The sequence below is a fragment of the Rana temporaria genome, chromosome 10 (assembly GCF_905171775.1).
Source record: "Rana temporaria chromosome 10, aRanTem1.1, whole genome shotgun sequence".
NCBI classification, from domain to species: domain Eukaryota; kingdom Metazoa; phylum Chordata; class Amphibia; order Anura; family Ranidae; genus Rana; species Rana temporaria.
The window spans coordinates 119840485-119912430 of record NC_053498.1 but is presented as its reverse complement, the minus strand read 5'-3'; the positions used below and the strand labels follow the sequence as shown (position 1 = coordinate 119912430).

The 71946-nt window shown below is 43.3% G+C and overlaps 2 protein-coding genes across 5 annotated transcripts; both read right to left on the bottom strand.

The window, feature by feature from the left end:
• Window positions 1–17704: 17704 nt before the first annotated feature.
• LOC120915534 (nicotinamide N-methyltransferase-like) lies at window positions 17705–41251 on the bottom strand. Of its 4 annotated transcripts, XM_040326110.1 has the most exons (4): window positions 41212–41251; window positions 24212–24378; window positions 22911–23118; window positions 17705–19184 (listed from the first exon to the last, which is right to left on the bottom strand). In XM_040326110.1, the coding sequence occupies exons 2-4, from the start codon at window positions 24360–24362 to the stop codon at window positions 18755–18757; spliced, it is 789 nt and encodes a 262-aa protein (XP_040182044.1). In that variant the 5' UTR covers window positions 24363–24378; window positions 41212–41251; the 3' UTR covers window positions 17705–18754. The 4 variants fall into 4 exon arrangements, with proteins under 4 accessions (XP_040182044.1, XP_040182043.1, XP_040182045.1 ...); XM_040326109.1 differs by lacking the exons at window positions 22911–23118; window positions 24212–24378 and adding an exon at window positions 38177–38384 and having other exon boundaries at window positions 41045–41246; XM_040326111.1 differs by lacking the exon at window positions 24212–24378 and having other exon boundaries at window positions 41045–41246.
• A 19848-nt stretch (window positions 41252–61099) lies between these two features.
• On the bottom strand, window positions 61100–70203 carry LOC120915535 (indolethylamine N-methyltransferase-like). Its single transcript, XM_040326112.1, has 3 exons — window positions 69986–70203; window positions 63779–63986; window positions 61100–61600 (listed from the first exon to the last, which is right to left on the bottom strand). The coding sequence occupies exons 1-3, from the start codon at window positions 70134–70136 to the stop codon at window positions 61171–61173; spliced, it is 789 nt and encodes a 262-aa protein (XP_040182046.1). The 5' UTR covers window positions 70137–70203; the 3' UTR covers window positions 61100–61170.
• Window positions 70204–71946: the final 1743 nt, after the last annotated feature.

The following is a 71946-nucleotide window of genomic DNA, read 5'->3' as shown; positions in this document are numbered from 1 at the left end:
GGGATGGAGAGAGAGAGAGAGAGAGAGAGAGGGAGGGAGAGAGAGGGAGGGAGAGAGAGGGAGAGAGAGGGAGAGGGCGGGGGGAGAGAGAGAGAGGGAGAGGGAGGGATAGGGAGAGAGAGGGAGAGAGAGGGGAGGGAGGGAGGGAGGGGGAGGGAGAGGGAGGGAGAGGGAGGGAGAGCGAGGAGAGAAGAAGGAAGAGAGGGAGAGAAGAAGGAAGAGAGGGAGAGAAGAAGGAAGAGAGGGAGGGAGAGAGAGAGGGGGAGAGAGAGGGGGAGAGAGAGGGAGAGAGAGAGAGAGGGGGGGAGAGAGAGAGAGGGGGTGAGAGAGAGAGGGGGAGTGACATGGCAAAGTGGGCTGTATGCAGAGCACACCGCCATTTTGCCCTGTGCTAAAAAGCACATACTCAGTCTTAATGAAATAAGCCATCTTAAACTAAATAAATTCACTCACCATATATTCCCTGCCATTCATTCAAGTCAAGAGAACTCACACCAGCTTGTTCTCAAGTCACAGTCATCGCCATCATTGCCATCATGGCTTAGCACAGCTCATTTTATTCACACAAACAGGAAGTGATCACTCCACCAGTTAATCACCTCCCCCCTGGAAGTGGTCATCACAGGATGTCCCCTTGACACAGCAAACACCATATAAGGACATTCCTTCTGACAGGAAGTCCCATAGAATACATGAATAGAATATAATACAATGAATACAATACAATGAATACAATACAATGAATAGAAATACATACAATGCTGGCTAAAGTCTTATGGGTGTGTCTGGAAAGGGAGTGCATGTGCCCCCCTCACCCAAAACCGATCACAAGCTCTCATATTAAACGCTGATAGAATCCTTAATCTGCGCCATTCCATAGAATAATGCATATCCAGATTATACCCTTATTATAGGTGGAATGGAGGCTATGTACAGGCGTACGCTACGAATCCCAAGCCGTGCTGATCAGACACGACCCAGATAAGAGCGCACATCTGTCCATAACCACTAGTGTGCTTGCGGAGTGAGCGCATCCCCTCCTCAATGATCGTCAGTGCTAAATGCACAGAGGGCCCCTCGCCGGCGGACATACGCCCATGCCGCAAACATCACACATCAACCTCAAGACATTTTCTACTTCCGCTTACTGGGGGAGTGGCCTAAGCATGGCAGCATGAGACTCATGGAGATCGGAGCCTAATCGTACCACAGTGCACCCTCCAGTAGACCGGCTGTAGAATCTCACAGCCCCGAGGTTTAGAAGCACATTAGAAGGTCCGTAAAAGGTCCGTAGAGCAGCAGACCAGCTGAGGTACCCTGGGCTCCATGAAGTAGCAATATATCGGTGAGCGCTTCTATTGTTTAATGACTGTGTACTGAGTATACCGAGTGTTACTGTTCCCGAGTGCCACAGCCTTATCTAACGGGAGGCAGCGTCTCCGTGCTGGGGGTGGTCCATGTCGAGACGGGGGAGGAATACAGGAGTGCCGTCCACTCCAACCCATTCTTATATTACCATGTACTTGATGGTGAAGAAGTACTTGAAAGCGTCGGTGGACAGCGGCATTAGCATGGCTCTGACTCAGGAGCCGTATCCGGAGGCAGCGCTGCAGGCATCGTTACAAATCTCAGATGTTCCAATCTCAGCTGTTCCAGTTTCAGCTGTTCCAGCCTCACAGATCAGAGTTGACGCGCTGACGGGTGAAGCGGTAAAGGATCTCACAATATCTACAGCCGTTAATGAAGACAATGAAGACACTCAGGTATGCTCTTATTCTATACCTATCATCCAGGAGAGGGGGATAGAGCAGGACATTATTCAGATGAAACAGCTTATTCAGGCTCTCCCCATTAAATAGGACATTCAACAAATTTTAATCAGTATAACTGGAACATTGAGAGAGGAGATTGCTGAGGTACAAAACAGAGTAGAGACGGTAGATCTCAGAGTTACAAATCTGGAGCAAAAGCAAAACATAGCAGATGCTCGATTAGAGACTTTAGAAGAAAAAGTATATATACAACATTAACGAATGATATTATTACAACTGCAATCTGAGGAATCCGATGATAGAAGTAGGAGGAATAACATTCTGATAAAAGGGGTCCCCGAAGAGACAGAAGGTCCTGCATTAACCACTTAACCCTCGGACCATATTGCTGGTCAAAGACCAGAGTACTTTTTGTGATTCGGCACTGCATCGCTTTAACTGACAATTGCGTGGTCGTGCAACGTGGCTCCCAAACAAAATTGGCGTCCTTTTTTCCCCCACAAATAGAGCTTTCTTTTGGTGGTACTTGATCACCTCTGCGGTTTTTAGTTTTTGCACTATAAACAAAAATAGTGCGACAATTTTGAAAAAAATGAATATTTTTTACTTTTTGCTGTAATAAATATCCCCCAAAAATATATAAAAAAACTATTTTTTTCCTCAGTTAAGGCCGATACGTATTCTTCTACATATTTTTCGTAAAAAAAAATCGCAATAAGCGTTTATTGATTGGTTTCTGCAATAGTTATAGCGTTTACAAAATAGGGGGTATTTTTATGGCATTTTTATAAAAAAAATGTTTTACTAGTAATGGCGGCGATCAGCGTTTTTTTTCGGTACTGCGACATTATGGCGGACACTTCAGACACTTTTGACACATTTTTGGACCATTGGCATTTTTATAGCGATCAGTGCTATAAAAATGCATTGGATTACTATAAAAATGCCACTGGCAGTGAAGGGGTTAACACTAGGGGGCGGGGAAGGGGTTAAGTATGTCCCTGGGTGTGTTCTTACTGTGGGGGGGTGGCCTCACTAGGGGAAATCACTGATCTTCTGTTCATACATTGTATGAACAGAGGATTAGCATTCCCCCCCCCCTGACAGGACCGGGAGCTGTGTGTTTACACACACAGCTCCCGGTCCCCGCTCTGTAATGAGCAAGCGCGTGTGCCTGGCGGTGATCACGCCCACCGGGCACGCGCACGGGGTCGGGGCGCGCGTGTGCGCCTCCGGCGGCGCGCGCGCCCCTGGTTACCTGCGAGAGAGCCGACGTAGAGCTACGGGCTCTCGCGCAGGAGAGCCAACCTGCCGCCGTAGAATGACGGTGGCAGGTCGGCAAGTAGTTAAGAGAGACAGTCACTGCTATTTTAAATCAGCTCTTGAAGCGTCCCCCAAATACCCCTATTGAGCTTGATCAGGTACATAAGGTGCCAACAACTCGCAACCCAGTACAGACTAAGCCGAGAGATGTTTTGTGTAGAATACAATTTTTTAGGGTAAAGGAGGATATTCTCAGGGCGGCGTGGCAAGAGGGTATAGTGAAGTATATGGAGAGCGAAATACAGATATACCCGGATTTATGTAAATACACAAAAATGAGGAGACACGCATTAAAGCCTTTGTTGGAGTACCTATTATGTAAGGGAGCCACATACAGATGGGGATACCCATTGGCGGTAATTATAAAAAAGGGGGGACAAAGCTTCAATCTGAGGGACCCTGGTCAACTGTTGGAGCTGGAGCCTATTGAGGTTCCCAATTGGACAGATCTACCGGCAGTAATGGAGTATCCCTCGTATTAAGGACAATAGGATATGAGGCAAATAATATGGGAAAGATATAATATAATGTTGCCTAAAAAATATATACTCCTGTATATCACATTAGGAATGAGGATTTAGGGAGATTAATTAATGTTTGAAAAAAAATGACTAGGTTGTGACGGAGCGAAAAAAAAAAAAGGGAAAAGAGAAATTTTTTTTTGTTTGTTTGTGTGGGGAATATTAGGTGCAATGGATTTTGGGGGGAGGGGGGGGGGGGGTTATGGTGGGGCTAAAATGTCCTGTGCTATATGAGGCAAGGAGAAGCAAGTGTACTGAACCGGATATAACCATAACCGATGGGAATTTTTTATTTTTTATTTAGCTACCTGTCAATAGATAAAAGGGGAAAGATGCCAATAAGATTTTGAAGTATGTAATATGGTTCATTATGTATAAGAACAGGAAGAATAGATATATCTATTGATGTTTTTTTTTTCTTGGAGCATGAAGTACCTAGAGGTAAAGGGGGGAGGGGTGGTCTGGTGATAAAAGAGATAAAAGGGCCTGAGAAGATTGGGGGAGAGATAAGAGGGGGGTTATAATAATATAATGGTGTTTTTTTTTGTTTTTTTTTGTTTTGAGTGCTTATGTGGGAGTACACCCACTATATAAATAGGAGAGAGGGGGGGAGAGGGGGGGGGGGGAGAATCACACAGTATCATGGAATCACACGATTAGTACACCTATTTTTCTATCGGCAGAGGCTTACCCTCTGCCGATCGATATTTCATAAATGATATTATACACTGAAGATTTACTTTGTATTTAATTTTTTTAATTTTTTTTGTCCGTTTGATGTTCTTTGTAGAAGGGTATGGTGATAAGAAGGGATAAGATATGATATTGGGAGGGGAGGGAGGGTAGGGGTGAAAGAAGGGTTATTTAGGATTCTAACACAGGTCACTATATCACAGGGGTAGGGGAGAACCCCCTGATTAGAGGGAGTGAGGAAGTGGGGTGTAGGAATTTAGTGCCCTTACACGGAAAGATGTTCTTCCTGTTCCACACAGGTAAGGGGGGTGTTACATTTAAAAACTCAGTTAAGAATAAATATGCAGATAGGAATAACCGTAACTATGACAGTAAGAGAGGAACCCCCAAAAGGGAAAGAAGGATAATGTTTTTTTTTCGTTTTTTTTGTTTGTTTTTGTTTTGCGTTCAGTGAGAGCATGTCATAAAGTATCAATGTGAACAAGTACGTTTGGGTAGTGATATGAGAGAGGGGTGGTAGAGGAATATCAAGATAAGAAGGGGGATATTAGATGGGTAAGAGTCCAACAGGTCCAAAGAAAGCTTGGATTAAGGAAATAAGAGGCGATGTAGAGTAAGATGTGTGGGCGAAATGTTGGGTGCACGTGGGTAGATAAGGTGGCTCGGATCGTTGTTGTGCTTATTCACCCCTCCATATTTTAACGTCTCTCCTCCAAGTGGAGGGAAGTCGGAGACGTTTAAAAATTTTATTTTTCTTTATACTAGGCAAGTGGTAGGCAGACTTGCAGGGACATAGAGCCTACAACAGCCTAGAGATTACAGTACTCGGGGTTCTGGAGAACTAGCCAGACCCCGAGTTACCCTTCTTTTTTTTATATATTTTTTTTATTTTTGGGTAGGTCCCCTCCCGGTATTCTCCCCCTCACACTGTAGTTTACCTGGGGATTAGGTGGATTGGAAATAGCAAGATGACGAGGTTAAACTTTACTTCATATAATGTAAAAGGGTTAAATAGTCCCGAAAAATGTTCTAGACTGCTAGCCGAACTAGGTAGATTAAAATCTCAAATTATTTTCCTGCAAGAGACACATTTTAGAAACGATAGAATCCCAAGATTGGGGAACCGCAGATTTCCTAAAGTGTATCATAGTGCATCTCAGACCACAAAAGCAAATGGGGTAACAATCATGGTTTCAAGTCAAGTACCATGGAAAGAATCCAAGACAGTTAGAGATGAGACAGGTCGTCTTCTTATTGTAAATGGATTTATTAGTGAGCAAAAGGTCACATTGGTAAATTTGTATTTACCAAATGAAGATCAAGTTGTGGCGCTTGAAACATATCTGAATTTAGTTCATCAAAATAGAGAGGGGATTCTAATAATGGGAGGTGATTTGAATATGGCACTGGATCCTGCTCTGGATGTTTCAAAAGGAGTGTCACACTTGTCCTATTCCAAACTTCGTAGAGCCAAAAGTTTATTACAAGATCTGCAACTGATGGATACTTGGACAGTCTTCAATGTACACGACAGAGATTATACCTTTTTTTCAGCGAAACATAAGGCATACACTAGAATTGATTACATATTTATATCTCAGAATGCATTGCCGTGTATATTGAGGGCCTCCATAGGCTCATTTACACTGTCGGATCATGCGCCAACAAATTGTGTTATGGAGTGGGGAGAGGTAAGCTCGCGGGAATGGAATTGGAGGATAAATGAGACACTCCTGAAAGAACCAGAGTATGAACATCAAATAGCGTGGGAATTAGAGGATTTTTTTGTAGCCAATGAATCAGAGGAAATATCCCCATTATGTGGATGGGAAGCGCACAAATGCTATATTAGAGGTATTCTCATATCATTAGGTGCACATAGGAAACAAGCTTTAGGGGCTAAATTGGATACACTGCTTGGAGAGATCAGGGTACTAGAACTGGCACATAAGAAATCCCAAACCCAACGGATAGAGGAAAGACTTAGGAGTCTACGGGACAAATTAAATGTTTTATTGACGGATAAAGCAAAATCTAAATTAACCCGATGTAGGCGTGCATACTATGAGTATGAAAATAAACCCAGTAGAATGTTGGCAAACGCTCTTAGAGAGACAAGGGCTAGGAATCATATTGATCAAATAAAAACGCAGGGAGATACCCTTGATAAATCTACACAGGAAATCGCTAATACATTCAGAGATTATTATACCAAGCCTCTATAGGATAGAGGGCCAATAGTCTACTTTAAGGAGGTCCAATAGAGAACAACAGGTGAAAGAATATATAGAGGCCTCAGGAATGCCCGGACTGCCTGAAGAAGAGGCAGGAGATATCGATGGTCCAATCACAATAGAGGAATTTTTAGAAGCTCTGAAAGCATTGAAACCAGACAGGGCACCAGGCCCTGATGGGTATACGTTGCTCTATTATAAAACTTTTTCTGAGAAATTGGCACCAAAATTCCTTGCCGCCTTTAATTCAATACGGGATGGTCAGGAGATGCGAGAAGAGACATTGATGGCTCACATTACATTACTCCCTAAAGAGGGTAAAGATCCAACTGTATGCGCCAGCTATAGGCCAATCTCGTTGTTAAACGTAGACCTTAAGATCTTGACTGATTTCGCTCAAAGCACGGCAGGAAATTTCAAAACGGAGCATGCGCAGTATGTTCGGCGCGGGAACGCGCCTAATTTAAATGATACACGCCCCATTTGAATCAGGCGGGCTTGCGCCGGACGGATTTACGCTACGCCGCCGCAAGTTTACAAGCAAGTGCTACGTGAATCTGGCCCAGAGTCTTTTGTACCAGACTATATAAGGCTGCCTGTAAGGCGGCTGCGTGTAGTGTGTTCCAGCTTTGTTAAAGAAAAGAACAGTCAGACAGTTAGAGAGAGAGAGATAGATAGAGACACAGTGGGCCAGATTTAGAGAAGAAGTACGCCGGAGTATCTGCTGATACGCCGGCGTACTTTCAAATTTGCCACGTCGTATCTTTAGTTTGAATCCTCAAACCAAGATACGACGGCTTCTGGCTTCGATCCGACAGGCATACGGCTTCGTACGCCTTCGGATCGTGGGTGTAATACTTTGGTGGAGTTTGCTTCGTTTTCTGCGTCGGGTATGCTAATTAGCTGTTTACGGTGATTCACGAAGGTACGCGCGGCCGTCGCATTCTCTTACGTCGTCGCTAGGCGGCTTTTCCCGGCGTATAGTTAAAGCTGGTATTTCGTGGCCTATCTTTAGACTTGCCATGTTAAAGTATGGCCGTCATTCCCGCGTCGAATTTCAAATATATTTTTTTTGCGTAAGTCGTCCGTGAATAGGAAAGGACGTAACTCACGTCGACGTTCAAAAAATGACGTCGGTGCGACGTCATTTCGCTCAAAGCACGGCAGGAAATTTCAAAACGGAGCATGCGCAGTATGTTCGGCGCGGGAACGCGCCTAATTTAAATGATACACGCCCCATTTGAATCAGGCGGGCTTGCGCCGGACGGATTTACGCTACGCCGCCGCAAGTTTACAAGCAAGTGCTACGTGAATCTGGCCCAGAGTCTTTTGTACCAGATAGATAGATAGATAGATAGATAGATAGAGCAGGAAGGCTAGTCAGTTTAGTTAAATTTACAGTGTGTAGAGGATATATATACATCCTAGCGTTGTACATATATTTATACACTGTATAGCTTAGCTAGATCAGCTATTCCTATTGTTAGGCAGTAGATTGTGCTAGATGCAGTGCTCTAACGTGTTGTATTGCCTGCATAGGCCCAGATTCTCAAAGGGCTTACGACGGCGCAACGCAATGTGCGCCGTCGTAAGTCCTAATCTGGGCCGTCGTATCTATGCGACTGATTCTTAGAATCAGTTACGCATAGATAACCATTAGACCTGACAGGCGTAAGGCTCTTACGCTGTCGGATCTTAAATGCAATTTTTTTTTCGCTGCTAGGTGTCGCCTCCGTCGTTTTCCCAGGTCGAGTATGCAAATTAGCAATATACGCGAATTCCCGAACGTATGCGCGGTCGACGCAGTGAAGTTACGACGTTTACGTTAGATTTGCAACGCGTAAAGTTTCCCCTGCTATATGAGGGGCAACCAATGTTAAGTATGGCCGTCGTTCCCGCGTCGCAATTTAAAAATCGTCCGTGAATGGGGCTGGACGCCATTTACGTTAACGTCGAAACCAATGACGTCCTTGCGACGTCATTTAGCGCAATGCACGTCGGGAAATTTTAGGGATGGCGCATGCGCAGTACGTTTGGCGCGGGAACGCGCCTAATTTAAATGATCCACGCCCCCTACCCGGCTCATTTGAATTAGGCGGGCTTGCGCCGGGGGATTTACGCTACGCCGCCGCAACTTTACAGGCAAGTTCTTTGCGAATAAAGCACTTGCCTGTAAAACTTGCGGCGGCGTAACGTAAATGACATACGTTATGCCGCCGCAGATTTACGCCCAGATACGAGAATCTGGGCCATAGTGTTTAGTTTACACCTAAACATAGTACTCAGTGTTAGTGGACGTGTGCTATTTAATTGCCCATAAACGCATTAGCTGTTACTGCACGTGGGCTATTTAATAGTGTATAAAGGGATATTGCATGAGTGAGAACGTTGTTCGCAGTCGGTAGAAAACGTCGTGAAAACGATCATGCAGTACGACGATACGAAACTTGATTTTTGGACTTTATGATCAGTGGATGAGTTTGTGGGTTTGATATGGGGAGAAAGCTAAGGCTTGACTGACATTAGTTTCTTTTTTATACATTTTGACTTGCAGAAATAATGGAGGCCTTCAGAGAACAGGAGTTCTTCACAAAATTTGTTCAAAGGGGGCCCCGGATGGCAACCCCCCTTTTTTCTAGAATTTTTCTTTCCCAAAAAAATAATTTATTGAGCCAAGATCTGGCATTGTAATGGCCCCCCCCCTAAAATAATCGACATATTGTTGCCACACAGCACGTGCACTTTGGGGGGCCAAGCCTGTATGGACAGTCTCACGGGCCACCACCACTGGAACATCAGTGGCCTCATCAGGCACAAGTGTCATGTAGTTTGTTGAGGGTCTCTTTAGGAAATTGTGCAATATGCAGGAGCAAAGTATGACATGGTTCTGATTCTACTTAAGAAACCTACAGTCCTTATCTTGTTTGCACCGCCTGTTTACTGCTGTTCAAAGTATATAGGGCCAAACGGTCTTGTCAGGGCCGATCCTCACTATAGGCTCACTATGCAAGCCGCTTAGGGCCCCGCAAAGCTGCAAAGGGCCCCCCAAATTACTAGAGGCCCCGCCTGGTGAGAAGTCATTTTCGCCCCCCTCACCCCACTTCTAAACTCGCTGCCTGAGTCATTTTCGACAGCAGAACACCCCCTCACCCCGCTTCTCAACTTTCTTTAATGTGACATGTCACTGTCGTCAGCGCACGACCCAAATCTCATTTTTAATGTGCCATGTCATTTTGCTTAGGGCCCCAGGGAGGTCAGGATCGGCACTGGGTCTTGTAATGACCTGGGGGGAGTGGTGGCGGGGAAACTCATGCTATTTTTTTCAATGATTTTTATCCATATTGCAGGGACCAAAAATTACATTAAAGCCGCAAGCAGTATTAAATTACTTTTTTCTAAGAGTAATCTCATGTTGTGCGGGGACATTTCTAAACACGTGCCACTACTATAGACACCCAGCAGGTACGATATTTAAAGGAATTTTTTTTTTCACTTTAAGCATCATTAAAATCGCTGCTCCACAAAAAACTACAGTCTTTAAAACTTTTTTTTCCATTGATACATGTTCCCTGGGGCAAGACCCGGGTTCTCAAAGACTTTTCCAACAATAGCTTGAATATTGGGCTTTAAAATGAGCACTTTTGAATTCAAACGTTCGAGTCCCATAGACTTCAATGGGGTTCTAAATGTTCACGCGAACTATCGGTCCATTCGAAAGTTCTGGTGCGAACCGAACACGGGTATGTTCGGCTCATCCCTAATGATCATCCATTTACATCAGTTTACATCCGCATCCATCATCATCCATTTTTTTTAAACTGATCAAAGCTCAATTTTTTTCCAAAAACGGAAAACGGATGTAAACTGACAAATGGTCAGTTTTTCACCCGTTTTTCACCCGTTTTTGCATTGGTAGTGGATGTAAAAAAATCTGATGAAAATCTGATGAGGATGGATGTAAAACTGATGAGGAAGGATGTGAAACTGATGAGCACGGATGAAAACCTGATGAAAAACGGATAAAAACGTGACTGAACTGATTAAATGAACGGTGCCTAAATATAAATTTTTAATTGCTGAAGTCTGGACACCTGAAAGGATACTGAACGAAATCAGAAATGTCTGGACATTTGGTATATGATAGTCAATGTGTTTTTAAATGAAATTGAAATTACCTCTTCTCAGCCAGCAATGGACTTGGCTTATGGAAGGCAAAGAAGGAACATTCTGAAATGTTGATACATCAAGCTTATAGCCACCAACCAATTTCCGGACAGATAAAACACAATACCACTGTATGTAAAACGTTGTATGCACATAACATATGGTTCTGGTACAAAGCATGATGAGATTATTTACAAAAAAATAAAATGAAGTCAGCTGAGGGGAGTGGCCAGTGATGGATGTGTCCTGCTGAAGCTCTGTCCTTCTCGGCTCTTAACGGCTCTCACAGACGCTCGAATGGCAGGGTAACTACAAAATAATATACACCATATCACTCCCTAGAGCCCAGGGATCAAAACAATATGGTTTTTGGAGTAACCCGTGGAAAAACCGCAGCTAAAACCCTCAAAGAAAAGCCACTCAAAGGGAATATGAAAATGGCACTGTCAAATTCTCCTCAGGCAGTCAAACCCTGCTCTGACAAGAAACAACAGCACTTATCACAGGATTCCTTTGATACTGATGATGAACACAGTGCCATAAGCCAGTCAAAACAAACTGATACATTACAACCCAAAATATTGAAACAAATAGAGAAAATGTTTCAAAAAGCTTTGAAAGTGTCCTCTGAACAAATTACTGAGACTCTGACTAAAGAAATCAGAGACATAGGTCAGCGCACTGCTGACCTTGAATACAGGATGGATGATATTGAAACAAGCATAGCAACCCATGACAATGAATTTGAAATGCTAAAAGAAGAAAATGCAGCAATGCAAGCCCGTTTGGAGAATTTTGAGAACCGAGCTCGCCGCTCAAATCTTCGTATAAGAGGTATACCGGAGTCAATCATTGACCTCCAATCATCTATGACAGCCCTCTTTCAAGAACTAACACCATCAATTCCTATAGAAAGATTGGAAATGGATAGAATCCACAGAGCTTTAGGGCCACGCAAAGCTGATGGCCCCCCTCGCGATATAATTGCTAAGTTCCACTTTTTCCGCACCAAAGATCAAATTATGGCTGCAGCTAGACTGAAAGAATCTCTTACTTTCCAAGGACATACTTACCAAATTTTTGCTGATTTATCTCCCATAACAGTAGCTAAACGTCGTGAGATGAAACCTTTGCTCCTAAATCTCCAACTCCACCACATCCCATATCAATGGGGGTTTCCATTTTCAATTAGGTTCACTTATCAAGGAGCCAAATACTCCAGCAAAACCACTACAGAACTAAAGAACACGCTGCAAAAACTTCAGCTTTATAATAAGTCATCTGCAATTACGCGACGCCGTGCCCTTTCTGACTCTCCTCCACATTCATCAATCCCTGAACTTGATGGAAACAGACAGGCTACCCCAAAGAGAGGCCGTTTCAATCCTCCAGTTTCTGACCAGCAGGACACAATGGACTGACTTGACTGAGTAACTAACTTTGTGTCTCCTCCAAACTCCATGGTTAATTTAGCCATGCCTAAATTCATTCACATTTTTCCTACCCATAAGAAAATAAGTATCAGTACACTTAAAATCATTCTGCCAAATCGCCTTGTTATACCCTCATAAGTCTCTCTTCATTGTAACATCCTGTCTCTCCCCCTTCTCCTATAACTACCTCTACCCCCTCCCCCACCCCCTTCCTTCCCTCCCCTTCATACACTATGCAGAGACAGAAGTTGTATCTCCAAGGCTATGTGTATTTATACTAATATTCTTGTTATTAACCCTATTTCTTTCCTACAGAGTGAATACTTAATTATTTTCCACACTTACAGCAGCCCTGAGGTGTATCAATCCTATGATCATAATAGAATTGAAATATGCCATTTCTAGTTTTAAAATGTATAAGGTTAATTGTTTATCTTATGTTCTTAATTGTGGAATAACTAGTCACTAGTTAAATACATGTTTGTAGCTGGTTACCTTGCCAAGTTTGGTTGTCTTAGTTTAATATGTTTTTTTTTTCCTTATTCTTGAATAAATTGTAACCGTTGAGAAGCCGAGAAGAGGTCACTGCTCCTCTGATTTTTCTGTCCTAGGACTCTCCCTCACTGTAGTTACAGTGTAGGGGGCCTCCTCAGACAGACTTTGTGCCTCTGAGCTCCTGTCATTTTTGAGTTCAGAAAGCCTACTTTGTATTTCTTGCTATGGATTTCAACCATCTCAATCTAATTAGATTACTGTCTAGCATCTCCTTTTTTTTTCTTCTATCCTAATTTTCTTATTCTTTCTCCATTTTCCTCCCTTACTCCGGGTTTTGTCTAATACCACAATTTACATTTGATATGTACTGTTATATTTTTCTAAAAACTCTTATATGGCTCCATTGAATGTACTTACCCTAAATACACAAGGTCTAAACATACCTCATAAACGTACTAAAGTTTTCAGGTCACTTTCAGCATCAAAAGCATACATAGTCTGCCTCCAGGAGACTCATTTCACTGAATCCTCCACCCCTAAATATTTTGGTGCAAGCTACCCCCAGGTTTATACAGCCTCAGCCAAGTCCAAACACAGAGGAGTGTTAATAGCATTTCACCGAACTACACCCTTTTCCCTAGAATCCGAAATCAAGGATCCAGAAGGTCGCTACCTCATACTTATAGGCAACCTATGCGATATCCCAATAACAGTAGTCTCATATTACGCACCCAACAAAAGACCAACATCATTTTTATCCCACCTTCTTCAAGTTATTGATACACATAAAGTAGGCACACTCCTGATTTGTGGAGATTCCAATCAAACAATTTATCCCTATTTAGATAAATCACCATTACCCCCTACATCTAATTCTCAATCTAGATCGTTTCAGAGACTCCTTCAACAACATTCATTAACAGATTCTTGGCGTGAAATTAACCCATCCAAACGTCAATACTCCTTCTATTCTCACCCTCACAAATCCTTTTCCCGTATTGACCACATTTTAATTTCTATTTGTATGTCCCCTGAATTGCTCACTTCATATATCAAACCCTATACATGGACCGATCATTGCGCTATAATTTCCACCTTTAACTCATTACTTCCAAAAGCACAAGACTCAACGTGGCAAATAAACAACTCTCTCTTATCACACCCTTCACTCTCTCAAGACCTAGAAAATGCCCTAAAAGAATACTTAAAAAATAATAAATCCTCAGATATATCCCCACTAACACTATGGGAAGCGCATAAGCCTGTCCTTAGAGGGTATTGCTTACGTCAAGCATCACATCAAAAGAAAGAAAAGAAAAAACTGCAACAAAAACTTGAAACTGAATTTAACAATTGTCATAATAAATTCCAATCTAGCCCTACACTGCAGAATAAAACACAACTCGAGAAAGCTAGCTTAAATCTAGACCTATTTTTATCCGAATCTGTAGATAAAACTCTTCGTAAATCCAAACAAAAATACTACTTCCAAGCCAATAAACCTGGCACTCTCCTTGCACGTGCACTTAAAAAACTAAACAACCCATCCAAACCAATCCGACTGAAAATCTCCCATGATAAATATACAAGTAATCCAGTCAATATCCTTAATACCTTCCACAAACATCTCACCTCCTTGTATAAAAAAGAAGGCTCTTTCGACCAATCCTCAGCAGAAACTTTTTTTTCTCAAATAAAACTCCCTACCCTATCCCAAAGTCATTATGAAAGCCTTGAAAGCCCCATCACTCCCATTGAAATTGAACAAGCAATCAAATGCCTCAAACCTAATAAGCGTCCGGGACCAGATGGGTTTTCAGCCCTTTACTATAAAAAATTCTCACATATATTAGCTCCCATGATGTTAGAAGCATTCAACTCCATCATTAATAACCAATCATTCAGATCTGAAACTCTAACAGCAATTATATCTATGATTCCTAAGCCACAATCTGATGACTATTCCTGTGCTAATTTTAGACCTATATCGCTCTTAAATCTAGATATAAAATTATTAGCAAAAGTGATTGCAACCCGATTGAATAGCATAATAGGTACCTTAATAAGTAACGACCAGGTTGGTTTTATCCCAATGCGCCAAGCAACTGATAATGTTCGTAGGGCCTTGTTGCTGATCCAAGCAGCCAAAAAAAGAAGAATCCCTATGTGTCTACTGTCACTAGACATCAAAAAAGCCTTTGACACGGTAACGTGGCCCTACCTACATTTCACTTTACAAAGATGGGGCTTTGGCCCACATTTCCTTAGTTGGGTCACATCTTTATATAATAACCCAAAGGCATACATCAAGTATGCAGGGTATAAATCAGCTATGTTCAATATTAACAGAGGCACTCGCCAGGGGTGCCCCCTCTCCCCACTGTTATTTGCCTTACTCATCGAACCCCTAGCTCAAGCTATTAGAAAAAATCCATCAATTAAAGGTATAGAACTGGCTGGCCACCATCATAAACTCTGCTTATTTGCTGATGATATTTTAATTTTCATGTCCTCCCCCCATATTACAGCTCCCAACGTTATAAACAAACTTGACCATTTTGCCCATATATCTGGATTAAAAATAAACATGCAAAAATCTATAGCTTTAAACGTTTCTTTGCCCCCAGATATACTTCAACAAGCGAAGATATCCCTCCCTTTTACATGGTCCGCGACACATCTCTCATATCTAGGTATTGTACTTGATCCCTGATCTAAAAGATATTTTCTCCGCCAACTACCCCCCACTGTTACGGAAAATTTCAAATTATTTAAAGCAATGGTCCACTCTCCCCTTATCTTGGTTAGGTAAAATAAATGTTATAAAAATGACTATATTACCCAAAATGTTATATCTCTTTAGAGTTTTACCCATTCCTATTCCAGCCTACTTCCTCAGAAACCTACAACGAAAAACACAATCATTTATATGGAGCACTTTAAAATCTCGAATCTCTCCACACACCCTATACCTCCCTAAACTTAAAGGAGGTTTAGGTTTCCCAAACTTTGCCACTTATTTTCATGCTGCTCAAATAGCAAACATTCCCAAATACCATGTAAGCCACGAAATTCCACTATGGGTAGTAATTGAAACCATTGATAGCGACCCAATCTCTATACCAAATCTCATATGGTCCACCTCCTCTAACCACAAAATAATCGACAATAAGATTACAAAACATACAATCACTATTTGGGAAAGATTTAAAATGACCCAGGGTTTACAATCCCCACATGTACCCCTTATATCTTTTATGAGAAACTCAAAGTTTTACCCAGCCCTCACATTTCCTAGAACCTTCACAAGATGGATTTCAGCGGGTCTAACACAATGTTGTGACTTTTTAAAACCTGCCTCATTTAAAACATTTCCAGAAATACGTGAAAGTCATAAACGTCCGGCATCAGAAATTTTTCGCTATTTACAAATTAAAAATTTCTTTGCACCATATTTACAAGGTATAAATAAATTGAGTGACATGATGCAGTTTGAACGAATATGTAAACGAGATCCTCATTCAAGAGGACTCATTTCAATACTATATAGCCAACTAAGTACTAAGCTTACCGCAAAATTACCTTCATATGCTGAAAAATGGATGAACGACCTTGGTTTCAATATAGATATATCTACCTGGAATAAAGTATGGTCAAATACTAAAACGTCCTCCCAAAATATACTTGCTATGGAAACAAATTATAAAGTTCTCATGTACTGGTATTTGGTTCCTGTTAGAATAGCAAAATTTGCTCCCCATTATTCCCCGCTTTGTTTTCGCGGCTGTGGTGATCCGGGAACACATTTACATATTTTCTGGGAGTGCCCTGTTACAAAAAATTACTGGAAAGAAATATTCCTCATGATTTCAGCAGTTTTCAAGAAATCCATTACTCCTGATCCGACTACCGCACTCCTAAATTTAAAACCGGATTGTATTTCCTATGCTCAATTTAAACTGTTCCTACAAATCACCACAGCCGCAAAGCAAACCATCTCCAAAGCTTGGAAAACAGCTACGCTTCTAGTTTCTGAAACCAGAAATAGAGTACATCAAGCCATGCTCCACTCAAAATCAGAAGCCATAACCAATGATTCCATAGACATATATGAAACAATATGGAACCCATGGGTGACCTATACTATCTCATCTAACCCAGATGATTCTCTATTGAGACCTTGGTAGGATATTGTAAGCCAGTAACATTCTGGATACAGTCCCTCTATATTATTACTATCTCTATTATGTAACGATCCCGGAGCCTTTCCTCTATCCTGTACTGCCTTTCCTATCCTATTGTTTTCATCACTTTCCACTTTTCATACTCCACATTCTGTCCTTTTTCTTTCTTTTATCTCTCACTTCTTCAAATGTATAGCTCAAGCTATCTCATTATATAAAATGGTAAATGTGAATATGTAAATACGATATCTAATTTTGCTCCTATTGTTTTAATATTTAACATGAATAAGATCCTTCTCCCCCCTATTTCGGCCAGTTTTTGAACCGATTCATTGTTAAAATTACAATTGCTCCATAGCTATAGTTCATATCATAATTATATGCGGTTCCATTTATATCACAATATTCTATAATATTTTATATGAGTTCAAATGCAATAGACTAACATGATTGGTTTGACTATAACCTGCTTTAATGATTCCTTTAATATTCCTCATAGGATCTACAAATATTTATTGGATTTGTCTATGTTTCAAATACTCTCTTATTACATGATACCATTTTTATTTTTCTGTAATCTTGTATTGTCAATTGTATCTACTGTTTTCTCTTTACTTTAAACCCAATAAACTAATTTAAAAAAAAAAAAAAAAAAAAATGAAAATAAATAAATAATAATTTTAGGTAATTATGTGAGGAGAAGCTACAAAAATGAATGAGCCAAACGGACAAAAATAAATGAACAGTAAAAAGAAAATCAGTTTAAAAAAAACAGAGAAGAAAATAAGAGAAGAAATGGTCAATGAAAATGAATTAGGGTTACTGAGAGTTAATAATGAGCTAAATAGTGGGTAAGTCAAGGTTTATAAACACCACAAATAAAAGTTCTGGAATCAGAATATTTTTATTATTTTATTAGCTCAAAAATCAATCAAAGATGCTAACCCGTTTTCTAAAGTCGTAGGATGCTTTCTTCAGGGCTTTTGTATCTTTGGCAGCCTGCCTAGATATCAATGGCCCCAGTCTATTTGTGTCAGTATAAAAAGTTGGTGTTTAGGGTTTGGATTGGAATAGGGTTGCCACCTGTCTGGGATTCACCCAGACAGTTCAGGTTTTGAATTATGTGTCAGGGTTTCAGTCCACCTGAAACCCAGACTTATTTTTCAGACAGGAATGTGGTTCAGAACAGGTCTTGACAGAAGGGTGAGTGGGCACTATGTTTGCCTCATTACTATTTTCTTTGGAGTGCCCAAAGCTTTCCCAGGTCTGTTACAATCCTAAAGTGTATACTAAAACAAACCTCCCCCCCCCCAAAAAAAATACTGTGCACCGCTAAAGCGTTCGGGTTTGGCTTGATGAAAAGCTGGCAACCCTAGTTTGGCAGCAGGTTTGTGGTTGGTGATATCTTTTTTCAGAGGACTGCCTCAACATTTGAGGTGCTCTACCAGAACATAGAAGACTTATTGATACAATTCTGGGTTTTGTTAGCTACCTAAAGCTGGGTCCCATTACTACCATTGTTTTTTTATATGCTCTACAACCCAGGCTCACAGCATATTAAAATCTCATGAAAACTAGTTGTCATTACAATCTATGAAGTTGTTCACATCAATGTTTTGTGTAAGGGGGCAGTGAATTTTGTTTTCCACAAATCCTGCTTTCTGCATCATTTATGAGTTTTTGGTAAATTGTGTTTTGCCTTATAGTCAATAGCAACACATGGTGATGCACAGAAAATTTACTAAAACAGTTTTAATTAGTGCATTTTTTAAACCACGTGGTACATTTTCCAGGAGGAAAATTCATGGAAAACACATCCAAAGCTCCCACCCACACTTTGCCTTACATTACATTTTAATGTTACACATTAAAATTACACTAAAAATTGCACATGAAATTCATGTGCACTTTCTAACACAATGGTGGGAATGGGGTCTAAATCTTCTGTTGTTTATAAGCTGTGCAGAACACAAATGAATCAAAATCCATCAGATCACTCACAGCCTTTCTTGGAGAAATGTCCAAATGGGTGATAACAAACCCCTCATTACTGAGTATACTTCTCAAGTCACTTTCATTATACTTTACAGAATGGAACTTCTCTCCCCCAACCATATAGAATGTACAATTTAAAGCTCCATAATACATAATGCGCCCGCCAGGTTTTAGAAGCTTTGAGAATTTCCTGAAGTTTCTCACAAATTCTTCAAGGTCTTTGCTGATGGCTTCCAGAATACAAAAGAACACAAGGCAGTCGGCTTGTGGTAGCCCAATTGGGTCTGTGAGATTTTCCTTGTTGAGATCGAATTTTACAACATGTGTAATTGCCGCCCTGAGTCCGACTTCCTTCTCCTCACATTGGTCACTGAAAGGAAGAAGCACATCCCATGTCACATAAAGCATTTAACTGATATTCTGAGAGGCATTGAGTATATTAGGCCTGAGCTAGTGAATACCGTTAACATTTCTGAGCTGTAGAAGAGACTTTCAGATATCACTGGAAGAGGAGTGTCAACTCCAACCATTTACCATAGAGATAAAGCACTTACAGCTAGCCACTAACCACCAATTCCCTTCACTTCTTTTGCTGGAGATCATATGCCGCATACCCCAAAAAGATTCAGTATTACATTTGATGTTAGTGGAGTATTAATGCATTATTAACCCCTTGATCCCCTCATAAGCAAATATGCAACCCCACTCGACTGGACTTTTTCCCGTGGAACCGCATATTTGCATATCTCCCTTTGTGCTGGAAGCGTGTCGCATGGCGCGCTCCCGTCACAGAGACCTGGGTCTCGCCGAGAGCCTCGGACCTGTTCTAACGATCAGGACTCGGACAAAGGCCAATTCTGGGTCACCTGATCGCTGTGATAGCCTCTAATTGTCTTCGTGTTTTCTGTCTCTATGAATGGACAAGAGCGATACACTGTATCCTTCTCTGTCCTTGCAGAGATAGAAAAAAAATATGTGAATAAAAAAAAAAGAAGGAAATAATAAATCTACATTAAGTCAGTGCCAGGGTTAGTGTTTGTTTTAAGGTCAGGGTCAGTATTTTTTGGACAGTGTTTTGTGTTAAGGTCAGTTAGTGTCAGTGGGCCAGATTCAGATAGGAGATACGACGGCGTATCTCCTGATAGGCCATCGTATCTCTAAGGCCGGCCGGTCGTATCTATGCGACTGATTCAGAGAATCAGTTACGCATAGACATCCCTAAGATCCGACAGATGTAACTGTGTTACATCGTCGGATCTTAGGCTGCAATTCCAGGCCAGCCGCTAGGTGGCGCTTCCGTATCTTTGACGCGTCGAATATGCAAATGAAGAGTTACGCCGATTCAGAAACGAATGAACGCCTGGCGTATTTTTTTTACGTCGTTTATGTTCGGCTTTTTCCGGCGGAAAGTTACCCCTGCTATATGAGGGGTATGTGCAGCGTATCCTATGTTAAGTATGGCCGTCTTTCCCGCACCGAGTTTTGAAATTTTTACGTCGTTTGCGTAAGTCGTTCGCAAATACGGCTGGAAGTAATTTACGTTAACGTCGAAACCAATGACGTCATTGCGACGTCATTTGGAGCAATGCACGCTGGAAAATTTTGCGGACTGCGCATGCGCAGTTCGTTCGGCGCGGGGACGCACCTGATTTAAATATTACACTCCCCCTACCCGCCGAATTTGAATTTGGCCGGGGGATTTACGCTTCGCCGCCACAACTTTACAGGCAAGTGCTTTCTGAATAAAGCACTTGCCTCAAAAACTTGCGGCTGCGTAACGTAAATCAGATAGGTTACGCGGATCTAAAGATCCGCTAACCTATCTGAATCTACCCCAGTGTGTTTTAAGTAGTATTAAAAACAAACAAAATGCGCACTATTGTTTCTGGGCTGTACTACGGGTACAAACAATGTAAAATATATATATGTGGCAGGAGCAGGAGAATTTATTTTGGGTATTTCTTTGGTGAGTTATGGAAGTGCAAGAAATATACAGTTACATTTTAAAATATGTTTTTTTTTTACTATTTTGGGCTAGTTTGCCTTTGATAATAATAATTAAAAAAAATATCAGGGAATATCCATTAACATTTACCACCAAATGAAAGCCCAATTTGTCCTGAAAAAAACAAGGTATAATCCACCTGGATGCACAAAGTATTGATGACATGTACGGTTTTACTAACACATGTCAAAATTGCAAAATAGGGCTTAGGCATTTATATTTGTTTTACCCTAGGCGCAGAGGGGTTAACATAACTTTTTTCTTTGTGATATTATCACCTGAATTACAAATATTCTCACAAGTTGAAAAGGTTGATTAAAAATACAATAATTAAATAATTATTAATATTATTAACCTGCCTGGCGGTATTCCCGAGTCTGACTCGGGGTTAGATTTTCCTGCTGCGAGCGGTAACCCCGTGTCAGACTCGGGCTTGCCTCGCTAGATCCACAGGCTTGGTTTACTTACCTTGTCCCTGGATCCAGCGATGCCACCACGCTGTGTGAGCGAGACCTCGCTCGATTCACACAGCGTCCTCCTGTGCCGCCGATCTCCGTTCCCTGCGACGTTACGACGCAATGGGACGGAGAACGGCGCCAAATTCAAAAAAGTAAACAAACACTTTACATACAGTATACTGTAATCTTATAGATTACAGTACTGTATGTAAAAAAAACACACCCCCCTTGTCCCTAGTGGTCTGTCCAGTGCCCTGCATGTCATTTTATATAATAAAAACGTTTCTTTCTCCCTGCAAACTATAGATTGTCCATAGCAACCAAAAGTGTCCCTTTATGTCAAAAGTAGGTTTTAGATCAGCTAAAAAACAGCGATAATAAATTATAATCACTTGCAGAATTGTGCGATAGCGATTTGTGGGAAAATTCGTCATAAAAAAAAAAAAAAAATGACACCGACAATTCTGCAACTGAGCAAATTTCAGTGATTTTGATTTGATTACATTATTGAATATTTTTAAATATAATTATATTATTATTTGTTATAATTATTTATAATTATTTATTATATTATAATTTATAATTTTGTTTTTAAAAAAATGTCATACCCGGGATGCCTATTAGAATCTTGTTTGGTCAAATTTAAGTGAGTTATTTCTAAAAATGACAGACCTACAATATAAAACGCCAAATTTCCTTGCAAATAATGGTACCGCTTTCAGCATGTTTTTTCTGAAAGAATCATACCGCCAGGGAGGTTAATAATTAAATACAAAAATTAAATTACAAATGTTTCAAAAATTAAGTCTGGTCCTCCTCCCAACGCTACTAGTTCATCACACCAGGGGCCAGATCCACGTAGCGCGGCGCTTCTTTACATCCGGCGTAGTGTATCTCAGATACACTACACAGCCGTAACTTACAGCGTATTTCCCGTATCCACAAAGAATTTGCACCGTAAGTTACGGCGTCGTAGTGTAACTGTGTCGGCGTAAGGGCGTGCAATTCAAATGGATGAGATGGGGGCGTGTTTTATGTTAATACGTCTTGACCCAGCGTAAATGATGTTTTTTCTGAACGGCGCATGCGCCGTCCGTGGGGTTATCCCAGTGCGCATGCTCCAAATTAACCCGCAACAAGCCAATGCTTTAGACGTGAACGTCATTCTACGCAAAGCCCTATTCGCGAACGTTTTACGCAAACGACGTACACAACGGAAAATTCAACGCTGGCCCGACGTCCATACTTAACATTGGCTACGCCTCATATAGCAGGGGTAACGTTACCCCGAAAAAAGCCTTACGGAAACGACGTAAAAAAAATGCACCGGCCGGACGTACGTTTGTGGATTCGCGTATCTAGCTAATTTGCATACTCGACGTGGAAATCGACGGAAGCGCCACCTAGCGGACAGCGTAAATATGCACCTTAGATCCGACGGCGTACTAAGACGTACGCCAGTCGGATCTAGCCCTGCTTCAGGCATATCTTGTTTTGTGGATACAAAACAAAGATACGCCGGAGCAACCTAGCAGTTATGCGGCGTATCAATAGATACGCCAGCGTAACTGCTTCGTGGATCTGGCCCCAGGTATTCAGCCTGACTCGGACAAAATGTTGGCAGATACTTCACCTCTTTCCTGCAAATTCTGTAGCAAGTGTAGTGGTGTGTGACCAATCAAATGCTCCGGTTCGGCTGTCTGTCCATTTTTTTAATTCTACAATACAGTGCTCAGTAGGCTTGAGAAGGATGATATCTCTGAAATACTCCTGCGCTGCATAGAGATGTTGTATGATGGGACCAATACTGATGTCAATCAACACGTCTCCCTTAAAGTCACCTGCAGTAAAAGATTAAAAACACCTTTCAAGGAGAGCTGTGGAATAGTCTCTATGTAATGCATTTAATTTTAGGACAGTTAAAGCACAGCTGTTTTACATCTAAATATCAATATACTGTAGGCCATTCAAGAAGAGGGCAAATTTTTTATAGGTCAGTTCATTAAAACCTGATTTTTCAGTTATTGGTAGGCACCGGAGAGTTAAACCAGTTTCTTCTATCTCTATGCTGAGCTCCCGGCTCTACACACCTGCTGTGTCCATTCCGATGGGTATTCACCATCCTTCACAGCATGATTTGTTTTATATTATAGAGAATGTAATAGGAATAGTTGGAACACACAGAGATGGGTGGGGGGCAGCTACAACTTCTAGGAGTACATAACCAGAGAGAATTGTGGCAGGAAGATCCCATTGTTGGAATATTCCACACATGTAGCCAGAAACTCTGCCAGGGGTAGACAAACCAGGACTCCCTATAGCAGAGATAATTTATCTTTTAACACATTTGGGTATATGATCTCTTGCTAATGTTCAACCTCCCTATGTACAGTATATTCTTATACTCCAACAGCAAGTTAAAGCGGTAGTAAAGTCCACTTTTTGATTTATACCTACAGCCCTATAAGACTTACCTGTATGTACAGTAAATATCTCCTAAGCATGCAACATTTAGGAGATATTTTTTTTAGTAGTAGCCGGTGATGACACTGGTGCATGTAGTACATTGCACTCTGAAAGGACAGTGCTGTCCATTCAGAGTTCTGTGCTGAGACCGTGCCTCCTGTTCGCATCATTGCGGCTCGTCCGTTTAAACGGACAGAGCCTGTGAGCCCAGAAAAAAGACTGTGTGAAGATGGAAGCCCTGGCAGCAGTGACATTGTGCCACTAGAGGACTTTTTGATTTTTCTAAAGAATGGATCAGGAGAAATTCTACTTTGTCTCTACCTGGTTTATCTAAATATATGATTCTTTCACCCTCTTTTTCAGTCAAATCTTCACTTGTATAAGACCATTCTGCAAATAGTTATTCTTAATTTCTCCGAATATATACTTCATGCACAAATTATTTATTATCAAAAGAACTTTACCTACCTGAGAAAAATGCGTTGTGAAATTTCTCCATAGGATACCTAAAAGCCTCATGAGTAAAGGGCATTTCTGGTTTACTGTTACAGTACGTGTCTAGGAAATTCCGGGAGTGGAAGCCGTGTACATGGTAGAGTTTATGAGAGCCGGGCTCCATCCTGTAATATTGTTATCTTCCACTGGGTATCCTATGTTCTGATGTGTGGGAAAAGTTTGACTTCTTAAATATTAACATGACTTCATTAGAATGTCACCCAATATTAGTACATTGTGACTCAAGTCATCATGCATTGTTAGCAGAGACTCAGGTGACTGCCTTGTGATCAGCCAACAAAGTAAAGCCACTTTTTTTGTGCTAGTTTTGGGGGTAGAAGAGGTTTGATCTTGTCAAACAAATTACTACATTACAAGTATAGAACAGAAGTTTTCTGTGCCTAAAATGTCTTGTGTGTTTTGTTTATTTTTTATTTTTTAATTCTTTATTTTAATATTTTTCTTTCACAAAGATAATCATAATACAACTTTGCAAGTAAGACATCTTATTCAGCAGTTCTACTTATTTTACTCTTAAAGCAGGATTCCACCCACAATTTTTTTTAAGTCAGCAGCTACTAACACAACTGTAGCTGTTGACTTTTAATAAGGACACTTACCTGTCCTAGGCGCCTGCGATGTCAGCCCCCTGACGGTGATCGCTCGGTCTTGGCGCCTCCATCCTCACTAAGGGAAACAGGATGTGAAGCCTTACTGCTTCGCTGTCCGTTTCCTACTGCGCATGCGCGACTCGCACATCGCTTTGTGAATGAACGGCTGCCTCCTGGGATACACACAGTTCCCAGAAGGCAGCGTGCCCCATTCAACAGAAGACACCACGATGGAGGACGAGGCAGAAGAGCTAGTTCCGCATAGCAAGCGCCCTTTCTGGTGAGTATAAAAAAAAAAATGCAATTTTTTTTCTATTTTCGGGATAAAAAAAAAATGGGTGGAACTCCACTTTAACCGCTGAAGGTCCGCCTCCTGCACTTATATATGTCGGCAGAATGGCACGGACAGGCATATCATTGTACCTGTACGTCCCCTTTAAATGCCTGTCCGTGTGGTTGCACGCGTGCCGACGGCGGCACGCTCATGACCCTAGCCATGACTAAGCACTGAAGCTACAGTGCGAAACGTTAGCTTTTGTTCCAATATTTTTGCTGTGACATGTTCATTTTGTGATCGATTTTAAACAAAAGAACATTTTTGGAGTGCGCTGTCCAAGTTTCCTTCGTATCTTTGCACGCTCATGATCCTGCCGCCATCCCCGTGAGTCAGACGACGGGTCCTGCGGACTCGATCCCCGCCGGGATCGCCGCGGGGATCCCTGCGATCGTCTCACGGAGGTATAGAGCAGGGAGATGCTTGTGTAAACAAGCATACAAGCATCTCCCCGCTCTGACTAGTGACAATGACACTGATCTCGGCTCCGTGTACTCGGAGCGGAGATCAGTGTCATGTGACACAGAGCCCGTCCCCCCTACAGTAAGAAACACTATGCAGAGAACACTTAACCCCTACAGTGCCACCTAGTGGTTAACCCCTTCAATGCCTGTGTCATTTTCACAGTAAACAGTGCATTTTTATAGCACTGTTCGCTGTGAAAATGACAATGGTCCCAAAAATGTGTCAAAAGTGTCCGATGTGTCCATCATAATGTCGCAGTCGCGAAAAAAATCACTGATCGCCGCCATTACTAGTTACAATTTTTTTTATAAAAATGCCATAACTAACCCCAATTTTGTAAACGATATAACTTTTGGACAAAATTATGGTAAAAAAGGCCCTCTGTAAACCACCCCCACTGCGCTCAGCTGGAGATATATAAATGAATAAAATAAAATAATAATCTGTGGCAGCTGCTATTAAAGAAAATATAAATGTGACAAAATACCTATTGTGACACCTCTGTGTAAACAATGTATCAAAATCTGTAAAAAAGCAGCGCTTACATAAAACTTAATCACATATATAATTTAAATGAATAAATAAATAGAGTGATTATCACCTTATATGTGAATAAAACAGTGCAAACAAACAAAACTAAAATGAAATGCACAAATAAAAACGTCTATGAATCCGTGAACTTGATGAAGACAAGTGGAACTGTAATTGATAAGTGATATTTTCACAAAAGAAGTCTTCTGATATTCTTCCACCACACCCAAGTGTTGAAAGTGAATCCACCACCCTTTAAGAATGCGCACTCACCGCAACAATTAGCCTCACACTCTCGTGTTTTGGCAAATGAGCTTAAGTAGGATCCCTAGGATCAAACAGGCAGGAATCCGTTCCAAAGCAGTGCAATTCAGGGAGGTTATCACATGAATAATAAAGGAAAAAAGTGCACAATAGTGTGATATTGTAAAACAACTTTAATAAAACATCTATTGCAAATCCTCCAAACTATCCACTCACAAGCAATCTTGAAAACCAAGCAGTGAATAACTCCAAACGTAAATCAAAGTGATAAACAAAACTTCTCCAGATGTAACAGTGGTCACGGCGGACCATCGAGCAGCCCTTATGGTGTAATGGAGTGAATGCTGAGTTTAAGGTGCCTGTCCTGGCTAAAAACGTCTCACGTCTGAAAAATTCAGGGTAGACTGTAGTAGTGACCTAGTGACCACGCCCCGACATGTTTCGTCGTGTAGACTTAATCATGAACCCCATGATTAAGTCTACACAACGAAACATGTCGGGGCGTGGTCACTAGGTCACTACTACAGTCTACCCTGAATTTTTCGGACGTGGGACGTTTTTAGCCAGGACAGGCACCTTAAACTCAACATTCACTCCATTACACCATAAGGGCTGTGAGTACATTTTTGGGCTGCTCGATGGTCCGCCGTGACCACTGTTACATCTGGAGAAGTTTTGTTCATCACTTTGATTTACGTTTGGAGTTATTCACTGCTTGGTTTTCAAGATTGCTTGTGAGTGGATAGTTTGGAGGATTTGCAATAGATGTTTTATTAAAGTTGTTTTACAATATTACACTATTGTGCACTTGTTTCCTTTATTATTCATGTGACAACCTCCCTGAATTGCACTGCTTTGGAACGGATTCCTGCCTGTTTGATCCTAGGGATCCTACTTAAGCTCATTTGCCAAAACACGAGAGTGTGAGGCTAATTGTTGCGGTGAGTGCGCATTCTTAAAGGGTGGTGGATTCACTTTCAACACTTGGGTGTGGTGAAAGAATATCAGAAGACTTCTTTTGTGAAAATATCACTTATCAATTACAGTTCCACTTGTCTTCATCACGTTCACGGATTCATAGACGATATAACTTTTGGGCAAACCAATCAATAAACGCTTATTGCAATTTTTTTAATTAGAATGGGCTGAAATCGTGCTGGACTGTACCAAAAGTAGTGCATACAGTACTTTACAAAATGCACAGCAACCTGATTGTATAGTACTACCATACCATGCAATCCAGTGCAGGCAAAAGCACTGCATTTGCGACCTGCATTTGGGTGTTGTTAAGTTATTACCGACACCCACTGTAGACTGACTGCAAGTGCAGTCCATTTTAAATGCGGTGCAGCAAATGCGCACGCACCACATTCTGGTGTGAACTGGCCTGTAGACAATACAATATTTGTGTAGCAGTAATATTCAGTGCAGGAGCTGATTAGGATTTACCAAAGGAGTCATTGACTAACTAGGCTGAGGTGAGTTAAAGGGGTTGTAAAGGTTCCTTTTTTTTTAAATAACGAAAATATCATACTTACCTCCACTGTGCAGCTCGTTTTGCACAGAGTGGCCTTGATCCTCGTCTTCTGGGGTCCCTGGGCGGGTTTCTTGGCTCTTTCCCACAAGAGCTAACCCCATTCTGGGAAGTGCTCTCCCAATGGGGTTAGCTCGCGGGCGCGCTCCCGTGATACAGTCAGCGTCCATAGCCGCTGACTGTATCATTCGGCTCCACCCCCTGGCGTGCTGCGTCATTGATTTGATTGACAGCAGCGAGAGCTAACGGCTGCGCTGCTATCAATCATCCAATGAATGAGCCGAGAAGAACCGAGAAGCCAGCGTGATCACAATGCGACACTTTCGAGGACTCAGGTAAGTAACCGGGGGGGGGGGGGGCTGGGGGTCCACTAATAATCGGATGGTATTTCACCTTAATGCATAGAATGCATTAAAGGGGCTGTAAAGGTTTATTTTTCCCTAAATAGCTTCCTTTACCTTAGTGCAGTCCTCCTTCACTTACCTCATCCTTCCATTTTGCTTTTAAATGTCCTTATTTCTTCTGAGAAATGCTCACTTCCTGTTCTTCTGTCTGTAACTCACCACCGTAATGCAAGGCTTTCTTCCTGGTGTGGAGAAAGCCTCTTGAGGTGGGAGGGGGCAAGCAGGAGTGTCAGGGTGCCCACTAACACACAGCTCCTTTCTCTATCTGCAAAGTAGAGAGTGTCCTGACTTGCCTGCTCACCCTCTCCCCCCTCAAGAGGCTTTCTCCACACCAGGAAGAAAGCCTTGCATTACAGTGGTGAGTTACAGACAGAAGAACAGGAAGTGAGGATTTCTCAGAAGAAATAAGGACATTTAAAAGCAAAATCGAAGGATGAGGTAAGTGAAGGAGGAATGCACTAAGGTAAAGGAAGCTATTTAGGGGGAAAAAAATTCCTTTACAACCCCTATAAGGTGAAAAAAACATGTACCTTTACAACTCCTTTAAGAAATAATGTTTGCATCAGTGAAAGCAAGGAAGGCGCAGTTGTAATTTTTATGTAGTGCCACTGCCACTACCATTTCTTAATTGGTTAACTGAAAGATCAAAGTGCTTGATTTGTAGTTTTGATAGCTGTTTTTTTTTGTTTAGGTTATCTGAAAGATGGGTTTCAAATATTTTGACGGGGCGCAAGTTTCAGTGCTTGCCGAAGGTGCCATTTTCACTCGATACGCCTATGCTTAAAGCCCTGTACACACGATCAGTCCATCCGATGAGAACGGACTGAAGGACCGTTTCATCGGTTAACCGATGAAGCTGACTGATGGTCTGATGTGCCTACACACCATAGGTTCATTAACCGAACGTGTCAGAACGCGGACACGTAAACCACGTATGACGTCACTATAAAGGGGAAGGCCAAAGCCTTTGGCGCCACCCTTGCCTCAGCTTTTGCTAATTCTGTGTAACCGCGTGTTAGTGAAAGTTTGGTTAGAGCCGATTCGCGCTTTTCAGTCTCTGTGCTTTGCAGATCATATTGTAGCAATAGGAGGAAGGAGATGGACAGCCGCACTCCGAAATAACTTTTCAAAAAAGTTGTCTTTTATTTTCAAGCAGGAACATGCATAATCATCACAACCATAAACCAGGACAGCCGACTAGTTTCGCACTCTTGCTAGTGCTTAATCATGGCAGCCATGTTCCTGCTTGAAAATAAAAGACAACTTTTTTGAAAAGTTATTTCGGAGTGCGGCTGTCCATCTCCTTCCTCCTATTGCTACTGCTACGTGCATTGCCAGCACCTTGGTAATCCGACCGTCCCTGATTGTCTATAGGGCTCACCTGGAGCGGTGAAAATCTTCTTCAGATCATATTGTAGGGTTCAGTTTGTTCTTGTGGGTTCGTATTTGGCATTCAGTGCTTGCGGTCGGGTCGTTTCTGTTTTGCAGAGCCTTCCTGTCCGTTCGTATCTGTTTTTCAAGTACGCTCATTACAGGTCTTGCTGGATTCGGGGTGCTTTCTGTTTCAAGTGCGTTCTGACCAGCCGACCGGTTTGAAGCCATGTTTGAGGTGCGTTCTCATGCTCGAGTTCGTGCTGCGTATGGGCTGTCTTCTGGAGTTCATAATGTTGCTCGATCTTTGGCTGAGAACAGGAGGAGGAGGAGATTATGGGCCAAGAATTGGTTGCGCCAGCGTGACCAATTCTCTCATATGCCTCTGCTTAGGGAAATCCAGGAGAATAATCCTGATGACTTCAGGAACTTTCTCCGTATGACGGACCCCGTTTTCTACCGTCGTTTTGGATCTTCTGTCCCCCTTTATAACGAGGAAGGGAACACTGTGATGCGCCAAGCCATCACGGCCGAGCAGAGGCTTATTGCCACGTTGCGGTGCCTGGCGACTGGGAGGAGCCTGCAGGACCTCAAGTTCTCGACAGGCATCTCTCCCCAGGCGCTTGGGATCATCATACCGGAGACGTGTTCTGCCATCATACAAGTCATGCAGGAGGAGTATATTAAGGTAAGTTTCCTCCTTTAACATCACAATCTATGTCTTTAATGTATGCTAATGTCTTGTATTTCTAGCATTTTTCCCTAATTACCATGATTGTAATATGTTGTGAATGTCCAATTTGTCCCCATGCATGTTGTCAGCTTTCAATGCTCCTTTTTTGGCCTACATGCATCTTTCCCTTCACTATCCTGTCCAGCATGCTATCCTAGGCCCAAACACACCTAGCCTAGTCTGTTAAAGCGGAGTTCCGGCCACAATTTCACTTTTTAAATATAAATACCCCTGTAATACACAAGCTTAATGTATTCTATTAAAGTTAGTCTGTAAACTAAGGTCCGTTTTGTTAGGTTGTTACAGCATTTAGACACTTTATAAAATAGAAATTGACTGGGGCCATCTTAAGTGTGGGCATCATGAAGCCAGACTGTATGACTTCCTGGATTTAAGCCTTGCAGACCTCGCACATGCTCAGTGCTGCACAAGCAGTGTCAGATCAGGTTTCAGCACCTGTTCTGTCCAAGTCACATGATTCTTTGAGACTGGGGAGTGCACAGACTCCTAGGAAAGTTACACCCACTACATACCCAAGAGTCTGTGCGGTGTAGGTTAGGAAGCATTAAGCACCTAGGTGCAGGAAGTGGGAAGATTAACTATTCTGCCTAGCAACAACACTTTGAAGGCATCTAAAAAAAAAAAAAAAAATTCGTAAAGGACTAATGATATTTTTTTTAAACTACTGATGTAATGTTATATTTATGGGTGGAACTCCACTTTAACAACCTAATTTTTGTCTGCTCCATTGTAGTTCGGCCTCCCCCCCCTTAAAATGTGTCCCAATCAGTGGCGGCTGGTGAAGTTTTAGGATGGGGGGCACAAGACCCCGCCCCTCCACGATTGGCCCCTCCCACTTCTTGTACATCCATCCACCTCAGAGCCTTATATTATAACCTGCTGGGACTTGTAGTTCCCCATCTTCTCCTGGGCTCAGGTGCATGCCATCCACCTCAGAGCCTTATTGTATGTATGACCTGCTGGGACTTGTAGTTCTCCAATCTCCATCTTCTCCATGAGCCCCAGGAGAAGATGGAGAACTACAAGTCCTAGCAGTCTAACTACAATAACAGGCTCCGAGGTGGATGGGTGGGGAATGGGATCAGGCAGTGCACCGCTGATGACTTGGGGGGGCGATCCGAATTCCAATCCATATTGTAATTGTTTTTATTTATTTCATTACATCACTGTGCAGTGCATTTACTGACCCCCCCAACATTATGCTGTGCCCCACCATGTGCCCCCCCCAAAAAAAGATTTTTTTGTATTTTGCTCGGGCCGCCTCTGGAGTAACAGTCTCTCCTGAGAGGGAGAGCGTCCCCAGTCAGCTCTGCGGAGCATTCCTTCCCCCTCCCTCTGCTCGCTGACACTGCATAATGCGAGCGATCCCCATGAGCACTGTGGGGGAGGGGGGGCCCAAGCCTTCATCTCAGTTACTGAAAAAAACAGACTGATTTCTCCCGTCCTTAGGACAGGAGAACCAGGCTGTAAATTACGAGAGTGGTGACTGCAAGCTGAGCCGAGTGTCAGTCTATGACACTCTTTTACAGCCCAGCGAGTCCAGCCACCTCCCCCCCACTCTCCTCACATACGAGCAAGGAGGAATACAGCTCCTCCTCCTCCTCCTTTCAGTCCCGCCCACACTATCCCGGTGTGCTGTATGTGAAGAGAGGGGATGTGTGGGCGGGAAATATGAAAATCAGCAGCATGTGTGTGAATGATGCCTGAGATTCTAGCCTGGACCGTGGGTAAGTGTGTGCACTGCAGACTGCAGTACACTGTAATCACTGAACTGCATTATGTCCATCCCTTCTCCCCCCATCTGTCTCCCTCCCCCTCTCCTGTTCTTTCAAGACATTCACAATTTACTTTCTGTAACGGTCACCACCGTTTACGATATTCCAATCCATCGCCCCATGACAGCTTATCCGACAATCCGACAGACATCAGACACGACCCATTTCATTTCCCAGAATAACCAAGACAACACAAGCTCTGGTACTGGTTCCAAAATGAATGAATGAATGCTTTAATGGTAACTTAGCTTTCTTATATACAGTACAAGCATGTTACAGTTAATCACATTGACAAAGACACACTCCACCCACACATCACACAATGGGGGCTTCATACACATTCTTTTAGATAATGACATTCCGATGAGTTAATTACTACTCATTACCCAGACGGTCTGGCTCCGCATTTAGAGGGGTTAATTACTACAGCTTGACAAGTCACATTCCACATCTTAACAGTGTCATTAGCATACACAATGAACAGGTCTTAGGAGCAGACCTAATTAGCACAATGGACACAAAACAGTATTAGCATCACACAATGGAATGTCTAGGAGCAGACTCAATTAACACCTCAAAAGCATGTGTCCCCACATTGAATGAAAACACTCTATTGACCTGTTGGAGTCAGACTTTAACAACTTGTAATATTTCAAGATATCCTGCAAAACATGAATTATCAGTAATGTCCCATCGCATGTAATTTATCATTATCATTTCTTAGTGACACTAGACCCAAGAGTCATTAGTGACGCTGGCACAGGAGTACCGCCCATCATTCAAAAGTCTCTGGGTGTCACAGGCCATTCTGTTACACTATCACTTTCAGTTAGGCAGGTAATATATTTATAAATAAATTTATTTTCTACATCCACAGATTGCAGGAAAGAAACTTGCATGATTCCCCCATCAACACAGACAGTGCTGACAGGGGAATATCCCTCCTGCCCAGCAATTGTATTCTCCCGACAAACAGTCATTATCACTAGTGGCTATACAGCAACCACTAGTGATAATCATAAGAGAATCTGCTCATTAATGGTTCAAATCTCAGCCAGTTCCTGCTGAACCAGCTGAGATTTAAACTGTCTATAGCTGGTCTTAGCTCTTAAGCAGCCCATACATTGATCACTTTTTTTCATTCAACTATTAGGTTAAATAAAAAAAAAAGAAATGATCCAATTCACCCATCTACACATTATAGGTGGATGGGGGAATCCTCCCAGTGTGGACCAGTGCTGGAATAACCAGAGTTGCTGTCCTGTCCCGGCTATTCACAGCGCTGGTCTCTGTCTCCTTGGCAGCGGCGGCAGCACATTGGAACCCAGAGCTGGTTACTTTATGGGGCTGATTTACAGGAGGGCCAGCACAATTTGTTGTTAGAGATGGGCTGGGCATGTTTAAAATTCCACATGCCAGAGCCTGCCAGGAAGCCCACACTACACAGCACCAATCACAGGCAGTGAGACATTTCCCGGTCCGCTGCTGAAATGTCTCACTGCCTGTGATTAGCACTGTGGAGTGTTGGCTTCCTGGCGGGATCGGGCATGTGGGATTTCAAACACACCCGAGCCCATCTCTATTGGTTGTAGACAGTTGAGCTCCCTGCACATTGCTTAGCAGCAGCGGAGCTTCTCTGACATGCTGATCGTGATGCAATCCAGGTGATGCTCCCAGTCAAATCCTAGTGTTACATATCAGAGATTTTATTGATCAAAGCCCACACTTTACAGGCATAGAGTCCACGCGGCTGCGGAACATACTTTTGAGATATATATATATATATATATATATATATATATATATATGTGTGTGTGTGGTTGTACTCTTGATGCTAATAAATACTGTGTTTATTAGATCTGACTGGGAGCATTACCTGGATCACATCCCGATTAGCATGTCAACAGAGAAGATTATACAGCATTACTGCTGCTAGGTGACCAGCTGGGGGCTCAGCTCTCTATAACCAATAGAGCCAGCCTTCCCCTGAATGCACCCATAATGTCACCAGCACTAGGTCCTAATCAGGCCTTTTTTTCTCAATAAATAGGTACAGGAACTCCCTTTTGAGTCACCCCTCGTCTCTGTACCCTACCCACCTCTGCGCACTGTCCCTTGGTTCCACCCCCTACCCACTTCCCAGTACCACCTATTTTAGAGAACACAGAACCAAGTTTCATTTTGTGGTTTTAAGCATTTTGTATGGAATTTGTTAATGATATTTGCCTATTTTTGATTGATTGTTGGTCAATTTGTTATTTTATTTAGATTATCCATTTACCTGTGAGCATTTTAATTTGTTTTGTTTATTTCACTTCTGTAGTGTGTTTATTATCACTTTTTATTACTTAGGGAGTAGTGCAGCATAATTTTCTGTTGTTTTATTAGAAGTGTGGGAACACATTGGGGTGTTTGCAGCAGCTCTTTTTTAGGTGATTGTCATCTGGCAGCGTGAGTTTTTTCTTGTCTTTTAAAGCATATGGACATGCCATCTTTCCTACATGACTTGCTGATACAATTCTGGATATTGGTAGCTACCTAAAGCTGGGTTCACATATCTGCGGTGCGGTTTGCAGTCCGGTGCCCTGTGCGTTTCTGTTCACCGGTTCAGGTGAGATTTAGGTGCGAAGCCGGTCACACTCACATGTTATACAAATTGAATGCGGTTTAAAACGCATCCAATTTGTATATATGTGAACCCAGCCTAAGGGCCCATTACTACCGTTGTTTTTTTATATGCACTACAACCCAGGATCACAGCATAATAAAAGCTCATGAAAACTAGTTGCTATCATAATCTATGAAGCTGTTCACATCAATGTGTTGTGGAAGAGGGCGGTGCATTTTGTTTTCCACAAATCCTGCTTTCTGCATCTTTTGTCAGTTTTTGGTATACATAGGGGGTTTGCTATACATGGGGGGTTATTTACGAAAGGCAAATCCACTTTTCACTACAAGTGCAAACTACAAGTGCAAAGTGCACTTGAAATTGCACTGAAAGTGCACTTGGAAGTGCAATCGCTGTAAATCTGAGGGGTAGATCTGCTGATTTTTTCATCCAATCATGTGCAAGCTAAAATGTGCTGTTTTTTGTTTTCCTTGCATGTCCCCCCCTCAGATCTACAGTGACTGTACTTCCAAGTGCACTTTCAATGCAATTTCAAGTGCACTTTGCACTTGTAGTTTGCACTTATGGTGCAAAGTGGATTTGCCTTTCGTAAATAACCCCCACTGTTCTTTCATGAAATTCATGTGCACTTTCTAACACATGGTGTGAATGAGGCCTAAATCTTCTGTTCTTTATAAGCTGTACAGAACACAGCTGAATCAAAATCAGACAGATCACTCTCAGCCTTTCTTTGGGAAACCTCCAAATGGGTGATAACAAACCCCTCATTACTGAGTATACTTCTCAAGTCACTTTCATTATACTTTACCATATGGAACTTCTCTTCCCCAACCATATAGAATGTGCAATTTAAAGCTCCATAAAACATAATGCGCCCGCCAGGTTTTAGAAGCTTTGAGAATTTCCTGAAGTTTCTCACAAATTCTTCAAGGTCTTTGCTGATGGCTTCCGTAATACACCAGAACAGAAGGCAGTCGGCTTGTGGAAGCCCAATTGGGTCTGTGAGATTTTCCTTGTTGATATCGAATTTTACAACATGTGTAATTGCCGCCTTGAGTCCAATTTCCTTCTCCTCACATTGGTCACTGAAAGGAAGAAGCACATCCCATGTCACATAAAGCATTTAACTGATATTCTGAGAGGCATTTAGTATATTAGGTCTGAGCTAGTGAATACCGTTAACATTTCTGAGCTGTAGAAGAGACTTTCAGATATCACTGGAAGAGGAGTGTCGACCATATCATAGAGATAAAGCACTTACAGCTAGCCACTAACCACCAATTCCCTTCACTGCTTTTTGCTGGGGATCATATGCTGCACACCCAAAAAAAAGATTCTTCTAGCAGTATTACATTTGATGTTAGTGGAGTATTAATGCATTATTAACACCTTCACACCAACAGTACACAAATATGCAACCCCACTGGACTGGGCTTTTTTTCGTGGGTCCCCATATTTGCGTATCTCCCTTCGTGATGGAAACGCGTTGCATGGCGCTCTCCCAGCACAGAGATCTGGGTCTCCCTGAGAGCCCCGGGCCCTGTTCTAATGATTGGGACTCGGAACGACCAATTCTGGGTCACCTGATCGCTGTGATAGCCTCTAAATTGGCTATCTATCAGTGTTTAGTCACTGTGAATCCCGTCCCAGTGTTTTTTGTCTCTGTGAATGGACAAGAGAGATATATTGTATCGTTCTCTGTCCTTGCAAAAATACCTGGATCGAGGTTTGAACTACAGTAGGTCAGTGCCAGGGTTAGTGTGTTGGTCAAGGTCAGGGTCAGCCTTTTTTGGACAGGATTTTTTTTTTAATTAGTATCAGCGTCAGTCAGTGTCAGTGTGCCAGATCCAGAGAGAATTACATCCGCGCAGCGTATCAGAGATACGCTACGCCGCCGTACCTTACCTGGCGGAATTTCGAATCCTCAACAATTTCGCGCCGTAAGTTACGGCGGTGTAGTGTATTTCTGGCGGCGGAATTTAAATCGGCGATTAGGGGGCGTGATTCATTTAAATGAAGCGCGTCCCCGCGCCGAATGAACTGCGCATGCGTCGTCCCGAAATGTCCTGCCCGTGCATTGCGCTAAATGACGTCGCTAGGACGTCATTTTTTTAACTTGGACGTGAGTTACGTCCATCCCTATTCACGGACGACTTACGCAAAAAAAATTAAAATTTCAAATTTCGACGCGGGAACGACGGCCATACTTAACATGGCAAGTCTATCTATACGCCGCAAAATACCAGCTTTAACTATACGCCGACTACAAAGCCAACTACAGACGACGTTAGAAAATGCGACGGCCGCGCGTACGTTCGTGGATAGTCGTAAATCGCTAATTTGCATACCCAACGCGGAAAGCAACGCAAACTCCACCCAGCGGGCGCCAAAGTATTGCATCTAAGATCCGAAGGCGTACGAAGCCGCACGCCTGTCGGATCTTACCCAGATGCCGTCGTATCTTGGTTTGAGGATTCAAACTAAAGATACGACGCGGGAAATTTGAAAGTACGCCGGCGTATCAGTAGATACGCTGGCGTACTTGCTCTGTGGATCTGCCCCAGTGTGTTTAAGGTAGTTTTAGGTAGTGTTTAGGTAGTTTTAAAAAAAAAAAGCAAAATGCGTACTATTGTTTTTGGGCTGTCCCACGAATACAAACAACATAAAATATACATATGATGTATCGCTGCGATCTTCAGGAGCAGGAGAATTTATTTTGGGTAGTTCTTTGGTGGTAAGTTATGGCAATAACAAGAAATATATAGTTACATTTAAAAATCTGTATTTTTTTTTTACTATTTTTGGCTAGTTTTCCTTTGATAATAATAATAATAAAAAATATCAGGAGACATTCATTAACATTTACCAGCAAATGAAAGTCCAATTTGTCCTAAAAAAACAAGGTATAATCAGCTGAATGCACAAAGTATTGATGATATATACGGTTTTACTAACACATGTCAAAATTGCAAAAGAAGGCTTAGGCATTTAGATTTGTTTTATCCTAGGCGTGAAAGGCGTTTTATCCTACGTTAACGTAATTTTTCCCCTCGTAATATTATCACCTGATTTTCAAATCTCCTCACAAGTTGAAAAGGCTAATTAAAAATACAATAATTAAATAATTATTAATATTATTAATAATTAAATACAAAAATTAAATTACAAATGTTTTAAAAATTAGGTCTGATCCTCCTCCCAACGCTACTAGTTCATCACACCAGGTATTCAGCCTCACTAGGAGAAAAAACTGGCAGATACTTCACCTCTTTCCTGCCAATTCTGTAGCAAGTGTAGTGGTGTGTGACCAATCAAATGCTCCGGTTCGGCTGTCTGTCCATTTTTTCACTTCTAAAATACAGTGCTCAGTAGGCTTGAGAAGAATGATATCTCTAAAATATTCCAGCGCTGCATAGAGATGTTGTATGATGGGACCAGCACTGATGTCAATCAACACGTCTCCCCTAAAGTCCCCTGCAGTAAAAGATTCAAAACAACCTTCAATGAGAGCTGTGGAATTGTTTCTATGCAATGCATTTGTTTCCTTTAAAGTGGTTTTATTAAGTTCATAAAAAGGCATAACAGATATATTCATTAAATAAAATATGACAAAAGGAATGAAGCTCGTTACAATTCGTGTTGATAGACTTCAAAGCATGCAAAAGATAACCTGAAGTGTAAAGAGTCAAATGAAAACACAATGGGGGTTATTTACAAAAGGCAAATGCACTTTGCACTACAAATGCAAACCACAAGTGCAAAGCACACTTGAAAATGCACTGAAAGTGCACTTGGAAGTGCAGTCGCTGTAAATCTGAGGGGAAGATCTGAAATGAGGGGAAGCTCTGCTAATTTTATTATCCAATCACATGCAAGCCAAAATGCTGCTTTTTATGTTCCTTCCATGTCCCCCTCGGATCTACAGCGACTGTACTTCCAAGTGCACTTTCAGTGCAATTTCAAGTGCACGTTGCACTTGTAGTTTGCACTTGTAGTGCAAAGTGGATTTGCCTTTCAGAAATAACCCCCACTCTGTTATAAAAATTTCTAACTAGAACAACTGAAATTAGTATAGGTAAGTTGAGAAAGAAAGTTATAGTCTGAAGGATCAAGAGCTTCAAAATAATAAGAAGGATTGGGGGTGAAAATGTATTATAGTAAAGAAAAAGAGAGAGCAGAAAAGAGAAGAAAGGGGAGGGGAGTCCACCGGGTTGACCCAAAAGCCATCACGAGATATAATATGGTTATTCAAAAATCATCTACCATGGCAGGAGAACATTTTTCGTCAAAGGTTGATGGTAAGTGGTATTTGTGCATCATACTTTCCGTCTCAGCTACCACCAATGAAGGAGATTTCCATGCTTTTGCTATCGTTTACTTTGCAGCTGTAAGCTGAACAAAAAGTTTGAATTGGGTGTGCGTTATGCACTCCGGTTTCAAGTTGAGTAATGCAGTAGTTAGGTTAAGATGTAGCTTTGATGAAAACATTCTGGAAGTCAATTTAACATTTCCTCCCAGAAGGTCTGAACTATTGGACAAGTCCACCAAATATGTAGGTGAGTGCCCAACTCCGAACAGCCCCGAAAACAAATATGCAATGAATTTGAATTCAGGACAGTTAAAGCACAACTGTGTTACATCTAAATATGAATATAGGCCATTCAAGAAGAGGGCATATTTTTTATAGGTCAGTTTAATAAAAAACTGATATTTCAGTTATTGGTGGGCGTCGGAGAGTTAAAGCGGAGTTCCACCCCAAGTTAAAGCGGTAGTAAAGTACATTTTTTTATTTATACCTACAGACCCATAAGACTTACCTATATGTACAGTTAATATCTCCTAAGCGTGCACCGTTTAGGAGATATTTAGTTTAGTAGTAGCCAGCCGGCCCGTACTGGCCCTTTGAAAGTGGCGCCCATTCATTTCAATAGGCAGGGGCAGTGGGGAGTGGTGTGTACACCGCTCCCCCACCGACCCAAAGATGCTGCTTGGAGGATATTTTTTTCTGTCCTGCAAGCAAACCGCCCCAGTGTGAAAGCACTCAGCGCTTTAACACTGGGGCAGCAGAAGAGGCAGTTTACAGGCGCTATTTTTAGCGCAAAAACACCTGTAAAAAGCCTCAATGTGAAAGGAGTCTTACACAAAGTGAGTGGGCCAGGGTTTCTGGGCTGCATGTCCTAAGAAGAGCAGCCTGTTGATAACCAGGCCACACAGCGGGAGATAAGCAGTGACTGCGGTTTGGCAGGGCAAACACAGGCCGCGGCCACCGCTTACCTCCCGCTATGCGGCCATGCCTGAAGCAGGGCCGGAGCCAACAAACTAGGATCTGCAGAAGAAGGCGGGAGAGAAGTACCTGCAGGGGACAGACACCTCCTGGGCCAGCCGCTGGAGATATACCTGCACTCGGGAAAATGGTAGCCTCTCACTGGCACAATGTGACAGCTGCACAGGGAGGAAGGTTAGTGCACTGAACTGATCCAGTGTGTGCTACAGCCGAACTCCCGCTCTGTAGCAGTTGTTAAGTGGGGTGGATTGGGACTGTCTCTTTGCTGGACTGAGGCTGTCTCTTTGATGGTCTGGGCATGTCTCTTTTCTGGTCTGAGGCTGTCCCTCAGGATAAATATCCCATCACAATCACCCACGCGAATGCTCGCCCCCCCGTCCCCACCTCCTCCCCCCAGGGGTCCATTCTAAAATGCCCGGGCCTATTTTTTGTCCCAGTCCGGGCCTGGTAGCCAGTGATGACACTGGTGCATGCACATTGCACTCTGAAAGGACAGTGCTGTCCATTCAGAGCTCTGTGCTGAGACCGTGACTCCTGTGCGCATCATCGCGGCTCAGCCATTCAAGCGGACAGAGTCCGTGAACCCAGAAAGAGGACTTTGTGAAGATGGAAGCCCTGGCAGCAGTGACATTGTGCCACTAGAGGGCTTTTTGATTTTCCTAAAGAATGGATCAGCAGAAATTCTACTTTGTCTCTACCTGGTTTATCTAAATATATGATTCTTTCACTCTCTGTTTCAGTCAAATCTTCACTTGTACAAGACCGTTCTGCAAATCAATAGTTATGCTTAATTTCTCCTAATAAATACTTCATGCACAATGAATTTATTATCAAAAAGAGCTTTACCTACCTGAGCAAAATGCGTTGTAAAATTTCTCCATAGGATACCTTAAAGCCTCATGAGCAAAGGGCATTCCTGGTTTACTGGAAAAGTATGTGTCTAGCAAATTCCGGGAGTGGAAGCCGTGTACATGGTAGAGTTTATGAGAGCCGGGCTCCATCCTGTAATATTGTTATCTCCACCAAAGAAATCTTCCACTGTGTATCTTATCTTCTAATGTGTGGGATAAATTCATCTTCTTAAATATTAACATGACTTCATTAGAATGTCACCCAATATTAGTACATTGTGACTTAAGTCATCATGCTTTGTTAGCAGAGATTCAGGTGACTGCATTGTGATCAGCCAACAAAGTAAAGCCACAACACAACACAACACAACTGTGTTACATCTAAATATCAATATAGGCCATTCAAGAAGAGGACATATTTTTTATAGGTCAGTTCATTAAAAATTGATATTTCAGTTATTGGTAGGCACCTGCTGTGTCCATTCCGATGGGCTTCCACCATCCCTTACAGCCAGGGGCGGTCTGACAGCTCATGGGGCACCCGGGCAAAAGGAGATCATGGGGCCCCCTGTGTCTCCGCCCATGTTAAAGCTACATTCACACAAAGTCCCACCTACATATTGCACTGCCCACATTGCATGCGTTCAAAGAATTTCTCTACACAATGTTCAAAATAAATGTTTATTATAGGAATTAAACCATTCTTACACTGATCACCAACGTAAGGGACATTCTTCCCACTGATCACCAATGTAAGAGACATTCTTCCCACTGATCACCAATGTAAGGAACATTCTTCTCACTGACCACCAACGTAAGGGACATTCTTCTCACTGATCACCAATGTAAGGAACATTCTTCTCACTGATCACCAACGTAAGGAACATTCTTCCCACTGATCACCAATGTAAGGAACATTCTTCTCACTGATCACCAACGTAAGGAACATTCTTCCCACTGATCACCAATGTAAGGAACATTCTTCCCACTGATCACCAATGTAGGGAACATTCTTCCCACTGATCACCAATGTAAGGAACATTCTTCCCACTGATCACCAATGTAAGGAACATTCTTCTCACTGACCACCAATGTAAGGGACATTCTTCCCACTGATCAGCAATGTAAGGAACATTCTTCTCACTGACCACCAATGTAAGGGACATTCTTCCCACTGATCAGCAATGTAAGGGACATTCTTCCCACTGATCACCAATGTAAGGAACATTCTTCTCACTGACCACCAACGTAAGGGACATTCTTCTCACTGATCACCAACGTAAGGGACATTCTACTCACTGACCACTAATGTAAGGAACATTCTTCTCACTGATCACCAACGTAAGGAACATTCTTCCCACTGATCACCAATGTAAGGAACATTCTTCCCACTGATCACCAATGTAAGGAACATTCTTCCCACTGATCACCAATGTAAGGAACATTCTTCTCACTGATCATCAATGTAAGGAACATTCTTCTCACTGATCATCAATGTAAGGAACATTCTTCTCACTGATCACCAATGTAAGGAACATTCTTTTCACTGACCACCAATGTAAGGGACATTCTTCTCACTGACTACTAATGTAAGGAACATTCCTCTCACTGATCATCAATGTAAGGAACATTCTTCTCACTGATCACCAACGTAAGGAACATTCTTCCCACTGATCACCAATGTAAGGAACATTCTTCTCACTGATCATCAATGTAAGGAACATTCTTCCCACTGATCACCAATGTAAGGAACATTCTTCCCACTGATCACCAATGTAAGGGACATTCTACTCACTGACCACTAATGTAAGGAACATTCCTCTCACTGATCACCAACGTAAGGAACATTCTTCTCACTGATCACCAATGTAAGGAACATTCTTCTCACTGATCACCAATGTAAGGAACATTCTTCCCACTGATCACCAATGTAAGGAACATTCTTCTCACTGATCATCAATGTAAGGAACATTCTTCCCACTGATCACCAATGTAGGGAACATTCTTCTCACTGATCACCAATGTAAGGAATATATATAGGGAATAACACTCACTTAGGCCCGATTCACACCTACGCATTTTTAGTGCTTTTTGCATTTTGCAGATTTGCACTACAGAACGTGTTCCATAAGAAACCATGTTAAATGGATTGTTGTGCAAAATGAAAAAAGCACAAAAAAATGCCATAGGTGTGAATCAGGCCTTAGTCCAGGTTCACACTGACAGCGGGTGTGAAATTGTGCGAGACAGTTCAGCTAAACTCGCATGATTTCATACCGGCATGTCTCTGCAAATTTGGCGGGTGATTTCAGAGACATCTGTGGGGGTTGCTGCACAGATGTCTATGGAAATTGCACCAAGAAGTCGCCAAAAGTTGTACAGAAACTACTTTTGGGAATCGGTGCGGCGCCACAAATGGGGCATCGCACCGATTTGGGTAGTGCCATTGCCATGCGATTTCACATGGTGAATTGCTTCAATGTGAACCAGGTCTAAGTGCTATTCCCTATATATAACACTGTAACCTATACACTGAGTGGCATTCAGTGTACCAGAAATCAGTGTGCAGGGGCGGACTGACCATTTGTCAGTCGGGGCACTGCCCGAGGGCCCTGTGGTGGGAGGACCGGCTCAGTCCGCCCCTGGAGGTGCCAGCAGCGGCAGCTTATCATACACAATAAAAAAAACTGAGTCTGTACCCCCGAGAAAGCAGTGCCTTGAACCATTAAATCCCGCTAGCTAGATTGATGTTGATGTTGTATGAGAGGCTCGGGAGGTATGAGCTGGCCGGGATGGATGGCTCATCATGTGCACTAGTGAATAGCACCTGACCTGACCTGCTACCTGGTAAATAAGCACAGACACAGCACAGGGCAAGAAGGTAAAGAAACAATCAGCATGGCTCTTATAACACAGATAAGACACTGTCACAGTAACTGCAGTCACAGTGCTTTCGTTATTTATGACACTGACCTGCTTCTGCACACAAGGCAGGTCAGTGTGCATGCCGTTCCTGTGTCTGTGCAATTCACTCTGCCTCTGAGTCCAGCAGCTCCTTCACAGACAGTCCTCCGCGGCAGTGACTTATGGCCCCGCCCCCTCAGCTGAATTCCACAGGGGGAGAGGTGGTCGGAGCGCCTGTCACAGTGTCACTGTACATCCCTGCACGGCTCACGGCTCTGATGAGTCATCCATCCCGGGCAGCTCATACCTCCCCGAGCGAGCCTCTTATACAATAGCCACATCACCTAGCTAGCGGCCCGGGATTTAATGGTTCAAGGCATCTCGGGGGTACAAAGTACAGACTCAGTTTTTTTTATTGTGTAGAAGCTGACGCTGCGGGCACCTCCAGGGGCGGACTGAGCAGCCCGGGCCCTCCCACCACGGGGCCCTCGGGCAGTGCGAATGGTCAGTCCGCCCCTGCTTACAGCATGATTTGTTTTATATTATAGAGAATGTAATAGGAAGAGTTGGAACACACAGAGATGGTTGGGGGGCACCTAAAACTTTCAGTACATAACCAGAGAGAATTATGGCAGGAAGATCCCATTGTTGGAATATTCCGGGACTCTGCCAGGGGTAGACAAACCAGGGCTCCCTATAGCGGAGATGATCGATCTTTTAACAAATTTGGGTGTATGATCTCTTGCTAATGTTCAACCTCCCTATGTACAGTATATTCTTAAACTCCAACAGCAAGTTAAAGTAGTAGTAAAGTCCATTTTTTGATTTATACCTACAGATCTATAAGACTTACCTACAGTATATGTACAGTAAATATCTCCTAAGCATGCACCGTTTAGGAGATATTTAGTTTAGTAGTAGTCAGCAGGTCCGGACTGGCCATAGGGCACTCCGGGCATGTGCCTGGTGAGCCGGGGGCCGCCGTGCCAAATGTTACGTCTCCTGACTCTTAGCTGCTTGTGCCGGTGTTCTGTCGAGAAGTGACTTTGTTAGAATGTCACCCAATATTATTACATTGCGACTCAAGTCATCATGCTTTGGTAGCAGAGACTCAGGTGACTACATTGTGATCAGCCAACAAGGTAAAGCCACTTTTTTTTCTGTGCCCAAAATCATACCTCCCAACATTTAAACAATTCACTGCGGGAAATTCTTTATTTACATTTGTCATTGAAGTTGTTGGGGGGGGGGGGGGTGCTGGTCGGAACGAAGTTGTTGAGCTGAGCGCGGGAATGGGTGCCGCTGCTCAAAGTTGTCTCTCACCTGTCTGTGCACAGCTGTGCTGGTCTCCCCTCAGACAGGATATTAGGTTGCTGAGCGGGGGGGGGGGGGGGGCGCCGATCGGGTGCCGCTGTTGTCTCTCATCTGTGCACAGCTGTGCATGTCTCCCCTCAGACCCCGTGCTCCTTCTTCAGCTTCCTGTGTGGGAAATTTAACCCATTCGCGGGACTGCGGGAAGATGCAGTCTGTGCGGGGAGTTCCCGCAGAATCCGTGCTGGTTGGGAGCTATGCCAAAATGTCTTGTGTGTTTTGTTTATGTAGCCTGGACTACAGAAACAAGGAGAAGGAGACAGTGGACTCCATTCACAAAGCAGTATCTACCGATTTAAGAAATACAGTGTGGCCTTGGAGGTCCAATAAATGTTTTTTTATATTTTAAATCCTTATGTGTAAACTGGTGATAATTCATCCAAGACATTGCTGTACACAGAAGGATTGAAAAAACATTTATTGGACCTCCAGGGTCACATAGACAAACCACAATTGGCTATAAAAACAATGATATTGTAACTGGTCGGTTCAATGGATAAGATAACCATATGCTAAAAACACTAAAGTGCCCCAAGCACAATCCGGTGGCTGTGTCGGCCTATTTGCTCACAGATGGAGATGTTGGGGAATAATACTCGGCTGTGGAAAAGTTCACTGCAAAAGTCAGGAATCACTGATGAAATAGGTTGTGATTAGAGATGGCCTGCCGGTTTGCCAGGCGGTCGTTTTCTTGACGAACTTTCGTTGTTCGCGGTCCGCCAAACCGTCGGACATCTGCTGATGTTTGCGGCGGTCCGCAATGTTACATGGGTAAGAACTTTGACCTATGACACATCCATCAGGTGGTGCAGGACAGCCAATTGAGACATTTCAGCACATGGACATACCCCATACCTTATAAATAGACCTGATCTGGCGGCCATCTTACATTCTGCTGTTTGTCAGTGTAGGGAAAGGCTGCTGTGTTTGGAGCAGGGACAGGCTGTATTATTTCAAATAGCTATCTAAAGGTCCACAAAAGTCCTTTTAAGGACTGGTATAGGTGTGCTACTTTCTCTAGTATATAGGTGTGTAATACATTCATATACTTTTTGTCAGTGTAGGGCGAGGTTGGCGTTTCCAGCAGGGACAGCGTTTAGCGACACAAATCGCTACCTAACAGGTCCACAAAAGTCCTTTCAAGCACTGGTATAGGTGTGCTACTTGGGGCCAGATTCTGAAAGGACTTACGACGGTGCAGCGCCATGTACGCCATTGTAAGTCCTAATCCGACCCGTCATATCTATGCGCCTGATTCTTAGAATCAGTTACGCATAGATATGCATTAGATCCGACAGGCGTAAGTCTCTTACGCCGTCGGATCGTAACTGCATTTCTCCGCTGACCGCTAGGGGCGTGTATGCTGATTTACGCGTCGAAATATGTAAATCAGCAAGATATACACAAATTCCCGAACGTACGCCCGGCTGACGCAGTAAATTTACGCCGTTTACGTTAGGCTTTTCCCGGCGTATAGTTGCCCCTGCTATATGGTGGCATAAGTGCAGCGCATCAATAATGTTAAGTATGGCCGTCGTTCCCGTGTCGAAATTTGAAATAGTTACGTCGTTTGTGTAAGTCGTCCGTGAATGGGGCTGGACGTCATTTACGTTCACGTCGAAACCAATGACGTCCATGCGGCGTACTTTGGAGCAATGCACACTGGGAAATTCCACGGATGGCGCATGTGCCGTTCAAGAGAAACGTCAATCACGTCGGGTCACAGTAGATTTACATAAAACACGCCCCCCTGATCTAAATTTGAATTAGGCGGGCTTACGCTGGCCGATTTACACTACGCCGCCGCAACTTACGGAGCAAGTGCCTTGAGAATACAGCACTTGCCCGTCTAAGTTGCGGAGGCGTAACGTAAATCAGATACGTTACGCCCGCACAAAATTGCGCGGATGTACCAGAATCTGGCCCTTGGTCTGCACTGCAGTACATGATAGTGTGTAATACATTCATATACTTTTTGTCAGAGTAGGGTGAGGTTGGCGTTTCCAGCAGGGACAGTGTTTAGCGACACAAATCACTACTTAACAGGTCCACAAAAGTCCTTTCAAGCACTGGTATAGGTGTGCTACTTGGTCTGCACTGCAGTACATGATAGTGTGTAATACATTCATATACCTTTTGCCAGTGTAGGGCGAGGTTGGCGTTTCCAGCAGGGACAGCGTTTAGCGACACAAATCGCTACCTAACAGGTCCACAAAAGTCCTTTCAAGCACCGGTATAGGTGTGATACTTGGTCTGCATTGCAGTACATGATAGTGGGGCTGATTTACTATCAACAATGCGCTGCGCTGGTTCATGGCTTTATTGGCACGCCGGATGAATCCTTAATTTGGCGCATGAACCGGCGTAGCAGCTGACGCAATGCAATTAATATGTAAAGCCGCCGCCGAACTCCCTTTAGAAGTCTATGGGAGAAATCAAAAGTGTTCATTTTCAAGGTTAATATGCTAATTTTTGTCCTAACAAGTGTTTGGAGTCCTGCCCCAGGGGACATGTATCAATGCTTTTTTTATTTTTTTTAAATGGATGTTTTTTTGGGAGCAGTGAATTTAATAATGCTTAACCACTTAAGCCCCAGACCAAAATGCAGGTAAAGGACCAGGCCCCTTTTTGCGATTTGGCACTGCGTCGCTTTAACTGACAATTGCGCTGTTGTGCGATGTGGCTATCAAACAAAATTGACGTCTTTTTTTTCCCCACAAATAGAGCTTTCTTTTGGTGGTATTTGATCACCTCTACGGTTTTTATTTTTTGCGCTATAAACAAAAATAGAGCTACGATTTTGAAAAAAATGCAATATTTTTTACTTTTTGCTATAATAAATATCCCCCAAAAATATGTTAAAAAAATGTTTTTTTCCTCAGTTTAGGCCGATACGTATTCTTCTACATATTTTTGGTAAAAAAAAAATCGCAATAAGCGTTTATCGGTTGGTTTGCGCAAAATTTATAGCGTTTACAAAATAGGGGATAGTTTTATTGCATTTTTATAAAAAACATTTTTTTACTACTAATGGCGGCGATCAGCGTTTTTTTTCATGACTGCGACATTGTGGCGGACACTTTGGACAGTTTGGGAGTTAACCACAGGGGGGCGCTGAAGTAGATATGTTTCACTTAGTGTGTGTTTACAACTGTAGGGGGGTGTGGCTGTAGGAGTGACGTCATCAATTGTGTCTCCCTATAAAGGGGATGACACGATCGATGCAGCCGCCACAGTGAAGCACGGGGAAGCCGCGTTTACACGCGGCTCTCCCCGTTCTTCAGCTCCGGGGACCGATCGCGGGACCCCAGCGGCGATCGGGTCTGCGGGTCCCGGAGCTTCGGACCGGGTCGCGGGCGCGCGCCTGCAACCCATGGCTGGGTAGATGTACAGGACGTACCTCTACGTACATCTGCCCAGCCCGAGTGCGGCCCCCCCTCTCCTGAACCGTACCAGGCCACATGCCCTCAACATGGGGAGGGTGCTTTGGGGTGCATGTTGATGGGGACAAGGGCCTCATCCCCACAACCCAGGGACTGCGCCGGACCTTGCCGAATTGAAATCTCCCGCGCGCATGCACGGGAGTGACGTCGTCGCCGCTCCAGCCAATCACAGCGCTGGAGCGGTGATACCTGGAAGACACACCGAGTCAAGATAATATTTTGCTCGGCGTGGACCAGGTAAGTTCCCTACACCTCGTTTTGAGGCAAGTATTTCATAATGAGCTAATATGCGGCGCATACTAGCTCATTATGGCTTTTACTTTTCAGGTGAACAAAAAAATATATTTTTTTTTGCGGGTTTACAACCATCAGCGCCCCCTGTGGTTAACTCCCGAACTGCAATTGTCATTTTCACAATAAACAATGCATTTTAAACACATTTTTTGCTGTGAAAATGGTCCCAAAAATTTGTCAAAATTGTCCGAAGTGTCCGCCATAATGTCGCAGTCACGAAAAAAATCGCTGATCGCCGCCATTAGTAGTAAAAAAAAATGTTTTTTTATAAAAATGCAATAAAACTATCCCCTATTTTGTAAACGCTATAAATTTTGCGCAAACCAATCAATAAACGCTTATTGCGATTTTTTTTTACCAAAAATAGGTAGAAGAATACGTATCGGCCTAAACTGAGGAAAACATTTTTTTAGATATTTTTGGGGGATATTTATTACAGCAAAAAGTAAAAAATATTGAATTATTTTCAAAATTGTCGCTCTATTTTTGTTTATAGCGCAAAAAATAAAAAACGCAGAGGTGTGGGAAAAAAAGGACGCCAATTTTGTTTGGGAGCCACGTCGCACGACCGCGCAATTGTCAGTTAAAGCGACGCAGTGCCGAATCGCAAAAAGGGGCAAGGTCCTTTAGCTGCATTTTGGTCCGGGTCTTAAGTGGTTAAACATTTGATATATTTTCTATTTTCTAATGTGCATGATGATGATGTTTAACGTGAAGGGTGTGCTGATCTTTATATAATTACCCTTGTGCTTTGACGTTTACTCTAGGATAAAGTGACCAGATTTTTAGAATGAAATCCAGGGACATTTTGTTTTATACTAGTAATGGTGGCAATCAGCGACTCTTTGCCCTTCGCCACCACCACCCGCCTTACAGCCTGTCAAGTCTTACTCTCCAGGCCCCGGCTACTACTGGGTGGGGAGCGGAGGAAGATCACTCCGCCAGGGAAGGCAAGGAGATAAGCAGGCAGGTGGCTGGCCGGGACTTGAGCCAAGGCAGAGGAACATGTGAGTGGAGCTGAATGGGCATGCACCCGAAACTGAAGAAATATTCCTTCTGCTCCGACCAGCACATGATCATCAGAAAGGGGCACAGATAATAGAACAAAATACACCATAATTCAGATTTTTATTTTTTTATTTTGCACTGACTGTCTTTGAAATTGCCCCAGCACCTGTTTAAATCCAATCCAGGGACAAAACCAGGGACGGACTTGGTCAGGGGACAGTGTCCTCAATCCGGGGACTGTCCCCGAAAACCGGGGATGTCTGGTCACCCTACTCTAGGAGCCTCAGGGGAAATGTTTTTTCTTTTTTTGTACATCTCTTTCACCTGTCTATAATGGATGGCGTTTCAAATTTTGAGAGAAGCACACAGGTCCCAGCGACCCCTTGTGGATATTTATATTAGCACATGTATCTATCAAATATGATAATAATCACTATACCCTGTGTAGTGTGGGCATTTTTGCTTCTCAAATGTTATACTAGTGTTAATCCATGACTAATGTGATAAATTGGTATTTGGCACCATCTAGTGGCAAGAACGTGAAATAGACTTAATTTATTTTCATTTTTTAAGAACATGGTGAGATATTATGCAAATAACCTACCCATGAACCCTCAGGGCTGAAGTACATGCTGGGTAGGAGATAAAAGGCCTTGTGGTGGTCATCTTTGGTCTCTTCTGGACGTGTGGCCTGCCTACAGGGAGCTGTGAGGAGGTGATCCAGAGAGCGGGGCCTACAACACTGTGGGAAAGAACATCCAGCGATCCTGTGTCACATCCCTGAGCTGAAGAGACAGAAGGACGGAATCAAGAAGGATCCAGAGACATCTGCGGGTTCCAGCCATCCTGCGAAGCTAAGCGGCGTGCTTGTGCTGACTGAAAGCAGGATCCAGGGAAAGCCGGAGCGGATGTTTCCTGTTCTTCCAGGCTGTAAGGAAAGGACGAAGACACCTTTGGCACGTACACGTGCGCATGCGCGCACACTTAGACCACAACGGACTTGTCTGACCAATGGCGCGCATGCGCGCGCACAAAGGATTCAACAGCCACCGCAGCGCGCTACTGCGCATTCGCGTACGCAACGGACGGCGTACACACGCAGGAGGCGTTCCTGATCCCTCCTGATGCCTATTTAAAGGGAGCTCTGACGACCAGGCGGTGCTGACTGGTCTTCAGCAGTTCCCTGATTTCCTGACGCCTGTATTCTCTGCCAGATTCCTGTTACCGACCCAACTTGCCTTGACTCTCCCTCTGGACTCTGATTCCTCCTGAATACCTGGCTTCTGATCCCGGCTATCCAATTGACCTTGCTCCTGTTGATCCCTGAGTACCTTGCTGCCTGTCTGTTATCAAACCTGGCTATCCTCTGACCACTGCATCTCAGAAGTTCCTGTTGCTTGCTCACCCTGACTCTGCAAGTGGTTGGAGTTCCCCTTAAACTCCAGCTGTTCTCTCCACACCACCTTGCCTGGTACCTGCTGCTCTACCAGTGTATTCTGTCTTCACCTCCACCTGACAGCACTACAAGCAACACCTACAGGCACTCGTGTTCCTCCTAACCTGAACCGCCATCTGTCTCATCCTCAGAGGGGTTCTGGGCTGGAGATACAAGGGAGGTTGACCTCATCAAATCAGACTCCTACCAGGTACGTGACACAGGCCCAGTATGGTGAGCAGGGCAGCCGCCCACAGTTGCTTGATACACTCTTACACTTAGACTTACTACCACAGTGTTGTTGGAACTTGTAGTTCCTCGGAGAAAACTTCATTAAGCTGAACTGAGTCACAAATAGGCCTAAGTTCCACACTGCTTTTGGGACTGATATTGTGAGATTAATAGACAATTATACCAGGAGAAACAATAAGTGTGTCACAGCCCTTGTTCAGTTCAATACAGTTACGTGTGTATAGGCCTCAAGCCTAATTTAATTATCAAGTGACTGCTGCTAGTCTAAGTCTAGTCTCGGGAGGGGCACTGCCAGAAAATAAGGTGTTGCTTACAGAACTCAATTAGGTGTCCGGTGTGTCCGCTGCAATGTTGCAGTACCGCTACACAATCAATGATCGCCACTAGTAAAAAAATATTTAAATATAAATGCCATAAATCTATCCCATAGTTTGTAGACGATTGTCAGGGACTGCAGACATGGTACAAGAGATGGTCAGAGACTGCAGACGTGGTACAAGAGATGGTCAGAGACTGCAGACGTGGTACAAGAGATTAGACATGTGCAATTCGTTTTGTTTCTAATTCATTTTTTTACGAAAATTCGGAAATTCGTTAATTCCGAATTTTCGTATTTACGATTTTTTTTTTTTTACGAATTTTCGGACTTCCGAAAATTTTGAATTTACGAATTTTCGAATTTCCGAAAATTCGAACTTACAAATTTTCATATTTCCGAAAATTCGTATTTACGAATTTTCGTATTTACGTTTTTTTTTTTTCAAATTTTCGTATTTCCGAATTTCGGAAATTCGGATTTTCTGAAATTCGAAACTTGTAAAATTCTAAACTTGTAAAATTCGAAAATTGTAAAATTTGAAAAATTTGAAAAATTCGAAATGTGAAAAATTCCAAATTGAAAAGTGAAAAATTCGAAAATTCGAGAATTGAAAAATTCGAAAATTCGAAACTTGAAAAATTCGAATTTTTTAAATTTCGAATTTTTCAATTTTAGAATTTTTCTCTTTTCCAATTTGGAATTTTTCACATTTAGAATTTTTCAAATTTTTCAAATTTGCCCGGTGTCTTCTCCTATCATCTTCTTCTCCGTCCGTCAGCCTTCTCGTCCACATCTTTTTCTTCCCCGGACGCAGCGCTTGAAATTGAATTAGCCGCCGTGTGCCGCTCCTGGGACCCGCCCCCCTCTGACGCCACAAGTAAACTCACTAGAAGGTCATGTGCGTCAGAGGGGGGCGGGGTCACAGAGCGTCACACGGCGGGGAATTCAATTTCAAGTGCGTCGTCTGGAGAAGAAGAAGCCGCCGCACTATGCGGATGAGCTTCCAATTGAAGTTCCCGCCATGTGACGCTCATGTGACCCCGCCCCCCTCTGACGCACATATACCACACGCGGACTTACATATGAGTTTACCTGTGGCGTCAGAGGGGGGCGGAACACGGCGGGGTCTTCAATTTCAAGCGCAGCGCCCAGAAGATCAAGAAGATGTGGACGAGAAGGCCGACGGAAGGAGAGGAAGATAGGAGAAGACGTCAGGCAAGATGTGGACGAGAAGACCCAAGAAAGAAGCAGAGGAAGAAACCCGAATGAAAGAAGAAGAAAAACCGCGGAAAGAAGATTTTATTAAAAGATTTGTCAAAAACCGGCTACTGTCATTTTTCACACTTTTGTCACTTTTTTTGGTGAAATGGTAGGGGTACAATGTACCCCATTACCATTTCAAACAGGGGAGGGCGTGATCTGGGGGTCCCCTTTGTTAAAGGGGTCTTCCAGATTCTGATAAGCCCCCCGCCCGCAGACATCCACAACCACCGGGCAAGGGTTGTGGGGATGAGGCCCTTGTCCCCATCAACATGGGGACATCCTCCCCATGTTGAGGGCATGTGGCCTGGTACGGTTCAGGAGAGGGGGGGGGGCCGCACTCTGTCCCCCCCTCTTTTCTGCGGCCGGCCAGGTTAACGTGCTCGGATAAGGGTCTGGTGTGGATTTTTAGGGGGACTCCACGCCATTTTTTTTAAGGCGGGGTTCCCCTTAATATCCATTCCAGACCTGAAGGGCCTGGTAATTTAGTTTGGGGGACCCCACACATTTTTTATTTTTTTTAGTTTTAATGAGCAATGACTATATTCTTTATAGCCATGAGTACTTTTAAATTACTTTTTTTTTCACTTCAGAAATGACATCTTGTACACTGTACAGGGACAGTTCTAAGCACGGGAAACATGCGTGTACCCCCCCCCTCCCCCCCTGTATGAAATTTAAAGGAATATTTAACTTTTATTATTTCACTTTAACCACTTCCATACCGCGCCTATTCTGGCACTTCTCTCCTCCATGTAAAAATTATATTTATTTCCTGGGAAATTACTCAGGACCCCCAAACATTATATATATAATTTTTTAGCAGACACCCTAGGGAATAAAGTGGCGGTCATTTTTTATTTGATTTACAAACGGTATTTGCGCAATAATTTTTCTAACGCCATTTTTTTTTTGCCCAAAAAAAACCGGTTTCATGAATTAAAAAATAACAAAACAGTAAAGTTAGCCCAATTTTTATGGATAATGTGAAAGATGATGTTACACCGAGTAAATAGATACCTAACTTGTCACGCTTTAATATTGCACACACTCATGGAATGGCGCCAAACTTCGGGACTTAAAAATATCCATAGGCGATGCTTGATTTTTTTTTTTACAGGTTACCAATTCAGAGTTACAGAGGAGGTCTAGGGCTAGAATTATTGCTCTCGCTCTAACGCACGTGTCAATACCTCACATGTGTGGTTTGAATGGTGTTTACATATGTGGGCGGGACTTACAAGCATGTTCGCTTCTGAGTGCGAGCTACTAGGGACAGGGGCGTTTTTTTTGTTTTTTTTAACCTAATATTTTTCTTTTTGCACTTTGTTGTCCCTTTTTTTTATTTTGGATCACTTTTAGTCCTATTATAAGGAATGTAAACATCCCTTGTAATAGGACTAGTGTGTGACAGGTCCTCTTTATGGAGAGAGGCGGGGTCAATAAGGCTGGAAAGCATGGTATTGAAAAAAAAAAAGATCTCATGCTTTCAGCTGCAATCATGTTCGTTCAGCACAGTGGTGTAGTGTATAGCACTTTGACCTAGCAGCAAAAGGGTCGCTGGTTCGAATCCCGCCCGTGACACCATCTGCCTGGAGTTGGCATGTTCTCCCTGTGCCTGCGTGGGTTTCCTCCCACACTATAAAAACATGCTGTAAATCGGATTCGGTCTAAATAAGCCCTAATATATAGTATATTTAAATTACCCACCCCTTCCTGTCAGAGCCACACCCTGTTTTTATATGACCCGCCCAGGAATTTTCAGGGCACACACACACACTAGTTCTGGGGGGGAGGGGGGCACTGGATTCCCTTAATTTGCATAGTTTTCTCTCACTTCCTGTTTGGCTATGGGGCAGGAAGTGAAGGCAAATCTCCCCAATTGGACACAGATAATACAAAATAAACTGACAGAGCTATAACCCTCCCTCACTCTATCCAAAATTAAAGAAAATAAAAAGTGTTGATTATAGTTCTAGTACAAATTTCAGAGAGTTTTATTGAGAGGCCTAAGAAAATATAACCATGCCAATAGGCCAGGATACAGCGTTGCTAATATGTATGAATGTGTGTGTTAGGGCCCCCCACAAACACCACCCAATGTTAAATAAAAAAATATTAATTTGCAAATAATCTGCTCATTTCTTGGGGATGTCTGTACCCCTGATAGTGACAACATTTGTGAGGTGTCTTCACCCTTTCTAATTCAAATTCATTCACTTCCTGTCACATAGCCAAACAGGAAGTGAGGGTAAATCCTTACTATCTTTTCTTGGGGACACAGATCAATCTAAATAGTTTCCCATTATGTAAATTGCACTCTAGCATTTTGCTGTGTACACCCCAAATTATTAGGGATCTTGGACTTTGGGGTCCATTTACTAAAGGCAAATCCACTTTGCACTACAAGTGCAAAGCAAGGAAGAAAGAAAACAAAACAACTTTGATTCTACAGGATTGGATGTTAAAACCATCAGTGCTTCCTCTCTGATTTTCAGCGACTACGCTTGTACTGCAGAGTGGCTTTGCCTTTACTAAACCCCAAACGAAATAATCATTTGGGGCAGGGATCCTCAAACTACGGCCCTCCAGCTGTTGTAGAACTACACATCCCATGAGGCCTTGTAATGCACTGACATTCAGACATGACTAGGCATGATGGGAATTGTAGTTCCTGAACAACTGGAGGGCCGTAGTTTGAAGACCCATGATTTGGGATGTACACAGCAGTGCTGGAGTGCAATTTGCTTGATGGGGACACTAGTTAGATTGACCTGTGTCCCCAAGAAAAGACATTGGTAGGGTTTTAACCTCACTTCCTGTTCAGCTGTGTGACAGGAAGTGAAGCCAATTTTAAGAAAAGGGACACAAAGCTCAACCCAAAAAAAACACAAGCAGGGGCTCTAACACTCACTTGGCTTCCCTCAAACACCCACAATTAGAATAGGATTGCCTTGCGCTAGATTTAAGCACAGTGCTGTAAATCAGCACTTCAAGCCTGTCCACCAACACCCCCCCCCCCCCCCCCAACAGGCCATGTTTGCAGGTTTTCCTTCATCTTGCACATGTGCTTTAAAAGACAGTCTGGACAGCAATTCCTGATAAGAGAAATCCACAAAACATGTCCTGTCGGGGGTACTTGAGGGCTGAGGACCACTGCAGAAAAAAGAAAATACTTACCAGTTTGTCTTTAATTTCCTTGAGATTAAACATGGCAAACATTTCATGATTACACACCAGGAAAGAAGCTTAGACAAAAATCACACCTAATTTGTTAGGCCCAAACCTATTTCAGCTGCAGCTGTCAAAATATGTAGCATGAAAAAGTAACAAAAATCAAACTTCAAAATTTTAAAGTAATTTTTATTGGTCAACAAAACAAGGAAAGCAAAAAAGACAAACAAACACACACACACACACACACACACACACACACACACACACACACACACAAACAAAAATACATTTCAAAAAATCAAAATAAACATAGGTTAACCGTCCCAACATCTTCAGATTTTTTTTTCAAAATAAGGCAGCAGAGACAAATACATCAAAGTGAACATCATTTAAAAATAAACAAAAAACATTGGCAAAATAATCATGCTCCAAACCACATTTCTGTTTAGCAAAAACATTCCTGCCAGCCTGCCCCTCTGAGGGCAGCTGAGGACTGCTCTATCCACGCTTTTTATAACATGTGTGCTAATTAAGCAATTGAAATCACATGAACAAATTTCAGTCTCTAGCTTGGGTGAGCTTGTAAGTGCTTACACCTGGTAAGGATGTCCTTAAATTACTAACCCACCCACGCTCCATGAGCATGCTCAGAGACATCCAAGTGATTTTCACCCTCAAAAATAAAGGAAAATATTTTCTAAGTGTCTGAGCAGGCTCAGTTCAGCTCACATGCAGGAACAAAGCTGCAATGGCTGCTGAAAGCATGAGAGCTGTGTTTTTTTTCCCTTGAAATCATGCTTTCCAGCCTGAAGGGGAGGTCTTAGTGAATTATTACATAACAAAAAAAATAATAATAATTAAAATGCCCCTGTCCCTAGTAGCTCCCAGTCAGAAGCGAACACGCACAATTTTTTTTCAGGTTAACAGTTTAAAATTACAGAGGAGGTCTAGTGCTAAAAGTATTGCTCTCGCTCTAACGCACGCGTCAATACCTCACATGTGTGGTTTAAACGATGTTTACATATGTGGGCGGGACTTACGCAAGTCCCGCCCACATATGTAAACACCGTTCAAACCACACATGTGAGGTATTGACGCGTTAGACCTTCTCTGTTACTATAAACTGGTAACCTGAAAAAAAACAAAAACCGTCGCCTATGGGGATTTTAAAGTACTGAAGTTTGGCCCCATTCCATGAGTGTTTGCAATAGTAAAGCGTGACATGTAAGGTATCTATTTACTCGGTGTAACATCATCTTTCACATTATCGCCAAAAATTGGGCTAACTTTAGTGTTTTGTTATTTTTTAACCACTTGAGCCCCAGACCATATTACTGGTCAATGACCGGGCCAGTTTTTGCGAATCAGCACTGCGTTGTTTTACCTGACAATTGCGCGGTCGTGCGACGTGGTTCCCAAACAAAATAGGCGTCCTTTTTTTTCCCCACAAATAGATTTTTTTTTGTGGTATTTGATCACCTCTGCGTTTTTTCTTTTTTTTGGTATAAACAAAAATAGAGCGACATTTAAAAAAAAAACATTTTTACTGTTTGCTATGCTAAATATCACCAAAATTAACTAAAAATAATATTTTTTTTCCCTCAGTTTAGGCCGATACGTATTCTTCGACATATTTTTGGTTCCAAAAAGTCACAATAAGTGTTTGATTGGTTTGCGCAAAAGTTATAGCGTCTACAAAATAGGGTATAGTTTTATGGCTTTTTTATTAATATCGTTTTTTTTTTACTAGTAATGGCGGCGATCAGCGATTTTTATCAGTACTGCGACATTATGGCGGACACATTTTTGGAACCATTGGCATTTTTCTAGCGACCAATGTTCTAAAAAGGCATTGCTTACTATAAAAATGTCACTGGCAAGGAAAGGGGTTAACACTAGGGGCGAGGGAGGGGTTAATTATGTTCCCTGGGTGTGTTCTAACTGTAAGGGGGGTGGGGGTGACAGATCGCTGTTCATACATTGTATGAACAGATGATCAGGCATTTCCCCCCCTGACAGGACCGGGATAAAGGGGAACTCTGCGGCAAATTTCAACAAGAAACTGGCGCGGGTCCCCCTCCAGGGGTACATTAGGCTCCTTGGCTTGGTCTGGAATGTGAGGGGTTGAACCCACGCCAAAAAACAGCGTGGGGCCCCCCCCCCCAGATCCAGACCAAACCCTCATCCCAGGTACGCAGTCTGGCCCGGACAGGAATGGGGGTGGGGAGGAGTGATCAGCCCCCCCCTCCTGAGCCGTACCAGACCGCATGCCCTCGACATGAGGGAGTGTGTACTTTGAGGGAGGGGGCACTGCCCTCCCACCCCAAAGCACTCTTGTCCCCATGTCGATAGGGACAAGAGCCTCTTCCCGACAACCCTGGCCGTTGGTTGTCGGGGTATGCGGGCGGGGGGCTTATCAGAATCTGAGAGCCCCCTTTAATAAGGTGGCCCCCAGATTCCGGCCCCCCACCCTATGTGAATGAGTATAGGGTACATTGTACCCCTACCCATTCACCTGGGGAAAAAAAATGTAAAAAAATAATACACCACACACATTTATAAATTAATTTATTAGTCAGCAGGGGGTCTTCTGCCGGGGCCCCCCACCACCACCCCATTGGGCCCCGGGCTTCGCCGTCTTCCACCGCCCAGGCTTCGCTGCTTTCTGTCGGGGGGTGCACCTACCCCCCCGGTCTTCTGTGCCGTCTTTCGCCGGGGCCCCTCACCCCATAAAGCTCTTTTACATTCGGGGAGGGGCCCCGGACTTCGCCGCTTTCTGCCGGGGCCCCCTTCACCATGAAGCTCCTTGCTTATGGGGGAGGGCCGCGGACTTCGTCGCTTTCTGCCGGAGGGAGGGCGCCACCCACCTGCGGGCTTCGTTGCTGTTTTCCGCCGGGGCCCCCTTCACCATGAAGCTCCTTGCTTATGGGGGAGGGCCACGGGCTGTCTTCCGCCGGAGGGCGCCACCCTCCGGGCTTCTGCGGTGCCTTCCGCTTCTGCCTGGCTCCTCCGCGGAGCCCAGGGCTTGTCTCCGCTGTTTTCTTCCTTCTCTTCCATTCGATGTTGACACGCTGGAATGCCGTCTGAGCGGTGGGCATCGAGTTATATAGGGCAATGCCACCATGTGACCTCAACCCATGTGACATCACATTCCCATCATGCCCAGGGAATGTGATGTCACATGGGTTGAGGTCACATGGTGGCATTGCCCTATATAACTCGATGCCCACCGCTCAGACGGCATTCCAGCGCGGGACCTCGTTGTGTCAACATCGAATGGAAGAGAAGGGAGAAGACAGCAGAGACAAGCCCTGGGCTCCCGGAGGAGCCAGGCAGAAGAGGGAACAGAGAAGACAGCGGAGACAAGCCCTGGGCTCCCGGAGGAGATAGGCAGAAGAGGGAATGCCAAGACAGCAGAGAAAAGACCAGGGAGTTGGCGCACCCCCGGCAGAAGACGAGGAACAAGACCGGAGCCCTGGCGGAAGGCACCGGAAAGACCGGGGGATAGGCGCCATCCCCCGGCAGATGCCCCCCCTAATGTTAAAGAGCTTAAATGGGTTGGGGGGCCCCGGCGGAAGGCACCGGATAAGACCGGGGTGGGATGGCGCCCTCTCCCGGCAGAAATCGGCGAAGCCCCCAGGTGAATGGGTAGGGGTACGATGTACCCCATACTCATTCACATAGGGTGGGGGGCCGGCATCTGGGGGCTCCCTTATTAAAGGGGGCTCGCAGATTCCGATTATCCCCCGCCTGCATACCCCGACAACCAATGGCAAGGGTTGTCGGGAAGAGGCTCTTGTCCCTATCGACATGAGGACAAGAGTGCTTTGGGGTGGTGGGGCAGTGCCCCCCTCCCTCAGAGCACACACTCCCCCATGTTGAGGGCATGCGGTCTGGTACGGCTCAGGAGGGGGGGGCGCTCGCTCGTCCCCACCCCCATTCCTGTCCGGGTCAGACTGCGTGCTTGGGATGAGGGCTTGGTCTGGATCTGGGGGGAACCCCGCGCTGGTTTTCGGCGCGGGTTTAACCCCTCACGTTCCAGACCAAGCCGAGGAGCCTAATGTACCCCTGGAGGGGGACCCGCGCCGGTTTCCTGTTTGAAATTTGGCGCGGAGTTCCCCTTCATGGTCAGCGCAGGCTGAAAACAGGTCGTAGATTCCCGTGCGCCGTGTCACGCAGCGCAATTACGGGTACGCCGCTTGGTATTTACCAAGATTTTCTCGGCGTACTGACAAGGCGCACAGGAATCTCCGAAATTTCTCTGTACGCATGCCCAGTATGAAAATTAACCTCCCGAGGTTCAGGCGCACTGTCTAAGAGTATGGGGATCGGTTCCCTAAAATCATTTTCAGTTTCAATTCGGCCCGCCAAACACATTCAAACACATGTCACTACATCTCCCCTGCATCACCCCCCTCCCTCCCCTAATAAATTCCCGCCCCGAATCCCCGCAATTTACATTTTAATATGCCGTGCGCCAGGTCTATACAGGCGCACCATGCGCCCTCTCCTGGGTGCACTGAGCACTTTAGTAACTAAGGAAATACACTGCACTAGCAGCGTATTTCTTTAGTAAATGTCAAAACGGCTGCTACTCCTGCTTTTGCTCCATGAGTCATGGAGCAAAGGCTTGGTAAATCAGCCCCATGGTGTGAATGAGGCCTAAATCTTCTGTTCTTTATAAGCTGTACAGAACACAACTGAATCAAAATCAGACAGATCAGTCACAGCCTTTCTTTGGGAAACCTCCAAATGGGTGATAACAAACCCCTCATTACTGAGTATACTTCTCAAGTCACTTTCATTATACTTTACTAAATGGAACTTCTCTCCCCCAACCAAATAGAATGTACAATTTAAACCTCCATAATACATAATGCGCCCGCCAGGTTTTAGAAGCTTTGAGAATTTCCTGAAGTTTCTCACAAATTCTTCAAGGTCTTTGCTGATGGCTTCCGGAATACACCAGAACAGAAGGCAGTCGGCTTGTGGTAGCCCAATTGGGTCTGTGAGATTTTCCTTGTTGAGATCGAATTTTACAACATGTGTAATAGCAGCCCTGAGTCTGACTTCCTTCTCCTCACATTGGTCACTGAAAGGAAGAAGCACATCCCGTGTCACATAAAGCATTTAACTGATATTCTGAGAGGTATTGAGTATATTAGGTCTGAGCTGGTGAATACCGTTAACATTTCTGAGCTGTAGAAGAGACGTTCAGATATCACTGGAAGAGTGTCGACTCCAACCATTTACCATAGTGATAAAGCACTTACAGCTAGCCACTAACCACCAATTCCCTTCACTGCTTTTTGCTGGGGGTTATATGCTGCACACCCAATAAAAAGATTCTTCTAGCAGTATTACATTTGATGTTAGTGGAGTATTAATGCATTATTAACACCTTCACACCAACCGTACGCAAATATGCAACCCCACTGGACTGGGCTTTTTCCCGTGGGGCCGCATATTTGCGTATCTCCCTTCATACTGGAAGCGCGTTGCATGGCGCGCTCCCAGCACAGAGATCTGGGTCTCCCTGAGAGCCCCGGGCCCTGTTCTAATGATTGGGACTCGGAACGATCAATTCTGGGTCACCTGATCGCTGTGATAGCCTCTAAAATGGCTATCTATCAGTGTTTCGTCACTGTGAATCCCGTCCCCGTGTTTTTTGTCTCTGTGAATGGACAAGAGAGATATATTGTATCGTTATCTGTCCTTGCAGAGATAGAAAAAAAGTGTGAAAAAAAAAATGAACAAAAATACCTGGATCGAGGTGTGAACTACAGTAGGTCAGTGCCAGGGTTAGTGTTTTGGTCAGGATTTTTTTTAAATTAGTATCAGCGTCAGTCAGTGTCAATGGGCCAGATTCAGGAAGCTATTGCGCCCGCGCAACCATAGGTTGCGCGGCGCAATAGCTGTTTTGCTCCCGCGTAGCAAATGCCCCTGATTCAGGAACATCGCTACGCGGACTGCAGCCTAGGATATGACAGACATAAGCCTCCTTATGCCTTCATATCTCAGGCTGCATTCTTGCGTTGGCCGCTAGGGGGCGAGGCCATTGTGATCGGCGTATAGTATGCAAATTGCATACTACCACCGATTCACAAAAGTTGCGCGGGCCCTGCGCACGCAAGGTACGGAGTTTCCGTACGGCGACTTTAGCGCAAGGTTGCTCCTGCTATAGCAGGGGCAGCCAATGCTAAAGTATAGCCGCCCATCCCGCTCGTGAAATTTAAATTTCACGTCGTTTACGTAAGTGATTCGTGAATGGCGCTGGACGCCATTCACGTTCACTTAGAAGCAAATGACGTCCTTGCGACGTCATTTGCCGCAATGCACGTCAGGAAAGTTTCCCGACGGAGCATGCGCTGTTCGCTCGGTGCGGGAGCGCGCCTAATTTAAATGATTCCCGCCCCCGGCGGAATCATTTACATTAGGCGCCCTTACGCCGGGCTATTTAGCATATCGCCCGCGCAATTTACGGAGCTACTGCTCCGTGAATCGCGGGCATATCAAAATATTTGCGTGGGCGCAGAGCAAAAATCGTTGCCCTTTGCCCACGCAAATATTGCGCGGATCTAGCTGAATCTGGCCCAGTGTGTTTTAGGTAGGTTTAGGCAGTTTTTTTAAAAAAAAGCAAAATGCGTACTATTGTTTTTGGGCTGTCCTACGGGTAAAAACAACATAACATATACATATGATGTATCGCTGCGATCGTCAGGAGAAGGAGAATTTATTTTGGGTAGTTCTTTGGTGGTAAGTTATGGTAGTAACAAGAAATATATAGTTATATTTAAGAATATGTGTTTTTTTTTACTATTTTTGGCTAGTTTTCCTTTGATAATAATAATAATAATAAAAAAATATCAGGAGATATCCATTAACATTTACCACCATATGAAAGCCCAATTTGTCCTAAAAAAGAACAAGGTATAATCACCTGAATGCACAAAGTATTGATGATATGTACGGTTTTACTAACACGTAAAAATTGCAAAAGAAGGCTTAGGCATTTAGGTTTGTTTTATCCTAGGCGTGAAAGGCGTTTTATCCTAGGTTAACATAACTTTTCCCCTCGTAATATTATCACCTGATTTTCAAATCTTCTCACAAATTGAAAAGGCTAATTAAAAATACAATAAGTAAATAATTATTAATATTATTAATAATTAAATACAAAAATTAAATTACAAATGTTTTAAAAATTAGGTCTGATCCTCCTCCCAACGCTACTAGTTCATCACACCAGGTACACTGGCAGATACTTCACCTCTTTCCTGCCAATTCTGTAGCAAGTGTAGTGGTGTGTGACCAATCAAATGCTCCGGTTCGGCTGTCTGTCCATTTTTTTACTTCTACAATACAGTGCTCAGTAGGCTTGAGAAGGATGATATTTCTAAAATATTCCTGCGCTGCATAAAGATGATGTATCATGGGACCAATACTGATGTCAATCAACACGTCTCCCCTAAAGTCACCTGCAGTAAAAGATTCAAAATAACCTTCAAGGAGAGCTGTGGAATTGTCTCTATGCAATGCATTTGTTTCCTTTAAAGTGGTTTTATTAAGTTCATAAAAAGGCATAACAGATATATTCATTCATTAAACAAAATATGACAAAAGGAATGAAGGAATGAAGCTTGTTACAATTTGTGTTGATAGACTTCAAAGCATAACCTGAAGTGTAAAGAGTCATATGAGAACACAATGGGGGTTATTTACAAAAGGCAAATGCACTTTGCACTACAAGTGCAAACTACAAGTGCAAAGCACACTTGAAAATGCACTGAAAGTGCACTTGGAAGTACAGTTGCTGTAAATCTGAGGGGTTGATCAATTTCAAATTTTTCAATTTTCGAATTTAGAATTTTTCAATTTTCGAAATTTAGAATTTTTCAATTTTCAAATTTATCAATTTTGGAATTAGCTTTGGTAATTTTATTATCCAATCATGTGCAAGCTATAATGCTGCTTTTTACGCCTGTACTTCCAAGTGCACTTTCAGTGCAATTTCAAGTGCACGTTGCACTTGTAGTTTGCACTTGTAGTGCAAAGTGGATTTGCCTTTCGGAAATAACCCCCTCTCTGTTATAAAAATGTCTAACCAGAACAACTGAAATTAGTATAGGTAAGTTGAGAAAGAAAGTTATAGTCTGAAGGATCAAGAGCTTCAAAATAATTATAAGGATTGGGGGGTGAAAATGTATTATAGTAAAGAAAAAGAGAGAGCAGAAAAGAGAAGAAAGGGGAGGGGAGTCCACCGGGTTGACCCAAAAGCCATCACGAGATATAATATGGTTATTCAAAAATCATCTACCATGGCAGGAGAACATTTTCGTCAAAGGTTGATGGTAAGTGGTATTTCACCCATGGGTGCCATCATTTTAGAATTTGGGGATCTGATCCCTTTCTATAGCCATCATTTTAGCATGAATCATGGAATTGTGCATCATACTTTCCATCTCAGCTACCACAAATGAAGGAGATTTCCATGCTTTTGCTATCGTTTACTTTGCAGCTGTAAGGAGCTGAACGAAAAGTTTGAATTGGGTGTGCGTTATGCACTCAAGTTGAGTATTGCAGTAGTTAGGTTAAGATTAGGGTTGTCCCGATACTAGTATCGGTATTAGGACCGATACTAATATCAGTATCGGGACCGATACAGAGCATTTGTGCGAGTACTTGTACTCGCATAAATGCTCCAGATGCCTGACCCGATACTTGGTCAGCGGGCAGGGGTTTTGAGTAGTGTTGAGCAGAATATGCCATATTCGATTTCGCGATATATCTCGAATATATATTCGAATATTCGAGATATATTCGCTAAATTCGAATATTCGTGATATTTTATCGAAAGTAAATAATTGCGATTTTTCGCTATTGCGAATGCGAAAATAATTGCGATTTTTTGATAACTGCGGTAGGAGCACTCTGATTGGCTCAGAATATTCGTGATATTTTATCGAAATATCGCAACATGCGAATGCGATATTTATTGCGCAATTTCGAGAAATGCTGGAGGAGCGCTCTGATTGGCTCAGAATATTCGTGATATTTTATCGAAATATCGCAACATGCGAATGCGATATTTATTGCGCAATTTCGACAAATGCTGTAGGAGCACTCTGATTGGCTCAGAATATTCGTGATATTTTACAATACAAAATAATTGCGAATATTCGGCAAATGCGGAAGGAGCACTCTGATTGGCTCAGAATATTCTTGATATTTTACAATACAAAATAATTGCGAATATTCGGCAAATGCAGAAGGAGCACTCTGATTGGCTCAGAATATTCTTGATATTTTACAATACAAAATAATTGCGAATATTCGGCAAATGCGGAAGGAGCACTCTGATTGGCTCAGAATATTCGTGATATTTTACAATAGAAAATAAAAAGTGTTTTGCATTGGTGGTGATTCTTTACTCTATCCATCTGTCACAGCCATTTGTCAATCAAACACCTTGAAGATTGAACACGTTCATGCTGCATGCTTTGGACTTTTTTTCACTTCACATATCAGACATTTTTATGAAAGATTATTTTTCTATTATTGGGACTATATTTCTTTATATATTTGTTTCACTGTGTATTTCACAAGTTATTTGCGCTTGCTTATTTTATAATTTGCCCACATGTCTTGTCACTAGACATATTTTTTATTCTTGTAGAGCGACTCCATTTTCTGTCTTGTATTAATTTATGTTGTATAACATTTTTGAGTTGCTGCTGTATTCTCCCCTTTTTTAAGGTATGCGCAATTTTTTCCTTCTTACAAAAAATAATAATATCAAACATACAAATATTCATAACATACACATACACAAAGCCCCCCCCTTTTGCATCAGAGACAATCAGAGTTCTCCTACCACAGTTATCGAAAATTCGCAATCATTTTCGCATTCGCAATAGCGAAAAATCGCAATTTTTTTTTTTTCAATTTGGCAACATAAAAGGATCGCCTCAGCTTAGCTACTCGGCCCAGGGTCCCTAATCATACCAGCAATGCTTTTAGACGTCGATAGGATGTGATCTGTTTTAAAAATCAAATTGAAAAAATGCGAATATTCGGAATTGCGAATATTCACCGCGAAATTCGAAATATAGCGCGATTTCTCGAATATGCTATATTCGAGTCGAATATTCGCAATGCGAATATTCGTGAGCAACACTAGTTTTGAGCAGAGAGGGCAGGCAAAGTTTGCGAGCGGAGAGGGTGGGCGTATGCTGCTCTCCTCCTCCGTGTGTGTCCCCTTCCGTTATGCTGCTGTCCGCGCTCAGTGTCCCCCTCCGTGATCCTGCTGTCCTCATCCATGCTCTGTTACCCGATGCCTGTGTCCTCCGTGCTGTGTGTCCTCCGTGCTGTGTGTCCTCCGTTCACTGTGTCCTCCGTTCACTGTGTCCTCCGTTCACTGTGTCCTCCGTTCACTGTGTCCTCCGTTCACTGTGTCCTCTGTTCACTGTGTCCTCCGTGCTGTGTGTCCTCCGTGCTGTGTGTCCTCCGTGCTGTGTGTCCTCCGTGCTCTGTGTCCTCCGTACTGTGTGTCCTCCGTTCACTGTGTCCTCCATGCTGCTGCTCTCCCCCCAAGTGATGTGCTGTCGGCGCTCCATGCTGCATGTCCCGTGTCCCCCCTCCTGCTGCTGTCCCCCTCTGTGCTCTGTTTCCCCTCCATGTCCTTCTCCACTCCCTCTGTCCTCGTCAGGATGGAGAGCGGAGGTAACTGTTCTGAATGAACAGAGTCAGTGATCACTGACTCTGTTCATTCATATAACCGAGACATCGTAACCTGTGATTACGGTGCTTTAGTTTATGAATGAAGAGGAGCCTCTGTCTCCTGTCCATTCATTTTAGCTGAGACTGCAGAGAAAGGGACTGGGGAATCTGTGTCCTTAGTCCCTTTCTCTGTCTCAAAGGTGAGATGTCAGGGGTTTGTTAAGACCCCTGACATCTCACCCAAGCCCCCCACAGTGCTAAAAAAAAAAAAAAATTGCAATAAATATAAAATAAATAAATTGGAAAAAATAATAAAAATAAAAAACACACTGACACCATCCACTCCCCCCTAAATAAAAGAAGAAAGCATTGTAAAAAAACATAACAAAAAATTGTAAAATACTGACATATGTGCCACTGTCACATGACATTAGAAAAAAAGTATCGGTAAGATGTAGCTTTAATGCAAACATCCTGGAAGCCAATTCAAACATTTCCTCCTCGAAGTTCTGAACTATTGGACAAGTCCACCAGATATGTAGGTGAGTGCCCAAATCTGAACAGCCCCGAAAACAAAAATTCAGGACAGTTAAAGCACAACTGTGTTACGTCTAAATATAAATATAGGCCATTCAAGAAGAGGGCATATTTTTTATAGGTCAGTTTAATAAAAACTGATATTTCAGTTATTGGTGGGCGTCGGAGCGTTAAAGCGGAGTTCCACCCCAAGTTAAAGCGGTAGTAAAGTAATTTTTTTGATTTATACCTACAGACCTATAAGACTTACCTATATGTACAGTTAATATCTCCTAAGCATGCACCGTTTAGGAGATATTTAGTTTAGTAGTAGCCAGCAGGCCTGGACTGGCCATAGGGCACACTGGGCATGTACCCGGCTGCATGTCACGTCTCCTGACTCTCAGCTGCTTGTGCCGTCCCTGCACACCTGAGAGGGCCGTATGTCTCTCTGGCATGGTCCCGGACACCCACTCTCAGGGCAGCTGAGCTGCTCCTTGTGCCGGTGCCACTTACCACGGCCGGCTCCGCAGCCGTCCGGCCAGCCTTCTATTGAGCTCTGGATGGAGGAAATGTGACCGTAAAGGGGGAGGAGCTGGAGCAGACCCCTTCTGCCTGATGTCATATAAGAGCCTGGACTGCCAGAAAGGTAAGTAACACTATGCCAGCCTGCCAATGTGTTTTTTGTATCCTGTCTGCCAATATTTATTTATTTTGTGTACTGCCTGCCCATGTTTATTTATTTATAATTTTTTTGTATACTGCCTGCCAATGTTTGAAACTATTCATGATGAAAGCTTGCTTTGGTCAGTCTCTCTTAGAGACCCCTTTCACACTGAGACGGTGGGGGCATTAGCGATAAATCACTGCTAGTTTTAGCTGAGCTTTACTGCTGTTATAGAGACGCTTTGGTGCAGCTAACGGGGTGCTTTTAACCCCCCCAGAAGTGCTTAGCACTGCTTTCAAAGCGATTTGAAAGTGGCGCCCATTCATTTCAATAGGCAGGGGCGGTGGGGGAGCGGTGTGTACAAAGATGCTGCTTGCAGGATATTTTTTTCTGTCCTGCAAGCTCACCGCCCCAGTGTGAAAGCACTCAGCGCTTTAACACTGGGGCTGCAGAAGAGGCAGTTTACAGGCGATTTACAGACGCTATTTTTAGCGCAAAAACACCTATAAAAAGCCTCAATGTGAAAGGAGTCTTACACAATGTGAGTGATGCTGAACAAAGGTAGAAGGACCCCCTTTACACCTAGACCGGCGTCTGCCTAGTGGGCCAGGGCTTCCGGGCTGCATGTACTAAGAAGAGCAGCCTGTTGATGACCAGGCCACACAGCAGGAGATAAGCAGTGACTGCGGTTTGGACAGGGCTAACACAGGCCGCGGCCACCGCTTACCTCCCGCTATACGGCCGTGCCTGAAGCAGGGCCAGAGCCAACAAGCTAGGATGTGCAGAAGAAGGTGGGAGAGAAGTACCTGCAGGGGACAGACACCTCCTGGGCCATCCGCTGGAAATATACCTTCACTCGGGACAATGGCAGCCTCTCACTGGCACAATGTGACAGCTGCACAGGGAGGAAGGTTAGTGCACTGAACTGATCCAGTGTGTACTACAGCCAAAGTCCCGCTCTGTATCAGTGGTTAAGTGGGGTGGATTGGGACTGTCTCTTTGCTGGACTGAGGCTGTCTCTTTGATGGTCTGGGCATGTCTCTTTTCTGGTCTGAGGTTGTCTCTCAGGATAAATATCCCATCACAATCACCCATGCGAATGCCCCCACCTCCTCCCCCCAGGGGTCCAGTCTAAAATGCCCGAGTCTATTTTTTGTCCCAGTCCGGGCCTGGTAGCCAGTGATGACACTGGTGCATGCACATTGCACTCTGAAAGGACAGTGCTGTCCATTCAGAGCTCTGTGCTGAGACCGTGACTCCTGTGCGCATCATCGCGGCTCAGCCATTCAAGCAGACAGAGTCCGTGAACCCAGAAAGAAGACTTTGTGAAGATGGAAGCCCTGGCAGCAGTGACATTGTGCCGCTAGAGGGCTTTTTGATTTTCCTAAAGAATGGATCAGCAGAAATTCTACTTTGTCTCTACCTGGTTTATCTAAATATATGATTCTTTCACTCTCTGTTTCAGTCAAATCTTCACTTGTACAAGACCGTTCTGCAAATCAATAGTTATGCTTAATTTCTCCTAATAAATACTTCATGCACAATGAATTTATTATCAAAAAGAGCTTTACCCACCTGAGCAAAATGCGTTATGAAATTTCTCCATAGGATACATAAAAGACTCATGAGCAAAGGGCATTCCTGGTTTACTGGAACAGTAGGTGTCTAGCAAATTCCGGGAGTGGAAGCCGTGTACATGGTAGAGTTTATGAGACCCGGGCTCCATCCTGTAATATTGTTATCTCCACCAAAGAAATCTTCCACTGTGTATCTTATCTTCTAATGTGTGGGATAAATTCATCTTCTTAAATATTAACATGACTTCATTAGAATGTCACCCAATATTAGTACATTGTGACTTAAGTCATCATGCTTTGTTAGCAGAGATTCAGGTGACTGCATTGTGATCAGCCAACAAAGTACAACACAACAACACAACTGTGTTACATCTAAATATCAATATAGGCCATTCAAGAAGAGGGCATATTTTTTATAGGTCAGTTCATTAAAAATTGATATTTCAGTTATTGGTAGGCACCGGAGAGTTAAACCCGTTTCTTCTATCTCTATGCTGAGCTTCCAACTCTGCACACCTGCTGTGTCCATTCCGATGGGCTTCCACCATCCCTTACAGTCAGGGGCGGACTGATAGCTCATGGGGCCCCCGGGCAAAAGGAGATCATGGGGCCCCCTGTGTCTCCGCCCATGTTAAAGCTACATTCACACAAAGTCCCACTTACATATTGCACTGCCCACATTGCATGCGTTCAAAGAATTTCTCTACACAATGTTCAAAATAAATGTTTATTATAGGAATTAAACCATTCTTACACTTATCACCAATGTAAGGAACATTCTTCTCACTGACCACCAACGTAAGGGACATTCTTCCCACTGATCACCAATGTAAGGGACATTCTTCCCACTGATCACCAATGTAAGGGACATTCTTCCCACTGATCACCAATGTAAGGAACATTCTTCTCACTGACCACCAACGTAAGGGACATTCTTCTCACTGATCACCAATGTAAGGAACATTCTTCTCACTGATCACCAACGTAAGGAACATTCTTCCCACTGATCACCAATGTAAGGAACATTCTTCTCACTGATCACCAACGTAAGGAACATTCTTCCCACTGATCACCAATGTAAGGAACATTCTTCCCACTGATCACCAATGTAAGGGACATTCTTCCCACTGATCACCAATGTAAGGAACATTCTTCCCACTGATCACCAATGTAAGGGCCATTCTTCCCACTGATCACCAATGTAAGGAACATTCTTCCCACTGATCACCAATGTAAGGGACATTCTTCCCACTGATCACCAATGTAAGGAACATTCTTCTCACTGACCACCAACGTAAGGGACATTCTTCTCACTGATCACCTATGTAAGGAAAATTCTTCTCACTGATCACCAACGTAAGGAACATTCTTCCCACTGATCACCAACGTAAGGAACATTCTTCCCACTGATCACCAATGTAAGGAACATTCTTCTCACTGACCACCAATGTAAGGGACATTCTTCTCACTGACTACTAATGTAAGGATCATTCTTCTTACTGATCATCAATGTAAGGAACATTCTTCCCACTGATCATCAATGTAAGGAACATTCTTCTCACTGATCATCAATGTAAGGAACATTCTTCTCACTGATTACCAATGTAAGGAACATTCTTTTCACTGACCACCAATGTAAGGGACATTCTTCTCACTGACTACTAATGTAAGGAACATTCCTCTCACTGATCATCAATGTAAGGAACATTCTTCCCACTGATCATCAATGTAAGGAACATTCTTCTCACTGACCACCAACGTAAGGGACATTCTTCCCACTGATCAGCAATGTAAGGGACATTCTTCCCACTGATCACCAATGTAAGGAACATTCTTCTCACTGACCACCAACGTAAGGGACATTCTTCTCACTGATCACCAACGTAAGGGACATTCTACTCACTGACCACTAATGTAAGGAACATTCTTCTCACTGATCACCAACGTAAGGAACATTCT

Coding starts and splice junctions, on each gene's coding strand:
- LOC120915534 (XM_040326110.1), bottom strand. CDS start 24,362: ATGGAGCCCGGCTCTCATAAACTCTACCATGTACACGGCTTCCACTCC. Junction 23,119..24,211: donor TCACAACGCATTTTTCTCAG/GTAGGTAAAGTT, acceptor CTTTTACTGCAG/GTGACTTTAAGGGAGACGTG. Junction 19,185..22,910: donor ACAGAATTTGCAGGAAAGAG/GTGAAGTATCTG, acceptor TCTTCCTTTCAG/TGACCAATGTGAGGAGAAGG.
- LOC120915535 (XM_040326112.1), bottom strand. CDS start 70,136: ATGGAGCCCGGGTCTCATAAACTCTACCATGTACACGGCTTCCACTCC. Junction 63,987..69,985: donor TCATAACGCATTTTGCTCAG/GTGGGTAAAGCT, acceptor CTTTTACTGCAG/GTGACTTTAGGGGAGACGTG. Junction 61,601..63,778: donor ACAGAATTGGCAGGAAAGAG/GTGAAGTATCTG, acceptor TCTTCCTTTCAG/TGACCAATGTGAGGAGAAGG.